General features: G+C 44.0%; 1 protein-coding gene across 1 annotated transcript; it reads left to right on the forward strand.

Annotated features, from left to right (window-relative positions):
* The first annotated feature begins 5,107 nt into the window (after window positions 1–5,107).
* LOC118561134 lies at window positions 5,108–10,130 on the forward strand. The gene is made up of 3 exons (XM_036133058.1): window positions 5,108–6,030; window positions 6,208–6,363; window positions 10,026–10,130. Exons 1-3 carry the CDS (start codon window positions 5,167–5,169, stop codon window positions 10,128–10,130), a joined length of 1,125 nt encoding a protein of 374 aa, XP_035988951.1. The 5' UTR covers window positions 5,108–5,166.
* Window positions 10,131–72,089: the final 61,959 nt, after the last annotated feature.

Here is a 72,089-nt window from a genome sequence, read left to right on the forward strand (position 1 = left end):
CATGTCGGCTGGCACGATTATTGTTCTGTGTGAATGACAAGAGACCACAACAAATGCGCCTGCTAATGAGCCAACAGCCGACAGAAGAAGGTCTGCATTAGAAGCAGTATGGAAATTGGCAGTGCTCTCAACTCTCACGCATTGACCGTGTGACACACGCATTTCACTGACTTCACCACGCTCCACGCACACATAACATTTCACACGCAAACATGGAATTTCTCACGCATAAAATCACAAAGGCCGTCTGGCTGCGGACGACACACAACTCCGCCTTCTGCTGAGCTGTTTCGGCTTCTTTCACAGCCGTGGCCATCAGTAATTCCTGCTGCAGTTCGTGTTAACAGAGCAGCAGGAAGAGAGATCAGAGTTATGAATAATTTTAGTCTTAACAGTGGTGAAAGTAAGCCGGTAAGGTCCTGTACCGCGTACACCGGAAGGGGAGGGGGGGCGGGGGGGGAGAGCAGCTGCCAGATGACCGGTTCCTTCAGAACCAGTTAACTGGTTCTGAATGAACCGGCGTGCAGCCATAATTATGGCTGCACGCTAACAGTGGTGAAAGATCCAGCGTGCAGCCATATTATACACTGAAAAAAGTGGCAAACACTGTGTCATTCCTTCAAAGTGCATTTTAAACTGGTTGAATGAAAAATCATGGTTTCCGTTTTGAATTAGATTTTTCCAGTTTGTTTCAAAGCAAACGACACTCCCCCTGGATAAAATTAAATAAAACAAACTCTAAATAAATTGTATTTTCACTTCCAATTTAAAGTTTCTTTGTCACGTGACAGCGTGACGTCACATCAAACCGCATTTTCCGACTTTGCAGTCAGCCATTACTGCTCCCTCGCAGGAAGACGTCGACCGGCTGTCGTCCGCGGAGAAACTCTTAAAACACGGTAAGAATTAAAAAACTTTTGCGGTAATGTAGGGTTGCTATGCATATTATTAGTTTCAGGAAGGACAACTAAAATTATTTTAAATGTTGTCTGTGTTTTCTGCACTAATGCTAACCTAGCTAAACCGAGCTAAAGCAGGATTGCACTTGTTAGCTTGCAGGGAGCGATGCTTTCTTTGCTTTTTTTTGACAAGTGCTAAGTTAATGTGGTTAATAACATTGATCAGTCATGCCAATACTAAGCGCTTGTCCTCATTATTTAGTGGTGGTAAGACCCATTTAATCGTATAGCTTTAATACAGGGAGCGGGATTTTTTTTTTTTTTTTTTTTTTTTTTTTTATAAAGCTTGAGGCTAGGCGTCCCTGCATGTTTCTTCTGCAGTAGAGGTAATGGGAGAGGAACTCCGCGGTAAGAGTCCTAACATTTAGGGTAAGACGGACTGTGAATATGTGGGATAATGTTAGGGAGCTTGTCGTGTTACTATTATGATGCTGAGTTTCAATGTTCACCGTTATTTGAGTATTGCCGCCGCATGCCGTTCAGTTTCGGCAAACGCAACATGGCGCTAATTGCTGCATGCAAACTACACAACTCTTAAACGATTGGCTGGTTTTTTCAGTAAGAGCGTTCAGGGTTTAGGCTGTTTAAAATAAACCAGGTAAGGAGCACATGTTAGATTGTTTGGCTAAATGAAATATGGACAATATTATTTAATTTAATTTGTGTACCACCAATAGAGAGGATCTATAGGGAAAAAAAAGATGCATTTGAATTTAATTCTCTTTCCTGTCAGTACAGAATGTCTTGGTATTGTTTGTGTTCACATTCTTTATTTCTGTTTTACAGGTTGTTCCTGAAAAGATAGATAGTGGTAAGTCCCAAAATGAACAACTGTGGACATTTTCATGTATATTTAAGTGACAATTTTATTTTTTTAGACTTTTTACTTTTTTTAACCTATTGCAAACAAAATGAACCTTAATTTTAACAGACAGTAGCAGTAAAAACGAGAAAAGGGGTTTTAAATACTGTTAATTTTTTATTTTAAATGTGTGATGACTGCAGTTATTGTGGCAAAAAAAATAATAAATCACAGAACATTATTTTATTTTTATTTATTTTTTTAAATGACCTTCAGCTTTCAAATTACTTAGGAGAATCTGCAGATTTAGTTAGAGAGTTTGATCAAATTTAAAAGACTTACGTTTCAGTACAGCTTTTAAAATCTCTGAATTAATAAGAAGTTAGCAGCTCTTATGTGTTGTGTGTTTCTGTTCAATAAGTACATTGATAACTGCTTCAGTAGATGCAAATATGCATTTACCATGGTGCATTTTGTGAAATGTATTAAGTGGCAAGGTAAGGTGGATATTCTTTTCCTTCCCCAGTCTTCCAATGAATGTGGAAATGCAAATACTGTGGTGGCCTCTGTGTCACGAAGATCTGAGCTTCTTAAACATTATAAGCTTGAACAACATACTTATGGACGCCCACCAATTCTTATCCATGCATCCATTTAGACTGTCCATGTACCCTGCAAAAACTTGGAAGGCACTTTTGACCCACTGTCAAGATCTCATCAGCAATCCTCCCACAGACTGAACTAACCACATTTAAATGTCTTTTATGCAACTGTAATAAACATTCAACTTTAACAAGAATATTTTCAACATATAGCTCAGCATCTGAAAAATAGTGAAAAACAGTTTGATTGCGTGTTTGAAGGGTGTTCGTAGCAGAACAAATATTTATGGTTCCTTTCGAACTCACAGAAGCAGAAATCATAAGAATTGCTCGGTAAATGACTTGAAGCTTGGAATAATACAGAAACAGGGGTCAATTTTAGGTGTTTCCGTTTGAAAGTGATTGTTCTGATAGCGTCGGTCTTGATTCCCTGATTTAAGTGCAGCTGACCTAGATGATTTGAGTTTGGATTTAAATGACTTGACACATAATGTTGAGCTCAAAGTTGCCTCTCTCTTATTGAAGTTAGAACATATTTATCTTGTTCCTAGTGTTTGCTGTTGATGAACTATTGCAAGAGTTCGACTATTTACTTGGCACTGGCCTCTGTCCCCTCTTATCCATCAAACCATATCTAACCACTTACAGAATGGCAACTGTCAAGTAGATGAAACTGTTTCTGCAAGACTTAGCATCTACTATTTGCAAGTCTAATCCAGTCACAGCAACATTTAGTGGTTGTGGCCCACTTTCCACTGCTTACAAGCGAAAGGTGTACTACAAAAAACATTTTAAAAAAGTAGAACCTACAGAATTTGTGCTTGACTCCCATAACAAAAAATCTTTTCAATACATCTCTATACTTAAATCGTTACAGGAGATTCTAAGTTGTCAAACTTTTCTAGATCTATCAATCAATTTGAAATCCCCCCATAAAATTCAATCAGATAGAATACAGTATAGATGCTTTTATGATGGTAGTAATTATAAAGAAAATTTGGAGTTGTCAAAAGAGTGTGCAATTTCACTTATTTTGTATGTAGATGATTTTGAAATCTGTAATCCTCTTGGTACCTCCAGAAAAAAAAACACAAAATATGTGGGGTATATTGGGCATTGGGAAACCTACCTGCTAGTTGTCACTCATCATTAGGTAATATATATTTAGCTGCACTTATTCGTAGTGAGGATGTCAAGTCTTATGGTTTTGACAGTGTACTGAAGCCCTTAGTAGATGATCTGATAACATTACAACAGGGACTGTTTATTTCTAAGTTGGGGGAAAACTGTGAAAGGCTTTGTTCATTGTGTTGTAGCAGACAATCTCGGGGCCCATAGTATTGCAGGTTTTGAAATTATCCCTGTTGAGATTGCTCTTTGTCTTGGTGTTCTCATTTCTAAGAAATATTTTACATTAGCCAATTTGAATGAAGCAATAGCAACATTTCCATTTAAGTGGACTGATAAGACAAACCGCCCCCCATCTTGTGCCCCTCACCTACACTACAAAAAGAACAATTGGAGGAAATGCACACGAGAATTGGAGCCTGCTGAGATTTCTTCCTCTCTGATTGGAGCTAGAGTTCCTTCAAGTGAACCAGCGGTGGCAGGTCCTGTGTGATTTAAAAGACATAGTAGAACTTGTTGTTGCGCCTCTTCACACTGAGGACTCTATTGCTTATCTAGACTTCAAGATATCAGAACACAGGGCAGTATTCCAAGAAGTTTTCCCTCATGAAAGGATTCGGCCCAAAAGATCACTACTTGGAGCATTATCCCCTGTTGATCCGCCAGTTTGGCCCCCTTGTTGCACTTTGGACTATGAGATTTGAATCTAAACATAGCTTCTTTAAAAGAGTAATCCGTCATACAAACTGTTACAAAAATATATTGTATTCATTAGCCCAGAGACACCAGTTTCAGACTGCGTATAATCTGCACATGTCTGGATTTCATAAGCCATCTTTGGAGGTTTCTGATCTTTCAACACTTCCTCTTGATGTTCTGAATGAGGATATTGTCCTGGCAGTCAAGAGAAAAAAACACATATAGACACTGTAAACCTTGCAAAACATGTATCCTACAATGGTTATAACTACAGGACTGGAATGGTGGTGGCCCATGGGTCGCTGGCTGGACTTCCAGAGTTTTGTGAAATTGTTCACATGATTGTGCTACAAGAGACACTATTTTTATTGTCAAAAAACTGGATGCCTGGTATCTGGAGCATTATCGAGCCTACGACTTGTCGTACCTGCTACAAAAGAGCTACAGCTTGTTGGGGTGCAAGAACTGACAGATCCCTACCCTCTGGCTTACTACATAGTTGGCGGACGGCGCATCATCTCTTTGAAGAGATACATACATCTATAGGTTTTATATGAATGGGTGTAGGTTTTCTCAATTATCAGATTTTTCTTTAGCTTCCTTTGTTTCTTTTCTCCATTTAATTTTCATTAAAATATTCACCCATTTTGCAAAGAATGTCCCCTTTTCTTCTAATTGCCATATCGTTTTGAAGGTAACATTAGGCCTTAACAGTTTGATTTTTCCCTCCCTCTTACTTGCTTTAGTGAACTGCCTTATATTTTCACCATAATTCTGTATGTTATGGACAATTTTGTACCACAACTAATACTGTGTATTAATTCTTGTCTTTTCTAGATCCCTTTGGATAAGCTGACATGGCAGAGAAAAGGCCAGCTAAGTTGCGAGTGATTTAAATCCTGATGACACCAGGAAGCTAATTCTGCCTGGTGGAATTCCAGAGACTGTGGAAGAGCTTTTAAACCAAGTGAGGAAGATGTGTGGAGTAAATGGCAAGTTTAGACTACAGTACCAAGATAGAGACTTTAGTGATGCACTAGTGAACTTGACATCTACTAGTGAACTTGAAAATGTGGCAACTATCAAGGTCATCCCAGTAACTGATGATAGCCAAGCCATCCCTGGATGTAATGATGTAGAGTCTACTCAGACAGATGACACAGAGCTCCTGTCCTCACCTTCCAGCTCTGTCTCTACAAGAACCCAGATGTGGCCAAGAGAGTTTCCAATGCCAACGTTCTCCTATGACACTGAACTGCAGTTAGAAAAGGCAAATGCAGTGTATCGGTCAAACAAGAGACCACTCACAGCAAGTCCTAAAACAATAACAGATATTCTAAAAAAGGTAGCTGAAGAGATTTACAAGTATAAACCCTACCCAACAGATGCTGACTTCAGTGCTGTAGCCGAAGCACTAATCAAGAAGCATCCATGCCTCTATGAACCTGGTTCGTACAATGGTTGCTATGGATGGAAATGTCGGCTGAAGACAAAGATGGGCAACTACCGAACTCAGCTAAAGGGCATTGGATGTGCTGAATTACTTGCAAATTCACTGAAGTACAAAGGTGCGGAGGATGCATTGCCAGCAAAAAACGTGAAGAGACCACGGAGAGGAGAAGCCAACCACATTCCTGACATTCCAACTGGAGAGACTCAAGATATTTTGGAAGCTGAGAGAGTGACACTTCTGAGCGAAGCAAAGAAGCGAAACAATCGTGCATTGATCAAGAATAAAATGGACAAGACTTTTTCTCTGCGAAGACAGGAAATTGTGACAAAGGAACTAGGAGTGGAACAGGTGAAAGAAAGATGGCCTGCATTGTTCTCAGTGGACGAGGTAAGTATTTTTTTTCCAGTAATGGCAATAGTTCAGGAGTGGCCTATAAATCATGTATCAACTGAGCCAAAGCAATTCAGAATGCATGTTTAGGTCTTGTCATAGAAAGATGAGACACACCACACAGTTTTGATGTGAAATATAATAACATTTGCTTGTGATATTGTTTTTATGCAGATCAATGCTGAATTTATGAGGATTACTACTGTTCCACTTCAACCACGATTCCTGGCCTCTTTGGACAAGCACCATGGTAAGCTGATGGAGATCATCAGGAACAAGGGAGGAGCTATCAGAGAGAAGACACGCGATGTATTGAAGGTTCTTGATCAGGTATGTATTTGCTTAGTGTTGCAAAACTAGCGTATCAGAAAAAATTGTAAATAAAAGCAATAATTTTCATGTGTCACTATCAGAACACTGGATTGTGAAATTAGATCGTTTTGGAAGAAGTAGAATGTTTCTCATCTGATTTTGACAGGCTATTCACCGGTTTGGCAGCAATTACTGCAGATCTAAGTTCTCATTTAGACATGTACATGTTTGCATCTTTAGTCAAGTTGTATGGTTTGTGTTTTGCACTCTCACCTAGAGCCTAGATGTGAGCCTAAAGAGAGAGTGTCTGCTGAAGTGCCTCATCTTGTACCTTGGGGAAGATGTACAAAAACTGATCAAGGAGTTTCTGGTACGATATTTTGCTGTTAATCACTTAAACTTCAGAAAAGTTCATTTACATGAGCTCAGTTCCCAATAAATTACTTAGGTTAATTTATGATAAATTCATATACAATTGCTGATCCCATTTAAAATGTCTGCAGGGTTTCCCACCAAAAACTGAGTAGTCCTGTGCAAATGTTGCTCTTTCAGGGTGCACATGCTACTGTTGAGCGGAAGGGGGTGAGCGTAGTCACTACAGCCGCAGCACAGATGTACTGTGCGGTGCGCTGCTAACAGCTTTTGTGAAGCCCCAGGCTTTGTAAATCACAGGTTACCTTTGCATACACATTTATCTGGCGCTTAACTTTCACTTGGTTTTGGTCCCCCGAGCGACCCAGTACTTTGCTCTGCTTAGTCGGGATTGTTGAGGGGGAGAGGCCATGGGCCAGAATCTGTATGGTGACTTTTCGTCTGAAATGTCAGACGGCAACTTTCTTCCACCGGGATAAGTTGCTACACATAGCAGTGATCTCAAAACACCAATGTTCCCACGTTTTCACTTGCACATTAATAAGTTATAGCCGATAAAAAAATCTAAACTGTGGCGCTCCGGTCAAAGAGGTCATGTGATTCGATTTTTGCTGCTCAGCCAATCAGATCGCTGTATTGTCAGCTGAGCGAGTTCAACAGTTCATCATGGCTACGCCTGTAAACGGTTGTAAACATTTGTTTCCAGACAAAGAAAGCCCAATAATAGCATTTTCACAGTAAATTGGGCAAAAGTCTGGGCTATTTCTGCCCTGCGATAGACTGGCAACCTGTCCAGGGTGTACCCCGCCTCTCGCCCATTGACAGCTGGAGATAGACACCAGCACCCCCCAAGATCCCAGCAGGGACAATCGTGTTAGAAAATGAATGATGGATGGACTGGGCTATTTCTTTCTTCTTGCCATAAAGATCTTTGTCAACTAGAGCCAGAAAATGCTATTATTGGGCTTTCTTCGTCTGGAAAAAAAACGCATACAACCCTTTACGGGCGCAGCCATGATGAAATGGTTGAACGCACTTAGCTGACAATACAGCGATCTGATTGGCTGAGCAGCAAAGATCGAATCACATGACCTCTTGGACCGGAGCGCAACAGTTTAGATTTATCAGCTTTAACTTATTAATGTGCAAGTGAAAACGTGGGAACATTGGTGTTTTGAGATCACTGCTATGTGTAGCAACTGATCCAAGTGCAAGAAAGTTGCCCCCTGACAGTTCATACGAAATGTCTTAAGGAGACGTCCTACAGATTCTGGCCCACGGACTAGGAGGGGTTGCGTGCAGAGAGAAAAACGTTGGTTACGTACCGTAACCCAAGATTCTATGAATATAGGCGTAGCCCTTTAAGGCCGTCGCTAGTGGGTTTATCCCTTCGCGCGCGCGCGAGCACTGAAAACTTTAGTCCACGCCCACCTGCTGTGTGGGCCCCACTCCGGTCAGTATAAATAACGGTCAGACCGGACAATCGGCTCCCAAATAGCTATTTTTCTTCAGCCATTCAGGAACCAGTGAGGCCCAGAACTTAAAGGGCTACGCCTATATTCATAGAATCTTGGGTTACGGTACGTAACCAACGTTCTATTTCATATAGGCTCCGCCCTTTAAGGCCGTCGCTAGTGGGTTTAAAGGCGAAGCAGGATGTGGTCCATGCCTCACTGGGTCCAACCGAACCACAAGCCTAAACCACATGTTCTCACAAGGAACTTCACCTCAGCCTCCAGTGTGCGTAATTACGCACTCAGAAGCGCAATGCGCAGCTGAACCACCGAGAGGAGGAACCTCTCTGTTCAGGACGGAGGCTGAATGACAGACCAGAGTCTGTGAACAGTGATAACGAAGGTTATGAACTGTAACATTAACGCTGCGTAGAACTAGCCAAAGGCTCGCAGAGATAACACTCTTCAGTCATTAAGATGTCATCCTCTCTGTAGTGGTGCACACCACAGCGCAGAGGTCTGGGCAGAGGTTGAAACCAAACCTGCTGCCAATGACGAAGAGGACAAGTTACAAACTGTAACCGTCTAACAATGAACGGAGCAGGCGAACAACCCCTGAGAGGGGCAGGAAACAATTAGCAGCTGAACCATAATGCTGCAACATAAACATGCCTGCTCGTTTTTGTCTTCATCATCTCTGGTAACAGAGAGAGAAGATCAACAGCAAACAGCAGAGGTCGCCAAATGGGACTGGAGAATAAACCTTTCCCACTGCAGGTGGGAGGAGGTTGTCCAGATGAGCGTAATGATCATTCTGTCAGAACTCTGAGAACAGAATGAGTCATGGAGAAAGCTGAGACATCGCGCAGGTAAAACCTGATAAATGAGCACGGAGATGACCAGGAAGCTGCCGTGCAGATGTCTTCCACTGTCATTCCTCCATGCAGTGCTGTGGAGGAGGAGATCCCTCTGGTGGAGTGAGCTCTGAGCTTCTCTGGAGGCTCCAACCCAGAGGAAACATAAGCCTGAGAAATAGCCTCACACAGCCAGTGTGAGAGGCGCTGCGCAGATAAAGGCTGTCCTGCAGAATTGTCTCTGTAATGCACAAACAGGCGCTCTGTGCGGCGCAGTGCAGCCGTGCGCGCCACGTAACACGAGAGCGCGCGCACGGGACAGAGGAGATGGCGCAGTGACTTCCTCCTCAGAGCTGTGAGGAGGAGGATAGAAGCCATTCAAAGTTATCACCCTCGATCTGAAAGAGCTTGTGATGCTCTTGGGTGTGAACGCAGGATTAGGACGCAGCACCGCTGAGCTGCCGTCCCCCTGTACGCTGAGACAGGAAGGAGCAACAGAGAGGGCGGACAGATCGCTCACTCTCTTTGCAGACGTCAGCGCTAACAGCAGAGCTGTTTTCAATGACAGCAGTTTCATTGGAGCCTGATCTAAAGGCTCAAAAGGTGCTTTAAACCAAAGCGCGAAAAACCAGCGCTAAATCCCACTGAGGAACCAGTGGACGTGACACGGGTCTGTGTCTGCGTACACCTCTCAGGAAGCGCTTAGTCAGAGGATGGTTAAAGACAGTTCTGTCACCAAAACCTTCATGACAAGAGGAAATAGCCGCAGTATAAGTCTTAATTGTGCTGAGTGCTAAATTCCTGTCCATGAGCAGCTGGAGAAACGTCAATATGCAGGCTAGAGGACATGAAATGGGATCCACGCCTTTCTCCGCACACCAGCGCTCAAAAGCTTTCCATTTTGACGCATATAGCGCTGTTGTAGAGGCGGCCCGTGCGCCCTGAATGGTGCGCACGACATCTTGTGGAAGACCGAGCCTCTCTAAGCGCTCCCGTTCAGCGGCCAGGCCCAGAGACGCTGGCCTATTTCCGGGTAGCTCCTGATCGCTCCTCCTGCCTGGAGGAGCGCATCCTCCCTCCACGGCAGCTGCCACGGGCGGCCTGACAGCAACTGCTGCAGGTTGGGGAACCACGGAGCTCCTGTGCGCTCGGGGGCTATGAGAATCACCCGATGCTGTTCGCCGCGAACCCGGTCCAGGAGCCGCGGTATCAGCGGAACCGGAGGGAAGGCGTAAAGGAGCGTCTGTGGCCACGGATGAGCGAAGGCGTCCACTCCTAGAGGAGGATCCTTCTTCGGGCTCAGGGAGAACCACACTGTGCGTTCTCTCGTGTGGAGAACAGGTCCACTGCTGGCCTGCCGAACCTGCTCCAGATCTGAGAGATCAGGTCGTGGTGGAGGGTCCAGTCTCCGTGACGAGGACCCCCTCTGGACATGATGTCCGCTCCTCTGTTCAGGACACCGGGGATGTAAACTGCTCTGATGGAGAGCAGGTTGGTGCGTGCCCAGCACAGCAGCCGTCTGGCCACGTTCAGCAGCTGAGCTGAGCGCACGCCGCCTTGCCGGTTTATGTACGCCGCTGCGACTCTGTTGTCGGTGTGGATCAGAACATGCTGATCCCGCAGCAGGGGAGCGAAATGCTGAGTCACCTTCAGCACCGTGAGGAGCTCCAGCACGTTTATGTGGAGAGACGTGTGGTCTGGCCACTTGTCTCCCACTACCTGGGACAGACACGTCCCTCCCCAGCCCGACAGCGACGCGTCTGTGAACACCGGGACGTGTGACGTAGGTCTGCTGAGGGGAACTCCCTCTGACAGAGTGGGTGGGTTTCCCCAGTGGGCCATGTCGGCTGCCACTGACGGAGGGACTGCAATCATCCGCCTCTTGTGGCGCACAGGGTCTATGCGCAGGCGCGTGAACCATCTCTGCAGGCGCCTCATGTGAAGCAGACCCAGCGGAACCACCACGTGGGCCGCTGACATCATCCCCAGCAGCCGCATGACGGTCAGAGCTGTCACTGTGCTGTGAGGTCTGACCCGGCGGAGCAGCGCGGACAGCGCGTCTGCTCTGGGCTGTGAGAGTCGGGCTCTCATGGTGGCCGAGTTTAGCTCCACGCCCAGATAAACTATCAGCTGGGACGGGAGAACAGAACTTTTCTCCCAGTTTAAGGAGAAGCCCAGTTCTGTCAGGTGTGTGGCCAGAGCTCTGGTCTGCACCGCCGCTTCCTCTCTGGATCGAGCCAGCAAGAGCAGATCGTCCAGATAAAAGAGGATTCTCATTCCTGCGGAGCGCAGCGGCTGCAGCGCCGTTTCCACGCATTTGGAGAACGTGCGTGGGGCCAGAGAGTAACCGAACGGCAGGCGGTTGTACTGATAGGGAATCCCCTGGAAGGAGAAGCGCAGATACTTCCTGTGTTTCGGGATGATGGGAACATGGAAGTATGCGTCCTTCAGATCTATGGAGGTGAACCAGTCGTTCTGGTGAACGTTCTCCAGCAGCTGTCTGATTGTCAGCATGTGGAACCGTCTCTCCACGATCGTCTTGTTGAACAGGGACAGATCTAGAATGGGTCTCATTCCTCCCGTTCTTTTTGGGACCAGGAAATAACGGGAGTAGAACCCCGTGTTTTCCTCCCCGTGGGGAACCCTGGAAATGACGTCTTTTTCCAGGAGTTCCCACAGTTCCGACAGGAGAGCAGCGCTCTGCTCTGGAGAGGCCAGAACCGTCTCCACGATGCCTGTGAACCGTGGAGGGTGAGACAGGAACTGCAGCGTGTAGCCTCTGCTGATCAGTCTGTCCATCCACCTGTCCAGGGAACATACGCGCCGCCACTCTGAGCAGCGCTCTGAGAGCGGACGCGCATTGATCTGCTGCGCCATGGCGCTCGTGGCTACGAGCCAGGCTAGGGCCCCTGCCGCCGTCCTCCTCGGAGATTCTCCGGGGGGAACCCATGGGGGGCCCGAGCAGAAATTGCTGTGGGTCAGCCCGAACCACGGCTTTAACCTGCAGACCCGCCTCAGGGTTCTGAGGGGCAGCAGGGCCGGGCTGTGAGGAAGTGTGGATAACACGTCGCTTCACAGCCGGCTGCTGTGATGACAGCGAGGTCTCTGCTCCGCTCCTACTGCGCGATGAGTGAGGAGGAGAGAAGGAGACATCAGCAGAGAACCCGGTGGGCTCTGGCTGAGCGCAGGGAGGTTTTCTGGGAACATGTTGCTCTAATAGAGCGGTTCCACCTGACGTTACACCACCAGAGACGTCAGCGTGGGTAAAACGTCGTTTACCAGCTGGCTGCCGCTGTGCTGATTTTCCTCCGCTCCCACGGTGTGAGGAGTGAGGAAGAGGAGCAGCAGCAGCGTCAGTGAGCCTAGGCTGACCGCAGAGAGTTTCTCTGGGCTCAGGCCGCTCAGGGATTGTCTCGGCTGGAGTGGGAGGGACACTCCGCTCAGGACTCGTGAGGTAACGGAGCGTCTGAAACGAAAGTTTAGAGGCTACCGGCTCACCGTGGGTGGAGAATGTGTGTGAAGCCGCTGTGGGATCGTCCGATCTCACTGCAAGGCTGGAATTTGCTGGGATTTTGCCTTCTGAGGAAGGTTTATGTTTTATTTTAAAACATTTCATAGATTCTAAATGACACACATTTCCTGCCTCCTGTCTCCTCTGTCCTCTCGGCTGATGACGGCCTCTCTGGGCCGCAGGCTGCCGCGCTGGGCAGGGCTGCTGGTGCCGGGAGGAGGCGGAGGCTGCTGGAGGAGCGGAGCGGGAGAGTCCGGGAGCCGTGGAGCGTCTGGACTCCTGCCGCTGGTTACGGCGGTCCCGCCAGCCATCAGAGGAGCGAGGGACGCGGGTGCCGGAGCGAGGCCGCACCAGGTCCCGAAGCGTATCCGACTCCTCGGCGGTTTTCTGGAGCTTTTCCAGCGCCGACTTAAAATGAGGCCCGAACAGGGCATCCTGGCTGATGGGGCTCCCCAGCATCTCCTTTTTCAGATCCTCCGGGATGGAGGAAAAAAGATGCAGCCAGATGTTCCGCTGGATCATCGTTTGCCAGGCAGCGATGCGGGCAGAGCAGACAGCTGAAGCCGCGCAGAGGCTCAGGATGGCGTCAGCGGAGCTGCAGAGCTGGTTCTTCGCCTCGGCCGGCAGATCCAGCTCCTCTGCCGTCTTCGAGAGATCGAAGGCCAGGAGAGCGATATTATTAGTGGCCGCAGCAAGCTGAACGGCACACTGATGAGATCTGTCGGAAAACCCCACGGTCAGCTGATCGTGTTTCTCGGGGGGAACAGGCCGCTGTCCAGCGAGGCTGTTGGTCTCAACCCCAAACACGGAGGCGAGGCTGGCCTCCAGAGGAGGGACGGGAGGAAAACACCGTTCGGTGAATCCTTCCACCCGTGTTAAAGGCGCGTATGTGGAGACCGGCGCCTTTAATTTGGCGGGCTCAGCTGCTGAATCAGACAGATATGCCGTGACAGCAGGATACTGAGGCCAGATCGGGTCCGGGCGGCGGACGTGAACCGAACCGAACCGTCCCGCTAGATCGTCTGATCGAGGCGGGGTTTGGGGTAACGGCACAGCCAGACCTTTACGGTGCGCTGCCCTCCGGATCATCGCTGGCAGCTCCAGGAGGAGCGCACCAACGGCCGGGAGCGGGGCGGTAGCTGATGGCGGGAGACGAGGAGCGGCTGAACGTCCGCCCAGCTGCTCCTCCTCCTCGGCCCAGCTCCGCGGCTGAGAAGCGGTAGCGGGGCCGCTGCTGCCATCGTTGTTGAGGCGGGAACCGTTAGATTCCTGCCCAGCGTTAAAGAACGCGTCCAGCGGGTAGCTGTCCATGGCGGGAAAAGCCTCCTCGGCGGCCGCCGTGAAGCTAGCTACCCTCCTCTGTTTGTCCTCCAGCGGGAGGAGCTCACAGAAGGGGCAGGAGGAACGGGGCGTGAGGGCTCGCCCTGCATGCCGCGGACCGAGGCAGCGCTCGCACACGGCATGGAGGTCGAACCCCATGATGTAGCTGTTCTGGCAGGAGAGGCACAGACGAATGCTGCTGCCTCTGCTGCTGGACATCTTGATCTTGATCAGTGCTCTTCAGTCGCTGAAGAAAAAATGGGAGCCGATTGTCCGGTCTGACCGTTATTTATACTGACCGGAGTGGGGCCCACACAGCAGGTGGGCGTGGACTAAAGTTTTCAGTGCTCGCGCGCGCGCGAAGGGATAAACCCACTAGCGACGGCCTTAAAGGGCTACGCCTATATGAAATAGAACTGTCGGACATGGGGTGGAGATGAGGAGTTTACAAACCTGTTGGTTTTATAACATAACTGCTGCTACTTCGATCAGGATTTTAATGAGATCTGACACAACACATTTTTAAAAGTGTAACATAAATTGTGCTTTTCTTGATTCATTTGACATTCAGGAGTACAATAAATGTCTTTTTTTGTCAGGTTGTTGAAAAGGATGACGCAGAAAGAGAGCTTCAGCAGTGCACAATGGCCGTGTTTGTCATCAGGGAGGAAGAGGATCCGTTAAAGCCACCATGTGACATAGGCATCATTATTGAAGGTGTGGAGGTGCTTAATGAGCTGCCATCAATCGCACATTGATGTGCTCTCTTATTTGGCCTCATCTATGCTATGAACTTAAGCTATCCAGGTGAGCTCAGACACACTTTCGATGCGCTGCAGAAAGTCTTCATGGAGATTGAACCAAAGAGAATGACACGCAGAGTGTGCAGTCTGAGTGTCAAGCTCTAAATATGGGGTTGGTCAAAGAAAGACGGTTGCATGTTTGGTTTTATTGCTTCTGTTCAAAGGCATTGCAGGTTAATCTAAGGGGTCATTGTTACATAAGGGAGACATTAGACTTAATTCAAAATACTATTTAATTTGTGATTTTTATTTTTTGTGTTGGATTTATTTCTGTTGTAGAAATATTGTGGCATGTATATAACCTTTGAAATGTGAATACTAAATTCAGTAAGTCACATCAGAGCACTAGCTGTGTTTTTTTCTGTTTTATTTTAACTGGGTTTGATATTTTAACCCACAGCACCTGTGTTTTTTTTTTCTTAATTTTTTGGGGTCTCCTACATTTGTAATGGTTAAAGTTCATTTTCATACTCTTAATGGGTATTTCAAATGTTAGCAATGACAGCAATGTTTATACTGTTTTACTACTGTCACTTTGGATCTCTGAAGTTTTAAAGAGGTGAAAAAAGTATTTTTACATGTTGAGATGTGTAAGTTGATGATTTTGCAGTTTCATTAGTTCTGAAAATGGGAAAAACCCACATTTAGTTTAATTTTACATGTCATTTCTTTTCCCTAATTTTTGTGTAAAATATGCACTGGCCTTTTTGAAAGTGATATTTTCAGACTCATCAAAAATAAATGGCCTTTAAAGAGAATTTTCTGCTTTTAATTTGTATCTGGAGTGAATCATTTCAGTGAATTTTAGTTTTATATTGTAGGGAAATTGGCTTGTAATGTGAAATTTTGAGTTATAAAAAGGCAAAAAAAATCTCATTGACTTAAATTGAGTAACACTTTAGCTTGGGACTAAATATAATGTTTTGAGTAAGGTACAAGAGAAACTTGACTTTGTGCTGATTAAAAAATTTAAGTTGAGAAAAATTAAAAAAATTTCATGTAACAAAATTACAGCATTTCAATTAGTTAATTCCAAAGTAAATCTATACTAATATGTAATGTAAAAAACTTGATTTTTCCAAATTGAAAAAATTAAGTTGTAACGAAGGATAAAACTTGTTTATGGTCTTTGTTCTAAATTACAGTTTTACTTGGTATGAATGCAGTTTCTTTCTTTGGCTTAAAGTAAAAAAATATATTTCTAGTAAATCAAATGTATAATTTCAACCACATCAGAAAGTTAATTTGAGACAAAGTAATAAATTTAGGTGTAACAAATTACAGTAATTTTTTTAAGTTGATCCAAAGTATCTTTTTTTTCAGTGTAGCTGCACGCTGGATCATAAAACAGTTCTGCTAACCAGATGCAGTTTAAAACGCCACTTGGTCTGTTTATAAGTTTCGTTTTTATTAATTCTGCATTTTTTAACTACATGCACCATATTTCTGTGCCTCAGCGCTTGCCCCCCCCCCCCCCCCCCTTCCCTCGGAGCAGGTGCTTTTATCACCGTTCACCATTCAAAACGTGAATCACTATGTTTATTCCCTCACATCGGTAGCAACGTGTGCCAGTTAAAGTCAATAGGAGAGCTGTAGCTGTGTTTCATGCTCTTTTGTTTTTAACAACATAGAATCAGTGGCGTTTCGGTGGGCTGCTGCCTCGCGCTTTAATTCAGGTGCGCACTTTTAAGGGTCATTTTAAAGAACTTGTAACATCAGGGGCTTCATCTCAGACCTGTCAGTACCCCTGTTCCCTTTATAGGAGCCCTTTACAGTATTTAGTTATGCATTTCCCCACTGTTTATCCGTCGCACGCAACGCAACAACGGGGGTAAAATCTGCCCACCTCACCGCCCAGAGCAGAGCGCACTGACGAGAGCAATAGAAATTTGTCTGGTCAGCGCGGCGACTGAGATGAGAAACCTGTCGCTGTGAAAGGTGATAATGGTTATAAACTGTAACAGTCTAGAAGTGCATGGAGCTGAAAAAAGGGAGACATCAGCAGCTGGATCGTGCGTAAAGACACAGCGCGAACCTGTGTGCTTCAGTGTTGCTGCTGAGGGGAGATTGTTGACCATAAAGGCTTGATGAAACTCAGCCTGAATCACCAATCAGGTTATAGATTTACAATGATAAACAACCCATAGATGAATGTGTAACAGTGTAATAATTCGGTCAATAACTTAAAACTACTTAATTTTATTCAGTATTATTTGAACAATTGTGTATTTTTTATGTTTTAATCCATTAACTGAACAATAAAGTATTAATACGTCTCTTTTTTTAACAAAAGTAATACATGTCTACTTCGTTGTCTGGTGGGATGAAAATGAGATGGAGTTGACTCCACCGGCTCTTCCAGGGTCCGGTTAGCCCTGCCCCCAAACAAGCCCCGCCCCCAAATTAGCATAATCTCACTCTTAACTTTTGATAAAAGTTGAGAGGTCTGAAAATTGGTGTTCTTAAAACATGAATAAATACTTCAATGTAGCATGAAAAAATGAAATATGTGAATAAAAAAGTTAAAGGCATGAGGTGAACTGTATTGATTTAAATTGAAATACAGTTGTTTAAAGCCAAAGGCAAATGAAATGTTGGGTAAAAATGTAATCATCTGAAATTGGCACAGCTTGGATTCGAACCTAAGATCTTCTGCTTGGCAGCCCGAGACCTAGCCCACTCGACCAAAACGCCAGTACCGTGCTCAGTCGTGCATTTTTGAGACGTCAACTGTGTTGAAGAAGTGGTTTTTGGTGAATTTTGTGGTTTTTGGTGAATTTTGTTCCAACTGTAAGCCGAAATGATGTCAAGTACAAAAATCCCTCATCGCGGCGTCGAGACGAACGTTTCGATATATAGTATTTGGGGGTAGACCCTACGGTTTGGGCTGTATTAACGGTGACGAAAGATAAATAAGGAATAAAGAAAACCTTATTAGGTGCATAGTATAAGGCCTCCGCCATGCATTTTCAATGCATAGGCGGGTGTCTAATAATAAAGAAACCCTTATTAGGTGCATAGTATAAGGCCTCCACCATGCAATCTATTCTTAGTAAGTGGATATGTACCATAGGCTTTTAAAGTAATTATATGAACTTATTAAACCTTTACTTAAGAAACCATTTCTTGATCAAGATGACTTATTAAATTACAGACCTATCTAATCTTCTTTTCTCATCAAAAATTCTTGTGAAAGTAGTTGCTAATTAACTATGTGAACATTTACAAAGTAATGACCTATTTGAAGAATTTCAGTCAGGCTTCAGAGCTCATCATAGCAGTGAAACAGCTCTGGTAAAGGTCACCAATGATATTTTCATGGCCTCAGATAATGAACTTGTGTCTGCACTTGTCCTGTTAGATATCAGTGCTGCATTCGATACAGTTGATCACAATATTCTCCTAGAAGGACTTGAACATACTGTAAAGATATATATATATATATATATATATATATATATATATATATATATATATATATATGTATGTATGTATGTATGTATGTATGTATGTATATTTGTGTGTGTATATGTGTATGTGTTATGAATATAAGGATCAGTTTGTTAAATCTAAACCGTGTCACATGTGAAACTTTAGGAACAGACTTTTTGGGGGAGTATTAAAGAGGTAAAATTACTAATATGAATAAAAAAAGACCTAGGACAATAAAATAAAAAAATAAAAAAAAAACATAAAAGTGGTAATGTTATGAGAAAAACATCATATTATGATAATTAAGAGGGAACATTTCCAGAATAGTCACAGTTTCAAGAATTATTTCACTCCTGGAGTAATAGGGCCAGGTTAGATTATTTTAATTATTTTTATTCTTTACGAGAATAAATTCAGGAGAATGAAGCTAAAGGGATACGAAAATAAACTTGTAATATTACAAAAATAAAAATATTACGAATACAAAGTATATTCTGAGATTAAAGTCCCTCTGATACTGTTTAAGTGACTGAGTAACTGCCACATTAAACATGGCGGATGCTCTGACACATCGCAGCATAGGCAGAACCCGACCAACGACGCGTCTACGTATATGATGTCTATATGAATCTGGAATGATGCGTTACCTCAGTAATGGGAATGTTGTTTACATGCACAGAAGGCAAACCATGTTTTCTAAAGCTCAATTAATGCTCAATGGACCTCCAGCTGCTGACACATACTGTGAAATTGTCAACTGGAGATATTTCAGATCAGTAGGAACACAGATAAAGTAATCTCAGTGTGAAAGCTTTTCTTAAAAGGATGCATGGTATTATCAGTGTGGTCAATAAGTGTTTTACCATAAAATGTTTTTCATTAGATCAGTGGAATAACACATATTTTACAAAAACTGTACTTGAACTGGAAAGCAGTTGCACTGTTTAACAATTTGTTAATTTCCTGTTTTACAAAAATATTTTGCATCCCATGTTTCGCCCGTTAATTGTTGGGAATATAAGATCATGCCAAGGAAACTAAAAAGTCTAAAAGTGCTGACATGATATTAGTCAGTTCATCCCTGATGAGTGACAACACAGCAGCTGTAATACTGAACTTCAGTAAAATAGCTCATTGTAAAACTGAAGGATCATGTCATCCACTGCAACAGTAGCTAATTTCCACAAATATTTATTTATTGTAAATATGTTTGAAGAAAAGAAGAACTCTGTGACAGATATATCAGCATGTGTCCACAGAACACCCCTGGGAAAGATAAAGGAACGGGTGCCTTTTCTGTTTAATGGCATGTCGTGCAATATAGAATATTACCCGCCGTGTGCCTTAATGAGAAGATCTGAGAGGGCTTAATTTGGGAACTCTTTTGGTATGTACAAATAAACATATTCCTTGGAGATGCATTCATTCGACCTATATGTTCTCAGAGACTCTCTGCCCTTTCCCTATCCACAGCTGTACTCCAAACCCAGCATATTGTGAGGTGTTGTCTTAACTTTTAAACTTGATATTGTTTGATGTGAATGCATTGTAATGAAACATACCAGGATGAATGAAAATAGTGAGTGGCCACAACTTTTTATTTGCTGATTGGATGATAATTGTAGTTTAAACCAGATATTTACACAAACTTTATAAAAAGACAACATTTCCCCTCACAGTCATGTTAATTCATCATGATACCATCATTTTTGTGCAGTGCACCAGTCTTTTCTGTAAAACATTATGATGCCACCCCTGTACTTCGCAGCTAGGATGTGTTCTCCGGCATGCAAGCTTCTCCATTCTCCTCCAAATATAACGGTGATGATCATCAAGAAATGTTATTGTCATTACGTGTTACCATAAATTACATTTTTGATGAGGCAGACACCGGTTCAGAATGCACTTAAACAAGACAATCTTTGCAAGCTTTTCAAAATAAAGAAAGTCAGTTGATTGCACTGGCCAACAATACTCCCTAGGAGCTAATGGACACATTTTCAAGTGAAAAAGTCAGATAGCAGACAGATTCATAAGACAGTCATGGACACAGGTGAAAGTTCAATAGATTTATTCAGGAAAGTGTGACAGGGGGTGATGGTCCAGGCAACTGGTCTGGCTTTCATTGTGAGGATCCAGTAATCCAAGAAGGAGGTAAGTGTGTCCCACTAGACAGAGCAGATTTGAGCAGAGAGAGACATGGAACAAAGGGTGAACATTGACGTGAGCGGGGAGTCTAAGCCAGACAGCGGAGGGACCAACAAGCGAGTCAATAACAAAAGGACCCAAAAATCTGGGGTACATTTTCTTTGTGGAACCCTTGGAAAAAAGCGAGCCCCTCCAGGCTAACGGCGTTGTCCGGTATCGTTGAGTTGAGCCATGTCTCCGTCAGGATGAGAGCGCAGCAGTTTCAAAACTCCCTCTTTGGAGAGTTCAAGTTGTAAATTATCTGTTTTGTTGTCCAGTGAATGGACGTTGGAAAGCAAGATGGATGGGTGCGGCGGTTTGTAGGGGTTAGCTTTTAGCCCACCTCGACAGTCGCACTTCCGTTGCCGGTCACACCGCCTACATTTGCTCCCCCTCCGTAATGTGCTGCTCAGCGAGTCCGCTGTATTCTGGGCCTCTGGGACTTGTGCCCGAAGCACTCGAAGCCACATAATCAATCTAGAGTAGTTGTAGTTAGGCATCCAAAAACACTTGATGACCGTAACTCCAGCAGGCGCTGGCGGTCATATACTAACCTACTGGATCAATGTATAGTTTGTAGCGTGCTAGGCATAGTTCATAGCGTGCTAAGCGGCATATTTTTGTACAAATACTCGCAGGTTGTTGGGAGATGTAGCAGCTGCAGCCGCTCAGGGCACCGCCACTGCTGTTTATGTTCCTCCCAGTGCTATTACTAAAGAGGCTATGAGTGATCTCTTCCCAGGTTTACTTAGCTAGCAAAATAAATAAATTGGGTAAAAGAAAATCTATCAAGAAATATGTTCAGATCACCCGCTATTATGATCTAATGTAGAACAGATTACTGGATCAATGTTTGCTTCTGTGCTTTTTTGTCTGCCTTGTTGTGTCTATGCTCTGTCTTCTGTAACCCCCAGTCGGTCGAGGCAGATGACCTTTCATACTGAGCCCTGTTCTGCTGGAGGTTTTTCCTTCCCGCTAATGGGTGTTTTTTCTTTCCACTGTCACTTCCTTTTTGCTCAGTATGAGGGATTGCTGCAAAGCCATGGACAATGCAGACAACTCTCCCTGTAGCCCTACATTTCTTCAGGAGTGAATGCTGCTTGTCGTGACTTTGAAGCAATCAACTGGTTCCCTTACATAGGACATTTTTGACCAATCTATATAATATGATTGATTTTGACTTTGTAAAGTGCCTCGAGATGACATGTTTCACGAATTGCCGCTATATAGATAAAATTGAATTGAATTGAATTAATGTCACTAACCTGTTTCAGGTTGTCTTTGGGTCCAACTCCTGTACATCACAGTACGTTCCAGGCAACATGGACCCTTCTTCTGACACTCAGTGACGAAAGGGAGTGGAGAAATCCATTTCTCAGTTAGAGGCCGGCGTCTCTGAGATTCTCAACCATCTCCGCGGCCAAGCTACTCCCCTTGTCCGCAGTTCTGCAATAGCCTCCATCTGCCTCTGCGTCACCTCGGGTGACGTTGTTTCAGCCCGAGCCACGACTTACCCCGCCTGGGCTTTTCAGCGGTGATCTCGAACATTGCCGAGCGTTTCTCACTCTGTGTGAGATTCACTTCATGCTGCAGCCCTCCTCTTTCCCCACCGACCGGTCTAAGGTTGCATATGTTATTTCATTATTGGCCGGAAAGGCTAGACTTTGGGGGGCTTCCGAGTGGCAAAACAACTCTCACATTTGCCACTCGTATGGTGATTTCTCCAGAGAGCTAACCATGGTGTTAAGCCCATTGCTGCTCTGCAAAGAATCCTCCAGGGGGCTCCTATCTCTGAGACAGGGGGAGAAATCTGTTTCAGAGTACATTATAGATTTCCATTTGTTAGCTGCAGAGAGCTTATTGAATGAGTATGCACTCATGAACATTTTTATTCATGATTTAAATAATCAAATTAAAGATGAGCTGGCCACTCGGGAGTACCCGGAATCCCTTAAGCAGCTAAAGGAGCTGGCTACCTGGGTTGATCTCCACCTTCTGGAGCGGCGGAGAGAGCGCCGCTTAGCCCCCCTCTCTCCGTCCTCGGCTCCCTGAGATTCCCTCTGCCGCACCCCCGTCCCCTCAGAGGTTACCGGACCCGGAGCCAATGCAGCTAGAAAAGGCTGGTTTGACTAAGAAGGAGCACCAGCGTAGGCAGCAGCAGGGTGTCTGCCTCTACTGTGGAGGAGCTGGTCATCGTGTCCGATCATGCCCAGTAAAAGACCAAGCTCAGTAGTAGAGGGGGAGGATCTCTACTGCGCTACACTAAACTTGCTGTCTCCCCAGACCGGTTACTTCCTGCCACCTTAACCATTTCTACCAAATCTCACAGACTCTCTGTGTTCATCGACTCTGGGGCTGACACTGATTTCATGGACAAAGGTCTAGCCAGGAAGTTAAACATCCGACTTCATCCAAGCTCATCCCCTGCAGTGTTCTCGCCTTGGATGGCCACAAACTCAATCACTCTCGCCTCGTCTCTGAGCCCGTGGAGCTCAGCCACTTCATTCTCCTGTGGGTAAGACTGAAGATCTCTACCCTGATTTGTCTAAGGTCCCTCCAGAGTATCACGACTTGAGGGAGGTTTTTAACAAGGCAAAGGCTATGGGCCTCCCCCCACACCAACCTTATGATTGTTCTATCGACCTGCTGCCTGGAACTACCCCTCCTAGAGGCCGGCTCTATTCCCTGTCCGACCCTGAGTCCGAAGCTATGCGCAGGTATATAGCTGAATCCCTAGGGGCAGGTGTTATCCGCCCCTCCTCCTCCCCCGCAGGGGCAGGCTTCTTTTTTGTGGGCAAGAAGGATGGGTCTCTCCGTCCGTGTATTGATTATCGAGGCCTTAACGACATTACTGTCAAGAATCGATATCCAATTCCCCTAATGAACTCTGCTTTTGATCAGGTCCAGGCTGCCAAGGTTTTTTCTAAGCTAGATCTACGCAATGCCTACCACTTGGTTCGCATTAAGGGGGGTGATGAGTGGAGGACCACCTTCAACACCCCAACAGGCCATTTTGAATATCTGGTTATGCCATTTGGTCTCACCAACACTCCAGCCATTTTTCAGAACCTACTAAATGAGGTTCTAGGAGATATGATTGGATGTTTTGTGATTGTTTATCTAGATGACATTCTCATCAACTCCGATAACCCCACCCTACACAAGCAATATGTCCGCTTGGTCCTTCTCTGCCTCCTGCAAAACCAACTCTACCTCAAAGCCGAGAAGTGTGAGTTCCACACCTCCTCCACCTCATTTCTCGGATTCATCCTATCCCCAGGTCGAATGGCAATGGACCCCGCCAAGGTCCGAGCTGTAAATGATTGGCCCACTCCGGTTGACAGGAAGCAGCTCCAAAGATTTCTGGGGTTTGCAATAGGGCTGGACGATATAGAAAAAAGTTTATTGATAAAATAAATGCATATTGATCGATAGCGATAATTATTGAAAATATTTAAAACCATATTTTATGTGCATCTCTGCCTGGACATTTTATGATATTGCTAAATGATTTTATTTTAATAAAGAACACAAACACAGAAATCTTTATTTAACCAACTTTTTTAACCATAACAGAATTTTTTAAAAGAAAAATAACTTAAGAGACCTGAGTTATGTTACTAAATACTGACAAAGAATAAACTAAAGTGACCAGTGACCAAAATAAATATACCAATACCATTTTATCACAAAGAAGGGAGCCCAGTTTAGCTGCTATACCCGGCTTTGTTTTGGAAGAACCTCCGTGCGAGGCTAAAAACGGCTCGCTCTGCTGCGGGTGTGGGCCGCTTACGTGATGAAACAAGTTGGTTACGTTACCAGACTTTGTTTTTACCGGTTCCTTGCAAGTTTTACAAATCACTGTGGTTTATTTCTGTCAGACTGGCGAACTAGTAAAACCCCGTTTTGGGACCGTTTCCTCCGCCGCTCCTTGCTGCGACATATTCAAGTGCTCTGTGTTGTGGTTTGAGAGGGCGGCGCTTTGTGAAGGTGTGCCTGGGTCCGCGACTACGATTGGTCGAGAGGAAGTAGTGACTGTAGCATCAACTAATATGATAGGCTGAAAGGAAGGAAAACTGTCTATCGAAGTTTTATCGACCCTGTTTTTTCCTATCGTGCCACACGTCTATCGATCGATATATATTGTTATTGAATTATCGTCCAGTCCTAGTTTGCAAATTTTTACAGGCGCTTCATCCGAAGTTACAGTCATGCTCCATGCTCCATGCTCTTACTTCAAGCAAGATGAGGTTCACATGGAGTGAACCAGCTGACAAGGTGTTCCGGCGACTTAAGGAGCTTTTCACTACAGTTCCAGTCCTAGTCTCACCCAACCCAGAAAAACAGTTCATCGTGGAGGTTGATGCCTACAGCTCTGGAGTCGGGGCGGTCCTCAGTCAGGAGTCTGAAGATGGCTGCATTCACCCATGAGCCTTCTTTTCCAGAAAGCTGTCTAGCGCCGGACGCAATTATGACGTGGGCAATCGGGAGCTCCTGGTGGTTAAGTTGTCAATTGAAGAATGGAGGCACTGGCTCGAGGGCTCCAAGCTCCCTTTTCTGGTTTGGACTGACCATTGGAATTTGGAGTACCTAAAAACTGCCAGGAGGCTCAATCCTCAACAGGCCAGGTGGGCTCTGTTTTTTAGTCGTTTTAACTTCACCCTGTCTTACAGGCCTGGCTCTAAGAATGTGAAGCCAGACGCCTTGTCCAGGATGTTTTATTTATTTATTTATTTATTTATTCGAACATGATACAAATATAAAAATAAAATAGTGCACAGTAACAAGAAGTGCATAAGAAAGAAGAGAAAATACAGATTTTTGTTTCAGTTAACATATCATGCTCAAAACGGGATAGGAAGAAGTGAGAACTTATAAACTCCTACCCCTAAACACTTGAGATTTTAGAGTCCTACTGTCATTAAAAAAAAAAAAAAATCAAAATCAAAGTGGCAGTTTGAAGTAACAGTTACTAATATTTACCTATACATTTTCCCATTTTATGCTGGTTTATCTTTCTAAACCCTTACACCAAGTTATTATCTTCAATACACACCTTATTGCTTTCTGTCCCCATGTGTATATCTATTGAAAATTACCTCTTTGTACCTTCTTTTGAATTGTGTTAAACTATTGCTTTGTTTTAAATCTTCATGTAACTTATTCCATAACTTTACACCTTTAATTGAAATACAGAAGCTTTTCCTTGTTGTTCTAAAATTGCGGATCTTGAAGATTGAGTGACCCCTTAAGTTATACCCCCCTTCTCTTTCAGAAAACGTGCTCTGTATGTGCTCAGGTAACAACTTCTTTGATACCTTGAACATAAATTGAGCCATTTTAAATTCTACAAGGTCGTCAAATTTGAGAATTCTGGATATTATGAAGAGCGGGTTTGTATGCTCATAATAACCGACATTATGGATGATTCTAATGGCTCGTTTCTGTAGGACGGTTACCGGATGTAAAGAGCTCTTGTAATTAACTCCCCACACTTCACAGCAATATGATAAATATGGTAAAATCAGAGAGTTATATAGAGTATGAAGTGATTTAGCATTCAATACATGTCTAGCTCTGGCCAATATGGATATACTTCTACTGAGTTTACTCTGTAAGTGTTGAATATGAGGTTTCCAACTGATTTTGTCATCTATTATTAAACCGAGGAACTTATTAGCAAAAACCCTTTCTAGAATTACGTCCTCTATTTGAACTTGAATTTCAATATTTTTATAACAGTTCCCAAAGACCATGAATTTCGTCTTGTCCAAATTTAGGGATAATTTGTTATGGTCAAACCATATCTTTAACTTACTAATCTCTGAAGTGACTGTTGAGAGAAGATGCTCTAAATTATCTCCTGAGGCTAGAATATTTGTGTCATCAGCGAATAAGATAAATTTTAATGCATTGGACACTTTACTGATATCATTTATATAAAGATTAAATAAAATTGGTCCCAATACTGATCCTTGTGGTACTCCACAGACAGTCTCCTGCCAATCAGATTCCACATCTCCCAATTTCACAAATTGTTTCCGGCTCTTTAAATAACTCCTCATCCAGTCAGAAACTACTCCCCTAATTCCATAGCGTTCTAATTTTTTAAGTAGGATTTCATGATTTATTGTATCAAAAGCTTTCTTTAAATCTATAAATATCCCTACTGCCAGTTTCTTACTATCTATTGCGTTGGTTATTTCTTCTATTAAGTCAGTTACGGCCAGCGATGTTGACCGGTTTGCTCTGAATCCATATTGACTGCTGATAAGTAGCGAATGTTTTTCTATGAATTGTTCCAGTCTTTTCTTAAAGAGTTTTTCCAGGATTTTAGAAAATTGTGGGAGAAGAGAAACAGGCCTGTAGTTAGTGAAGAGGTGTTTGTTGCCAGTTTTATACATTGGTTTGACCTTCGCTATTTTCATTTTGTTGGGAAATGATCCTGTTTGAAATGATAAATTGCAAATATAAGTTAGTGGTTTAGAGATTCCTTTAATTACTATTTTAATAGTTTTCATGTCCAGATCATCACAGTCAGTGGAAGTCTTATTTGTACAGTTATTCACAATGTTTATGATTTCTTCTTCTAGTACGGGGTTGAGATATAAGGAGCTGGGATTATTCTCAATTAGATATTGCTGAGTTGCAGTTTTTGTAGTCGGTATTTTTTCTGCTAATTGAGGTCCTATATTAACAAAAAATCTATTAAATTTATTGACGACACTTTTCAAATCAGTTATATTCTGTTCATTATCTATAAAATAGTCTGGATATTTGTTATTGTTAACTTTTCTAATGACTCTATTTAAAATATTCCATGTTTCCTTAATGTTGTTTTTATTCCTATCCAGTAATTTATAATAATAGTCCTTTTTACATGTTTTTATAATATTAGTTAACTTATTTTTATATTTCTTATATTTGTTTTCTGATTCAGACGTTCTATGTTTTAGAAATTCTCTATAAAGTTTGTTTTTCTTTTTACATGCCTTTTGTATTCCTTTTGTGATCCACTGTTCATTTTTTTGATTGCTTTTCCTGTTATATTGTTTGATTGGGCAGTGCTTGTTATATAATATTTTAAATATTTTTAAAAATTCATCATATGCTGAATTCACATCATTCATTTTATATATTAATCTCCAATCATAGGCCAACAACTCGGCTTCTAGAGCTCTTAGTGTCTCTTCAGACGTAACCCGTTTGTAATGCGTCTCTATTTTTTGATTGTCTGTTTTGCACTTACAGTCGTAGACTATGAACACTGGTAAGTGATCGGTTATGTCATTCATTAATATTCCACTAGTTAAATTATTTTCCAGCACATTTGTAAAAATATTATCAATTAAGGTAGCGCAGTGCGATGTAATGCGACTGGGCCTGGTGATTTTAGGATACAAGCTTAAACTGAACATGGTGTTAATAAATTCTTCAGTCATTCTATGTCTATTTGGATTGAGAAGGTCAATATTGAAATCCCCACAGAAAAATATTATTTTTTGATTAATTGTTATAAATTTTTCTTCTATCCAGTTGTTGAATACTTCAATGTTTGATCCAGGGGCTCTATAAATGCAACTCACTAAGACATTTTTCCTTTTTTCCATGAGTATTTCTATAGTCACACATTCAAACATGTTGTCCATCACAGTTGACATTGTTTCAATCAACTTATAATTAATCTTCTTATCAACATATAAAGCTACTCCTCCTCCATTTTTGTTTTCTCTGTTCTTACAAACCATTTCATAACCATTGATTTCAAAGTCTATGCCCTTATCACTATTGAGCCAAGTTTCTGATAAGGCAATAACATTGAATGTCTGTGAAAGTTGTTGGAGGTATTGTTTGATGCTGTCAAAATTTGCATAGAGGCTTCTGCTATTAAAGTGAATTATTGACAGCTTTTGTTCCATTTTAATGCTGTTATTGAACTGATCATCACTGTAATAGTGACAACTATCATTGCTGACATTATAGAAGTTGTTATCAGGATCAATGTCAATTTCAATATCTTGCTGATGATAGTTTCTGTGTTGGAATACGGGTAGCTCTATATCCTCATAGGCCGTGATATGTTGCATGTTTCTCATTCAGAAGTGAACGTCAGCTATGTCTGGCTGTCTGTCATACATTGTTGGATAATTTAGGGGTACTAGTACGTGGATGGGTGATCAACTTATCATAACGTAGGTAAGCAATGTCCCCTCTTTGACGTGCTGCTTTTAAGTCCGGCATTAGTTCCGCCCTCCTTTTCCTTACTGCATCCGTGAAGTCTTCGTTAATAAAAATCTTAGATCCCTTAAGTGCCTTGGTGCTCTGCAGAATAGTTGATCTGTCCTTGTATCGTAAAAATTTGACAACAATGGGCCTGGGTCTGTCTCCTCTATGTTTACCGGTGCGGTGAGCTCTCTCAATGTCAACCTTATGTTGAAAGTTTAGCTTTTCATTTAAAATAGTTTTCACTTTCTCCTCAGTCTCAGCCCAAGTCTCATTTGGTGATTCAGGAATTCCATCAAAAACCAAATTATTTCTCCTTGATTGCCCCTCAAGGTACTCCATTTTATCCGTGATAGTCATCATACCCTCACATACTTTAAATATGTCTGACTGCACCGTGTCATTTCGGTCCTTGTGCTTAGCACTTTCTACTTTAATGTCGTCAATGTCTTTCTGTGTAAATTGCAGACTGGTTTTAATGTCCTGTAGTTCTCGTGTCATTGCGTCCATTCTGGTGTTAGTAGTGTCCACAATGATTTTAACAAAACCCTTAAAATTGTCCTGTTGTTGTTGGAGTAACTCCATATACATTTGCTTTTGCTGGCTCAGCAACTCTTTGACTTGCGTGAGTGATACATAGTCCTCATCTTGTCTCCCGTCGGTCTTGGATCCTTTTGGAGGCATTATTTTGCTTCTTTTTGCCTGCCGCTTCCTTAAGGCTCCTGCTCAGCAGTTGGAGGCCACTGCGCTGTCTCTCTGTGAACACAGACACCCTGGGCCAGACGCGTTGTTCAAGCACAGCCGATCTCTCGCTGTTCAGCTAACTGTGGTGAGTAGCGGTACTTACGGACAAGGCAGAGTTTTACCTCTGCCTGTTGTCAATCCAACGCGTCGTTTTCCACTGGTTGTTTTCTCTGTTAGGTCGGTTAGCTGCCGGACGTTAGCCTCGTCCCGGTTAGCAGCCGTGATGTTAGTAAGCTAGCCGCAGCAAGCTAGCCGCACTGTCGCTCCCTCTGGTGTCGCCGCTCTTGGCTCACCGGTAACGTTGATTCACAAACTCCAGCTCTCGTGAAGCGAGACACGTAAGCGGGAAAAGAACCGCGATGAAAACTCACCTAATTAGTATTATACATGGAGCGTAAAAGTAAGATAAAACAGTGCTAAAACTGCGGAAGTAGCGGAGGTCAACCAAGGCTGCCAGCGCATGCGCATTCCAACGGAACATTGGATTCTTGAGGTGTTTGAGGTGGAGGAGCAGGACCAAGGCCAAGGATTCATTCTGCCTGATTCGGGGAGGTGTGCGCTCACCTGCCTCGACTTCGGGAACGGAGGTCCGACAATCCCTGGAAGGAGCTCTGGTCTCCGAAGCCTGTCCCAAGGACCGACTCTTCGTCCCGGGAACCCCTAAGGAGGAGGGTCCTGGATTTCTGTCACAGTTCACACCTTTTTTGCAATCCCGGAAAAACCAAGTCCCTTCACGTGGTCCGCTCGCAGTTCTGGTGGCCCACCTTGGTCAAGGATGTCAGAGAATTTCTTTCTGCCTGCCCCCTCTGTAACCAGGCCAAGGTCTCCCGGAGGCCACCGTCCAGTCTGCTCCGGCCACTGCCGGTTCCCTCTCGGCCTTGGTCCAGCCTGTCTATGGACTTCATAACCAGGCTGCCGGTTTCTGATTGACACTCAGTTATCTTGACCATAGTGGACGGGTTCTCCAAGATGGTTTACATGGTTCCTCTACCCAAGATTCCTTCAGCCAAGGAGATGGGTGCAATCTTGACCAGAGAGGTTTTTCGTTTACACGGTCTACCGACTGATATTGTTTCAGACCGGGGGCCGCAGTTCGTGGCTCGATACTGGCGTGAGTTCTGCGCCATGTTGGGTATCTCGGTCAGCCTGTCTTCGGGCTTCCATCCCCTGACCGATGGCCAGACAGATAGGCTCAACAAGGAGGTCGAGACCAAACTTCGCCTCCTCTGCCAGTCTGACCCCACTAAGTGGGCCCAGAACCTTCCCTGGGTTGAATGTGCAATAATTTCCTCTCCTTTCTGTTCCACCGGCCTCTCTCCTTTTTACATCGTTTACGGATTTCAACCATCAGTGTTCTGCATCGAGGATAGGTAATACAGGGTTCCGTCTGCCCGCCTCTCTGCCTTGAGGTGCCAGCGAGCATGGAGAAGTGCTAGAAGAGCCATTCTCTGTTTTTCCCAAGCTCTGGCTCATGCTGCCAACCGCCGGCAGGTACCGTCTCCGCAGTACCAGCCGGGAGACAGGGTTTGGCTCTCTACCAAGGACCTATGCCTCAAGGTTGAGAGCAAGAAGTTGACACCTCGATTCATCTGGCCCTTCCCCATTTCGAAGGTGGTGAACCCGGTGGCAGTACGTCTGCGCCTGCCTCCATCGCTGAAGGTCCACCCCACGTTTCAAGTTTCCCGGATTAAGCCAATCAAGACCTCAAGTCTTGTTCCCTCCTTTAGACCCCCACCTCCCACCCGGTTGGTTGACGGCTCCCCTGCATACACGGTGAGACGCATCCTCGGGTCGAGAAGATGGGGCAGGGGCACCCGGTACCTTATTGATTGGGAGGGCTGTGGTCCAGAGGAACGTCAGTGGGTTGCCTCCCGACTCATTCTAGACAAGTCCCTCATCAGGGATTTCCACAAGACTCACCCTGACCAACCCAGGGCACTGGCGCGTTGGAGGGTTTGCCTCCAAACCCTGGGGCATGAACGAAGATGTGACCTGACTGAGACAATGATGGAATCTGGGAAAGTGGAAGAAAATAACATTTAACTTTGTTGTTAGCCGAGGAAGGATTCAAAAGGAGAAAGTCCAGAGGCTGCAGAAATGTGGGAACTGTAGGCATACTCCACCCAAGGTAAATGAGTATGTGGGGTTATCAGCGCACACATGTCGTAGAATGTCCTCCAGTTCTTGGTCCATGTGTTGGCACTGACCATTAGTCTGTGGATGAAACCCAGAAGATAATTGTGATTTAGCCCCCAAACATAGGCAAAAGCCTTTCCATACTTGGGAAATCAATTGTAAACAACTTCCGTAGGAATCCTATGGAGACGAAAAACATGTTGGAACAACAGTTTGGCCGTTTGAGCTGCCGTGGGAAGTTTGAACAGGGCTATTAAGTGACAGGCTTTAAAGAATCTGTCTACAATAGTGAGGATAACAGTCTTCCCTTTAGATACCGGGAGACTGGTGACAAAATCTAGGGCTATGTGGGACCATGGCCTATTCAGGATGGACAGAGGCTCTTAAAGCCCAGCCGGGACGCAATGGTAGTTTTTACCCTGGGCACAATTAACACATGCAGAGACAAACTCCAGTACATCTTTATTTAAAGACATAACGTCTGAGGAAACCTATGGTCCAACTGACACCATGATGACATGAGAATTGAGATGAATGTGCCTACTGGATGGTTGAAGACTGGACAGCAGTGGGGACATAATGTCGGTTGGGAGACAGACACTCCTTTTCTACTGCGGAGTACCTCGTTTCACGATCCAACAGCCTCTGACTGAGGAAAACAACTGGTCTCCTTTACCCCTCTTTCTCCTGGATCAGGACTGCTCTGAGCCCCACTGCAGAGGAGTCTGTTTGAAAGATGAAAGGCTGACTGAAGAGTGGGCTGTGAAGAGTGGGCTCTTTACATATGGCCTCCTTCAAGTCCTTGAACGCCCTCTCGCACTCCTCTGTCCAGCACACTTTGTTGGAGGCTGCATTCTTAGTGAGGCTTGTGAGGCTTGTAAGGACAGCAGATGGTCAGAAAACCAAGGCACAAATGTTCTGTACCACCCCATCAGGCCCAAGAAACTTCTCACCTTCATTTTTGTAGTGGGGATTGGGAAGGCTCAAATAGCATGCATCTTATGAACTTATCACCATCGGTCATGCCATGACCGATGATGAAACCCAGGTATTGCACACCTGATGGGCCACAGCACATTAGCCGGGGCGGAAGGTCAGCCCAGCAGCCTTGATTCTTTGCAGCATGTCCTCAAGATGGTGTAGATGCTCTTCCCACAAGCGGCTGTAAACAACTACATCAGACAGGTAGGCGGGTAAGTATGCTCATCTCCATGTATGCAAATGAGTGGTGTTTTCTCCCTACACCACTTTTCTTCAGGGACCAAACTAGACAGGACTACAGACTTGAAGCAACCTGAGTCACAAAGTGCTTCTGTTCTTTGGTACGCCCTCTCCTGTCTTTTGTCAGTACTGCAGCTGGCCTTGGTACCGAACACAGTAAGGACGGTTTAGATTTAAGTGCTGGACAAGACGGCTGATTGGCCTAAGTTGTTACATTTAAAGTGCCTAACATCCTGCATCTGTGCCCTGTTTTAGTGTATTTTAGCTGGTTGTGTTTTGTATGAAGATAGCCTACTATTACCTGCCGGAACAGGACCACAACCTTGATCACCCCCACAGGACGTCTTTAGCTGCATGTTGTAGCGGGACTCCCGGCAGAAGTGAGCAGTTCTGGTTCCCTTTTGTGCAGAAACAAACATTCTACTCCCGAATCCAGACTTCCTGGTTGACCATGCGAAGGAACTGCTCTAGGATAATTTTTTCACAGATCTGCTTTTTTGAAATTTCTCAATCATAGTTGTCTAAATAACGAATGTCCATTAAGACAAAAGTGCTGTGTGCTTTGCCGGTCAGGAGGGGAACCAACCGGACTGCCCGCTCTTCCTCTAGCCACTGACAAACTTGGGCTATGTGCTCAAAAGTGGTGAGGAAATGCTCAATATCCTCCTCTGGTGAGAGGGGGTGAAGCTTGGGCTCCATCTGCAGTTTGTAGCCTATACTGTAGGCTCTGCTTGGCCCTTCAAGTCTCTGTTATCACCACAGTCATTTTCACCGTCTGCCTCACCGTCATTTTCACTTGAGGGCAGAACTCTTCTTTGCCTGGGCTCTTATAGCTTGTCAGGCCTAGACTGAATCAATTTTACCTGCTGCTGGATGTCTTTAAACTGATGCTGAATCATTTTCCATCTCTGCTCTTAAATTTACCTGTCGTTTTCCATCTTCTTATTGTGGGCTTCCTGTGCACTCAGCATTGACTTTACAAGCTACTCCATTTTGTCTTTGGGGGCGCTGGTTGACGCTGCCCCCTGGTATTAAGCTGAAACCATTGTTCCTTCATCTGGCTCATCTTATTTCTTCTCTTCTTTTTTCTTTGAGGGTACTCACTGTGGCAGGACAGCACTCCTGACATGAAATGTGGACAGGTATGCAATGAGCGGTAGGAATAATAGTGGTGTACTGAAGAAAATGATGGAAACCAGGCAATTTTGAGGTCTTCTATCTCCTTTTTCTTTTCTTTTCTCCAAAAATAATTCAATATGCAAGTGCAAAAAATTAAATCTGAAAAACTCACACAGAAAGAAAAGGCAATTAGAAGAATTTTATTGATACAATATTTTAAGAGTTTGGCGCTCAGACCTCGGCAGGAAAAAATCACGCTGAATTATACTTGAATATGCATTAGCAGGCGTATGAGAATAGGGATATTTCCCCCCGGGTCTGAAACTGGTGGTGGGGTGGAGATAAGCAAAGTTTGTTCAGTCCATATGATGATCTGTTTGAGCTTGATGTCCAACTTGATAAACACAGGTTGCCTGAACTGTCCATGATGAGCAAGCATGAAGCAACTGTGGAGAGAAAAAAAAAACTCCCCCTTGGGAAGAAACCTCTGGCAGAAGCAGGCTCAGCATGGCGGTCTTCTGCCGGACTGTTTTAAGGAGTGACAGGGAATTCCATGAGAGTCCAGGAGGAATTACACTCTGATAGGGACGAGGTTGAAGGAGGACCGAAGGAAAGCCAGGCGAAGCTTGGTACGATGGTGGAGAAGGGGATGGAGGTGGGTTGAAACCGGTCGACAGAGTCCAAACCAGACACGCCCAGCCACTGCTTGCTCGCTGAGGAGAAGGCCGAGATGAGGATGTGGAGTTCTTTTTAAGATGAACCCAGGATGCTGATTGGCTTTGAGGAGGAGCAGTTCAAAGCTGATTGGCTTGCGTCGGAGGCGGATGAGTCCCTGATTGATGGAGGTAGGCAATAGAGTTTCTTCAGTCTGAATTTTCGCTTAAGCTGCATATTAAGTACATCGAGGCATAATGGCAACAGTTTCCTAGCAGCAGCAGAACATCTTGATAAAGTAACTGGACTCCTTTTAAATGGCTCAAACCTAACTCGGTAAAACCATTAAAACCACTAGGGATGTATAATGACATTAGCTCTATTAAAACCAATGTAAAACTCTTCAATTAAAACTCACCAATAAACAATGTAAAATAACCCACCAATTAAATAGAAAAATTCTAGAGGCAAACACCATTACTATAAATAATTCCCTAAACAATCTAAAACCATAAACTACTCTCTCCACCCCTTCTTCACTCTTGGTGCAGCCTGGAAGTTTTAAATGGGTGTTTGATCCCCCAGGGAATAATTTTGGCCAGACACATGGACACAAGAAGAAGGTAAGAAAAAAAAACAACACATCACACCATGCTAAAACCTTTTAAAACATAACACACACATAACTACACACTAACACTTAAAAAATACTACTAAAATCACATATTGCACAAATTATTGCACATTTATAATTCTTGTTTCTGCTCTGGGGATGTGGCGCTACCGGACCTGCATGGGAAACCCAAACTATTCAATAAACATATTTTAAAACATCCATCAATCCATCCATTTTCCAACACGCTTATCCCTATTGGGGTCGTGAGGGCTGCTGGCGCCTATCTCCAGCTGTCAATGAGCGAGAGGCAGGGTACACCCTGGACATGTCGCTAATCCAACGCAGGGCAACACAGAGACAAACAGGACAAACAACCATTCATTCACACACTCACACCTAAGGAGAATTTAGAGAGGCCAGTTAACCTAACAGTGATGTTTTTGGACTGTGAGAGGAAGCTGGAGTACCCAGGCAGAATCCATGCATGCACAGGGAGAACATGCAAACTCAATGCAAAAAAGACCCAGGGCAAGGGTAGGACTTGAACCCTGTTGCTGCAAGGCAACAGTGCTACCCAATGATCCACTGTGCAGCCCTCCTTTAAAACAGTTGTGTGCAATTAGCCAGTGCAGCATAGCTAGTGCAGTGTGCTATAAAAAAGTGCCTTGTGCATGTTCCAAGTGCTTAAGGTAAGGTGCATGATAGGGTTATTAAAGATAACCCCTTTTATCCTAGAATGAAAACCACACAACACAAGTTTTAGACATTTCTATAGAAAAGGACAGAAGATACCCAAACGGAGAACTGCACTGTCTGAAAAGTTTAGGATCTTCTGCGCCGGGTCATCTCTGTCCTTCTGTCTTTATTATCACACATCAAAGAGGGGGTCAGGAGGATTGGGTCAGGAGGTTTCAGGAATTTACAGCATGGGGGTTGTAAGGGTCAGGAGGTTAAAAGCAAAGAAGGAAACAATTGGAATTGCAGAAGTTGATTTCTCACCAGCTTCATGCACAGCTGGATAAGGGAGACATTCCTTATCTGAGAGAACCATTTGTTATTCCTGCTTAAGGGTAAATACAACAAAACCTTCCTGAAAGCAAACTCTTAAAACAAACCAAATACCTGTAACTTGATAGAAATAAAATTATTACATTCATATTTTTCCAACAGTGCATGCATGTACTTGTCCAGTAAAGCACCAGGCCTCCGTTACAGTACTCCATGTGTGAAGACATTGCCTTAGAAATTATATGAAGTTTGGAAGCCTTTTTTTTTTTTACATTTGACCAACCATCCACACAGGTGCTTAAGTGAGTCTTTGTGTAACGTTCCTGGCACTGGAGCTGATACACAATTCAGCACACCTGCTCCACTCCTCGTTTCTGCAATTAGTCCTCACTGGTTCCACCTGTCTCACCTCCATATATACCCAGTCCAGATCAGCCTCCAGTGCCAGATTGTCTCAAGCCAACCTTTGTTACTTTCCAGCGTTTCTGAAACCTGCCAGATTTACCGTTTTCCGACCTGATTCCGTCACCGTTTACCGAGCCTGCCAGACCCCTGAATTGTTCCTGTTCGCCCGCCTGTGTGCCCGACCTGATCAGCCTTCTGACCACCGATTCTGTCTCTGCCCTGGATAGCCTCTTTGTGTACCGGACCCCCGCTCTGTTCAAGTCTTCGAATCTGCCTGACCCCTTTGCATCTCTGCCCATCAGTTAACAGACCTTGGAACGGACCTGGATTTCCCTGCTGGATTGCCCCTGTTTGCCTGCCGCTCAACGGCCTCACATTACTGTCCGCCGTCGGACCTCCGCCCCGGACCTGAACCGGACCCGAGCTCTGAAACTCCCTACCAGGTTAGTGATCTTCCTTCTCCCTCCTTGCCAGTTTTTTCCCTTTTTTCCCGATCACTAACCTGTAGTGTCTGCCACAGGGGGTTTCCAGTTGGAGAGCTGCCTGCTGTGCGCTCCCCGTGCCGCGCTGCCTGCGCGTTTTCCCCGACACGCTCAGAGCTCGAGAAAATAAAGCACTTAAAGGCTCATACCTGTTTGTGTGCATATTGGGTCCTTATTCCTGTACGTTACACTTTGTTCTGTTTATACAAACTTTGGCTGACTGATTTATGACTAGTTTTCTTTTGTACTGATGTGAGATCATTATTTTTATTTGTTTGACAGTAAACGGGTGTATTGTTTAGTGTGGGTAAAAATATATTTTTTTCTTCATTTCATATATATTAAAAATGGAAAATAGTGCACATTAAAATTCTGATATCGCTGATGTTACAACAGTAAGTAGAGAGAGAACAAAAGAGAAAAAAAGTAGCCTTAAACGCCATGATTTATTTCACCTTTGTTCTAGAATGACGATAGAGGGGAAAAGGAACATCCAGAAACACTCAGCAGTGTTGCTACGTCTGCCTGTTATTAGCGACTTTGGGCTAGTTCATTTATACTGTTTACAAGCTAGAGGTAATAGAGCTGTTTGCTCGTTTCTCCCACAATAACTGGCAACACTGTAGTGGCTTCCAGACTCACACGCAACCTTTTTTCTAAATGCTGTGGTCTAGTCCGAGAGGGATAGTATTCTTCTCATGAGCTTCTACTGTAATGTGACCAGATTTCTAAAATCAAATCTGGGGACATTTCTTGCTCGTGGATAAAAATCAAGACATCTAATCAAGATAAAATTAGGAAACGGGGACAATAATGGTTTTGTTTATTTTTACATGTTTATTAATATTTAAACAATAAAAATAAAGTGTAAAAGACAGGAATGTGCCTCTCCAGACCTTTAGTGCATCCTAAGATTAATAAAATCAATAAATAGTGTTCTTAATAGAAACTAGAACTGTGTCTCTGGGTTGGGGCAAAGTGGTGGGAGTGGGAGTGGAGGGGTCCAGAGTGGTTAGCAAGGTTTTCCAATTTTGTGGGGCTCAAAGAGCTCTGCCGCCTCCTAAGGGGAAAGTGACATGAGGAAAAGAAAAATCAGTAAATACAAACATTTAGTCGGTGGCTGTCTGTGGAGACAGAGTCCCCCAAATTTCAAAAAACTGCAACAAATACTTTTGTTGTTCACATCTACATACCTATGAGAAATTGTTTTTTTGCGTTAACATCAAAAAGTAGTAGTCAAGCCCGCTGGTAAAGGATGATATATGTTTCTTACTGTCAACTGACCACATAAGGGTTCTGTGCATCACAAAGCAGATTAATTTCTCCCACTAATGGGCTATAAGCCCATAGAGCACATAGTGCATAGAGCCTGTTTGGGACAAGACATTGTCCAATGGATTGTGGTGATGTGAGGTGAAACAAGGGCACAGACTTGGAAAACCCCTTGACATAAATGCAAGTGATTGTGTGTAGTGCAGCATGAGCATGTATAAACTTAAATAAAGTGTGTATAACTACATTATGTGTATGTGTATGGTAGTAGCTGATGTGTGAGTATATTGTTTGATCCTTTAAGGTGAGTTAACTCCGGTCAGGGAGTCAGCTAACATGAGATCATCTCTGGTTTCTTCAAGGCGTTCTGTGTCTGAAGAGCCATCAGCCACGGTATCCAGAGGTCTGGATAAAATAAGAGGAGAAGAGGATATATTATGCGCAGAACTGAAATGTTTAAAACACAAGAAAAAAACAACAACTAAACTGCCTCTTTATTGTGCCACAGCTAGGGAAGTGCAGTGAAACTCATGTTCAGTGCAGAGACTCAGAAAGAGGTTATATCCTCAGACAATTGGGCTTCTCAGCTCAAACCTGAGTATATCATGTCAGTGCTTTATCACTTGAACTTTATTAATATTCTAAGTAAATATTTCTCCCTTCTCGTCAATCATTCTTTACATCAATATTCCTATTTTCCTCCACTCTCATTTAATCTCCTGTCTGTCTTCCTATCCTCTTCCTCTCTCCTCTTGTATCAATCTTACATTATTCTAAAACAGAGACATTATATAATTAAAATCACTTCCAAAAACATTAGAATGTACAACATGAAAACTTCCAATTATTATTTTTATTATTGTTTCCTCTGATTAAATACAAAAAATGCTAATTACCACAATACTAGGAGCTACAAGCAAAAACAACACAATAAATGACCTTTAAACAGGTGGTTATCTCTTACTCCATCATTCTCAGATCATGCAGATCTTCATTCAGTTCTCCTGTTACTGACTCCTATTTTTTCATGAGGAACTTTCATATATCCAAACTCAGCAGTAGAAAAGCTAAACCTAAGCCTGGAAGTCTATGCTCATAAATCACAACCATAAATCAGAAAAACAACTTGTAATAGCTCTACTTATAACTATCTGAAATATAAACTAAAGGTCACCAATCAGTTCTAAAACATCTTTAGAAGAACCCTTGTTGATCCCTGGAGAACCGGCAAACCAAATTAGCGCCTTACAAAGAGTTTTCAATCATTCTGTTACATTTTATCTGAGTGTCTTTTACTCATGTGAGCAGCAACTCGTGGTCTTTGTCTTACTTTTTATTGATTATTTTTTAACCTGGAAAAAAAAAAAACATTTCTCACAGGATCAGCTTGATCCAAATAAAATGAATCGATTAACACACTTACCATAACACAGCAGCTCCCCATCAGTTGCCACCAGTTGACAACGACTTTCCACTTCTTCTTCTTCTGTTTTAGAAGTGTTGCGCTTGTCTTCTTCTTCTTCCTCTTCGTGTTTTAATGGCATCTGACATCCAAAAGGATCATTACCGCCATCTAGTGGTGCGCTCTGTTCCTCGTCTTTATATTATCAGCAGCGCAACCAGCTACCGCAACACATTTCCCCCCTCGGTAAAATCGGGGACATTTCCGGGGACAGCTTTAGCCGGGGACAGGTGGTCCAAAACGGGGACAGTCCCCGGAAAACGGGGACGTCTGGTCACCCTATTCTACTGCTGCGTAAAAGTTAAAGTTTTAAAGTAATTTATCCTAAATTAAAATAGCTATCACCTCAAATATGCAAACTGTGCACATTAGTCATGTGGCATGTTGTCTCTGTGTGTGTGCAGCAATGTTTCTCTGAGAGCCATTTGGTAAAGTTAGTGGCTAGCATTAGCTTCCTCAAATTTCCTTATTTGCAGTTTATTGGCTGTGAAGCTAATATTTTCATGTGTGGGATAAGAGTTTGTGGAACTAATGTTTTGGTTAGTTGTGCCCACCTCTGTATGAAGGTAATTACAATGTCAGCCTTCTATCACCCCAAGAACATTTCCAGGATTAAGGGCTAACATCTCAGCAGGATCTCAACACTAATCTATGCATTTATCTTTACTTGAATTTTCTTTACAGGTCTGCCTAAAAAGTAGATCAGACAGCTGCAGTTGATCCAAAATGTTGCTCCCTGTGTCCTCACTAAAACTAAGAAAACTTAGCTTTTTCTCTCTATTCAGCCTTATAAGCAGAAAGCTGTTTACTTACAACTCTTGAGAGTGAAGAAGACTCTTGGAGAAGAGACTAAACTTTTCAATAGGAAGTGTGTATGTGTTTGAATTTGTTACATTCATCAGGAAGTTTTCTGTAATATTTTAAATAAGAATATTGAATTACAGCACGAAAGAAAAATCACCTTATTCCTTTTCCCACATGGAGCAATGATAACAATATGTAAATATTTCAATTCTTTTAGGCAAACGAAAGGATTCTATACTTCTGTGTTGTGATGAATCCTCTCACTAAAATAATTCATCACAGTGTGTGATGTATCGAAGTTCTGGAACATTTGTATTCTTTCTTGGCCTTTTTGCCCCCTCTTAGGATACGTTCACACTCCAGGTCTTAATGCTCAATTCCGATTTTCTTGTGAAATCGGATTTTTTTGCGTAGTCGTTGACATTTGTAAATACATGCGACTTGTATGTGATCTCCTGTGTGAACTGAATGCGTTCAACCGAAGTGTCCCGCATGCGCACTCGAGGACGCAATGCCGTCACACGTAGCAAGCGTCCTCAGTGTTTGCGTAAGTAAACAAGGATTATAATGCTAGCGTCCATTTTGCGGTCATTAATTGATTTTCTAACCAAAATTTTCCGTCCATTGACTACTCTTCTCATTGTAGTCCGCTATGGGTGTCGTTTTTCTTCCCGCTTCTGCATAGCAGGACGCAGAATAGTGATGTTTGTCGAGTATCGTGACATACAGGTCGGATAAATGCGACCCGGCCATACAGATACGTATCGGATTCAGGACCACATATCCAAGTGGCCTGGGTCGCATCTGAAAAAATCCGATCTGTGTTGTTCAGACTGTCATAAAAAGATCAGATACAGGTCGCATATGGGCAAAAAAATCGGAATTGGGTCACTTCAGGCTGCAGTGTGAACGTAGCCTTAGTTACCCAACTGTCACCAGAAATAGAATTTTCCTGCTCATATTCCTGCCTGCCTGCAACTGCCATCAAACAAGCTCCATCCCCTGCAGACTATCCCTTTAAAATAATACTTATGAGACCCATCTTTGGTCACATTCATAGATTGATCTTAAGATCCTCTTTGAGTTGACTTATTTGAAAAGAAGCAATGGAGATATCGCTGACCTTCTAATTCCACTGGAATGTCATCTCATGTTGTCATGAGTTGTTAATTCTGACACAATATTTTTTTTAACCAGGAAAGTCACATTGAGATTACTAATCTCCTTTCAAGGGAGTCCTGACTAAGACAGCGACACAGATCAAAACAATTCAATACATTACAGACAATTTCATAGGACTATTTAAAAGCATTTACAACCAATGGATTTTATTTTCAAACATTTGAGAAAGAGTTTAAACTGGCCTATTGGGAGCAGTTCTTTTAATTTCCCATGATTTTGTAAATTGTTCCATGTTTTGGGGACAAAATACTTAAATGCCACCTTAGCAGCTTCTGTGCTGACACTTGGTACAGACAGTAGCAGTGAGTCTTGTGAGCGCAAAGAATACAGTCCAGCCACTTTTGGTTGAATCTATTTACACAGATATGGGGGGAGCAGACGTAGATTACAAATAGAGCTTAAGCATTCACATGTAAATCTAAGTCAAAGACCTTAAACAATTTTAACCAGGTTGTCACTATCACATCTGCATCATGCTGTGTGGCTTTCTGTGTCAGACCAGTCAGTGGCAGAGGCTATACCTTTCACTCCAGAGTCATTATGTGGTCACAGTATGACTCTGGTCTGACTTGACCATTTCCAGTGTCAGAAAAACAAGGATTTGATTGCAATGCTGACAGAAAGCCTGTAATTATGAGGACTAAATCTAGTAGGTTGGACAAGGTTGGTCACTGTATCAGTTGTATGGAAGATTACAGGGCAGATGACAACCACCACATAATTTAAAGGCTCCAGTTGAAGCGTTTCATATTGATGAGGCTGAAAATAGACAATTTGACAACTCCACATTTGGCTGTGTATTATTTCCAATTTGGTATTCAGATTTAATTGTATTAGCATAAGTGGCATGAAGCCAGAGAACAGCTTGTATTTGTATTCACAGCACAGTGGCCAAAATGCAAAACACAGGCTGTCAGGGTGAGCATGACAACCAGGCTGAACTTTCAAAAATATTTCCTGAAAATGTGACAGAAGAATTCAGCAGAGTTCAGGACAAAAGCATGGTAATACAATAAATTATAGATTACTCAAAGCTGACTCTTAAACTGGGCTAAACATCTAAAGAATTCAAAGCAGGCACAATGCTGATGGGATTGCATTATTCATGCACACCCCCCCCCCCTCTCTCTCTCTCTCTCTCTCTCTCTCTCTCTCTCTAGCTCAAACACAAACACACACACATTTACACAACTCTCTGAAGCATTAGCGGCATAGTTGATTCAGATGGTTGTAAACTTTTAGTATTTTTTATTACTAAAGACCAGGTGATACATTTAAAGTATTATTCACTGGAGCAAGAGTCAGTCGTAGCAACATCACCTCCATGTCAACTGCATTTTAACAGGGCTGTCTCAAGATACTGGCAGCAAGAAATTAGTTTTTGTTTATCATGGTTTTGGCATTATGGCGTTAACAATGTTCTAGGAGGAAAAGCCATCTTTAGTGAAACAGTTAAATTATACACATAATTAAAGTAATTGGCCCTTATTAATATTTTATATTACCAGCACAGCAATTGCAATAAAATAATCATCTTGTCATGGTAAGTTTAGTTGAAATTCAAAATAAAAGTTTGGGGTTTGATTAATAAAAACAATTGAATTTATGTAATCTCCAGTTAAACTTGTTTTAAACATTATTACACATTTCTCTATTGCCGTAAATATGTGTTAATGGTGTTTCGTCTTTCTCCCTATAAAAATGCAAAGGGAGACAATAATCCAACATACAGCACATGAGAGCATTTTGATTATGTCATGGTTTAGGTTTTTGTCTGCCTTTAGTGTGCAATTCACTCAGCCCTCCCTCGCTCTGCTCCAGACACTAATTAGCCTTAACTCCCCGTCACCTGTCAGGCAGCAATTAACCTGATCTGCCATCACCTGTTTCCACCGCTTTATAAGACTCACCTCTTTCTGTTCCCGTCGCCGGTCCATAGCGTTCACTCCCGCTCAGTCTCTGCCAGTATTCTTGTCTGCTCCGTTTTGTTACCGTCAGCCTGAAGACTCCTGTCAACCTGGTTTTTGTTACAGTCAGCCATAGACTTTCCGTCAGTTTGTTTTCTTCAGAACACGGCGCAGACGTTCAGCTCTCCGGTGCACGGCTCAGCGTTCAGCTCTCCGGTGCTCGGCTTAGACGTTCTGCTCTCCAGTGCACGGCTCTGATGTTCAGCTTTCCACTGCACGGCTCAGACGTTCTGCTCTCCAGTACACGGCTCTGATGTTCAGCTCTCCACTGCTCGGCTCAGACGTTCTGCTCTCCAGTGCACGGTTCAGACGTTCTGCTCTCCACTGCACGGTTCAGACGTTCTGCTCTCCACTGCACGGCTCTGATGTTCAGCTCTCCACTGCACGGTTCAGACGTTCTGCTCTCCAGTGCTCGGCTCGGATGCTCTGCTCTCTAGTGTTCGCCTCAGAGGTTCTGCTCTCAAGTCCACGGCTCCAGAGTTCCTCCCGGTCAGTCTCTCCACACGCCTCCTGCCGGCCAGCTTCTACACCCTACACCTCCGTCTGTTGAAAGACTCTGGTCTCATCATCCAACTTCCACACCATTCAATAAAACTCACTCATAAGAACTGACTCTGTGTGTGCGTGCTGTGTCCGGGTTCATTCCAGAAAAATATCGTAACATTATGGACCGGCCAAGGGATGAACCCGAGCACACACTGTTGTAGTAGATTGAACTTCCAACTAAAAATGACGAGGCGAGACGGTTATTTCCATTTTGCTGAACTTTAGTGAATGACGGTGAAAAATAAAAAGGGAAAAACATACAGCATGAACCAGTTGGCTCGATTCATCCGCGCGCGAAACCACAGCACGTAAAGTTACTTTGTTCTTTTGTTTACTTCCTGCTCCCAGAGCATCATGGGTAATGAAGTCTACATCAATGCAACTCCAAATCAAATAAATGCAGTCTTAAATTCAACCACATTTAACACATGAACTGTGTTATCAATCTTAACGTTAACTTATAATTTTAACTCATTAATTCACCGTTCATTTGTTATGAAATAAGTTCTCAACAAATAAATTCACAACATCCTCCCCCCCGATAAACTACAGTTTATCTAAATTTCCAAAGGATATAACAGCTGAATCGGTCTCCGCAGAAGGGTGCCTGAGCTGGTTCGAACAGCACAGGACCTGACGAGGCCGTCACGCCCTGGAAAGAGTTCTTGAACTCGTCCCATTCTCCAGTTCTGTCTTGGTATGTTGTCCTCTCCGATGAGCACTACGTCTCCCACCTTCAACAGAGAAGGCCGCGGGAAATGACAGCGATGGGCCGACTTCAAGTCCAGTAAATATTCTCTCCTCCATCTGTTCCAGAAGTTGGTCATAAGCCTCTGCCGGTAACGCCACCTCCGTGTCATCTCCTCCTTGTTTGCAGTTGGCTGGATCGTCTCAGCTGGAAATGGCTTAGGGGGCAAACAAGTCAGCCTCTGACCCACCAAGAAATGCGCAGGTGTCAGCGGCTGTGGTTCATCCACATCATTGTGCACATAAGTGAGCGGCCTCGAGTTTATTATGGCTTCAGCTTCAGTTAAAATGGTGCACATCTCTTCAAAGTTGAGTCTAGCTCAGCCAAGCACCTTTCTGAGAACTGTTTTGACTGACCTTACAAGCCTTTCCCAGAATCCCCCCCACCAGGCTGCTCTTTCAGCGATGAACCGCCAGGTGATGCCCTTCTCGGTGAAGAACTCTTGTAGCTGTGAATCTTTGATGCCTTTCCAGAGCTCCTTCAAATCCTGATCAGCTCTCTTGAATGTCTTGGCGTTATCTGAATAGATCACCTTGCACAATCCTCTTCTTGAGACAAATCTTTTCAGTGCTAGCAGAAAGTTCTCTGTTGATAGATCTGAGACCAGTTCTAAGTGCACAGCTCTGGTTACAGCGCAAGTAAACAGCGCTATATACGCCTTCGTCATGGAGCCTTGTGCCTTCACATAGAGTGGCCCTGCAAAGTCCACACCTGTGACCTCAAACGGTGGTGACTCCGTTATTCTGTCCTTGGGCAGCGGTGCTGTTATTTGTTGCCCAGCCCTTACTTTGAACCTTCTACAAAGTAAACATCTTGATACCACCTTCTTGACTACTTGTCGTGCTCTCAAAATCCAATATTGTTCTCTCGTCTGCACTAAAGTGTCTCGTACCCCTGCATGCATTATCCTTTCATGTTGAAAATGCACCAACAGTTCTGTATATCGGTGATCGCTGGGGAGGATCCATGGGTGCTTTTCTCTGTAAGAGAAGTCAGAATGCTGGAGCCTTCCTCCTATACTGAGCAGCTCATCTTGATCCAGAAAGGGTTTTAACTGTCGGATTCTGGAATCAGCACTTGTGCACTCTCCTGTTCTGAGCAGTTGAATTTCTGAGCTGAAGCTGTGGTTCTGAATAACCTTAATCCAATATTTTCCTGCTTCATCCAGTTCTTCTGTTGTCAGTTCACCACTCCGTTTTGTGCTTGAGCGTGCGTTGTTGATGAACCTTTTCATCCAAGCCGTCACTCGGAGCACGGTTTTTAGTTTGCTGTACTTCTCCAGACACAAAACAGGTTTTAAGAAGTTTGTGTCCTGATTAACAACCTGTACAACAATCTGATACTTGGACCTGAGCTCAGACTTTACCTCATCTTCTTGATCCTCCTCCTGAATGCTCTCTGACTGATCAGGTGATATCAAACCACAAGGTCCATTCCACCATAGTGTGCTCTGCTCTAAATCCTGTACTGTTAAACCTCTGGTGGGAAGGTCAGCTGGATTAATTTTTCCTTTACAGTGAGACCATGACTGTGGATCAGTTAGAGTCTGAATTTCTGTCACTCGATTTGCTACAAACTGTTTCCACTTGTGAGCAGAACTACGAATCCAGTGTAGCACTATCATTGAGTCTGTCCAAAATCTGATCTGTGCCTTGTCCAGCTGCAGTGTTTTCTTAAGGACGCTCCCCAGTCTGGCTGCTATTACAGCTCCCATCAGCTCCAGGCGTGGCAGTGTCATTCTTTTAAGTGGAGCTACCCTGGACTTGGACGCAACAAGGCTTGCAGTCACCTTTCCGTCTCTTGTTTCTCCCTGAAGGTAAGCAACTGCGCTGTAAGCCCTTTCACTTGAGTCACAAAACACATGTAGCTTTAGATCTTGACCATTCGGCTGTTGTATGTGTGTTTTGTACCAACGTGGGATGGACAGCTGGTGTAGTTGGGGGAGCTCTGAGCACCATTGTTGCCACTTCTTCGCCAAATCGGGCGGCAGTTCCTCATCCCATCTGAGCCCCCTCTCCCACATCTCTTGGAACAAACATTTTATCCTAATTGTGAAAGGGGTCAAGAATCCAAGAGGGTCAAAAATGCGAGCGGCAGACTGCAAAACACTTCGTTTAGTGTTTTCTCTCACCTTCAGAATGTCGAGCAGCCTTCTGAGGTCGAACACGAAATCATCGGTGACAGGTCTCCACACCAAGCCCAGAACCTTCAGCACCAACCCATGTGTTTCTGGCTGTGTAATGCAATTCAGCGATGTCTCCTGCCATTTCTCCTTGAGCTCAGGGGAGTTTGTCATCCATTTACATAGCTCCATGCCAGCAGCAGACATAATATTTTTGACTGTTGTTGTCACTGCATGTGCTTCTTTCACCTCCCGCGCACTTGAAATAAAGTCATCCACATAAAGTGAGGAACGGACAATGTTTATCACTTTTGGGTGTTCGCGCTCATATTGTCTCAAATGCTTCCTAATGGTGGCGGCGAGCAAAAATGGGCTTGATGAAGCTCCAAACACCACTCTGGTCATCCTAAGGACGCGCAGATTATCCTCCGTCGGTGGGCCTGTGAACCACAGAAATCTTACAGAGTCCCGGTCAACTTCTGAGAGTGAGATCTGTAAAAATGCCTTTTTAATGTCTGCCATGTATGCAATTTCGTGCAGTCTAAACTTTATCAAAACACTCATCAGATCTGGATTCAAATTGGGACCTGTTAAAAGACAGTCATTTAGTGAGGGACTTCCATCTTCGTGGGACGAAGCATCAAAGACAACCCGCAATTTTGTGGTCACCTTATCCTCTCTCAGTACAGCATGATGTGGCAAGTAGTAAATCTGACTGCTTGGTGAAGGCGTATACTCCTTAGGAACATCCTCCGCCATTCCTTGCTTTAAGTAGTCCTCCACCACATCATTGTATCTGCTGTAGAGCGTAACATCCCTTTGTAGTTTCCTTTTCAAACTCTCAAGTCTCCTTTTAGCAATGCGGTAATTGTCTTGCAGTGGAGGATGAGTTTGTCGCCATGGCAACTGCACTTGATAACGCCCATCCTTGAAGATGGAGGTTTCTTCAAACCGCTGCAACGCTTCCACATCATCTGGGTTCTCCGACTTCTCGCTTGTGATGCCCAAGGACTCAAGCTCCCAAAAGGCATGCAGCTGTTTGTCCATCTGTGCATCCATGCTGAGCTGAGTGTGCATGCATGTCGTCTCTGTTATGCTGGACATGGCTACTGGGCCCTGTACTGCCCATCCAAAGGTGCTCTCCAGTGCCACCAGGCTCTCTGTCAGTCTTTCTACTCGGCCTGATACAATCTGCCAGTAGTAATCTGAGCCAATTAGCACAGAAAGTTCAGTTTCATCATTTCCAGCGAAGTATGCGAGTTGGAGACCTCTCTCTTTCATCTCCTTCTGAATAGGTTCACCAGGAACTTTCATCAATGCTGTACAGACATTGGGGGTCACAACTGCCTCTATTTCAGTTCTCTGTGTTTTGTCCCAAACATTTTCCAAGCTGAGCTTGACTATGTTGCGCTTCACCGTTGTGGGAGCAGAGGAGCCAAATGTGTGAAGGGTAAGTGTCCCTTGTCTGGTAACAGGTAGCTGCAGAGCCTTCACCACATTCTCATGCACAAAACTCCCCTGGCTGCCTCCATCTAGCAAGCAGCGGACCATCTTCCTGCTTGTGGGCCCTACCACCCATACCTTGGCTGTTTGTAGCAGCACAGTGTTCTCCATTTCAGGTTTGCCCTTTTCAGCTTGGGGAATTACAGATGAAATGACAGTGTCCATGTTGGCAGAATCAGCAGTTGGGGATGCATCATTTTTCTCACAAATGGCCACATGATGTCTGCCTCCACATGTGGCACATGACATGCCCTTTGACCTGCAGAACCTCGCAATGTGTTTGGGTCCCAAACAAATGAAACACCTGCCAAGCTTCTTCAGTTTCTCCTTACGTGCTGCCACCTGGTGGTCTGGGCAGCTTTCAGATTTGTGTTCAGCACGCTCACAGAACAGGCAGTTTTGTGTCTTCTGGTTGGCAGTGTGTAATGTAGCTGCAGATGTCATGCTTGGTTTCTTTAGTTTCACATCACAGCTTGAATATGATTTGCCGCATGTTTTGGGCGCAGACTGATTCTCTCTCTGGTTGTATGATCTCGTCATTTGCAAAGCTCTTTCTCGGCTCTGAACCTCTCTCTGCAGAAACTTGAGCACGTCTGGCACCTTCCACTCATCCTGTTCTCCTCTCTGTTGACTGTATTCAAGAGCCATATCCTCTGGCAACATCTGGAGCAGTATTGGGCATAACATGCCTCCATAGGTGTCTGATACTACTCCAAGTGACTCTAAACTTCTGATTTGAATTTCACAGTCATCATATAACTGCCTCAACTCACTGACATCGGATGATTTCTTTACAGGAGTAAGATTCAAAAGTTTTGACATGTGAGCATTTACAATGAGATCCTTCCGTCCAAATCTGCTTCGGAGTATATCAACTGCAGCATCATAGTTACTGTCTGTCAAGGTGAGCCCTGCTACAGCCTTTGCAGCCGTTCCAGTGAGGTAAGTTTTCAGGTAGGTAAACTTCTCTTTACTGCAGAGGGTATCATTGTTATGAATAGCAGTCTCATACTGACTCCAAAATTCCTGCCATAAACTTACATCTCCACTGAATTTTTCGATCATTAGCTTTGGCAGTCTCACTGTCGGGTTGCTGCGCTGAGAGCCAGCGGTGCTTGCGCTAACATCACTTAGTCGAGCCGGTCGGGGATCGTATTTACTCACAGTCTCATGTGCACAGATCACTTGGTGAGCTCGCGCTTTCATCTGGATGATACGGTCTCTGTATTCCTCCGCGAGTTCGATCTCCGCGTCCATGGCATCCAGTGGTGTGTATTCCTCCGCGGTGCGGTCCAGTTCGCGCAAACTGTCCTCTTTAGCTGATAACACGGCCAGCATTTCTCGCACACGGCTGATGTCCGGGTCTTCCTTTGCTACCTCATCGTCAATCTGGTTCAGCACTTTCGTCGTGGAGCTCCGTATTGTCCGACGCTTCCGTTTAGATCTTTCAAAAAGTAGTTCCACAGCGTTCGGTTGCTCCTCGGTGTTTCTAGCTTCGTCAGCCATTATCTCCTGAATTCCCGGGTTTCGGCACCAAAATGATGTAGTAGATTGAACTTCCAACTAAAAATGACGAGGCGAGACGGTTATTTCCATTTTGCTGAACTTTAGTGAATGACGGTGAAAAATAAAAAGGGAAAAACATACAGCGTGAACCAGGTGGCTCGATTCATCCGCGCGCGAAACCACAGCACGTAAAGTTACGTTGTTCTTTTGTTTACTTCCTGCTCCCAGAGCATCATGGATAATGAAGTCTACATCAATGCAACTCCAAATCAAATAAATGCAGTCTTAAATTCAACCACATTTAACACATGAACTGTGTTATCAATCTTAACGTTAACTTATAATTTTAACTCATTAATTCACCATTCATTTGTTATGAAATAAGTTCTCAACAAATAAATTCACAACACACACAGAGCCTGGTGTAGAAGCTGCTAGGATCTGCCTCGCCTCCGGTTCATCTCGCCGGGGTCGCCGTGTGGCGACACCCCGCCTCCGGTTCATCTTGCCTGGGTCGCCGTGCGGCGACGCCTTGCCTCTGTTTTTGTCTCGCCATGGTCGCTGGATTGCGACATCACGCTTCCGGTTTGTCTGCCGGGGTCGCATCCGCGACGCCCTGCTTCTGACTCTGTTTCCTGGTTCGCCTTTCGCAAGTTCCGCCTCCTGCGCTGCGCAGCCGTTAAAGACGGCGCTCCTCGTCGTCGCTGCCCAGCGTTGACTTTGCTGCTGCCCAGCATACAGAGACTTTGCTGTCCAGCACGTCCTGGTTTCTGTTTTGTTTTAAGTTATTTTTGGGTCCTGGTTTTTGAGTTTTTTTTAATTACTTAACGTTCCTTAGATTTCTTAAAGTTATTCAGGTTTGGTTTTGTTGTGTTCTAGTTCTGCCTTAGTTTCTAGTCTTTTCGTATATTTTTTATTGTTTTAGAAGAATTATTTCCGCCTTCTGTTCTTTTGTTTTGGCTCAACCTTAGTTTTTTGGTTTACTTAGGATTTTTTGGGATTTATGTTGCTTTGAGTATTGTGTTTATTTTGTTGTTTTTGTCCGGGTTTTTGTGTCCCAGGTTATTCTAGTCAATCGGGTTTTTCTTTAGCATTCTAGTTTTTTTTTTTTTTTTGTCAGCTAGTTCGGGTTTTTGTTCTCCGTCTTCTTGTTTTAGCCATAGCCCTGATTTAGTGTTCTAGGTTCGCCTTTAGTCTTCTGAGTTTTGTTTTTTAGTTCCAGTTTTTTTTTACCTTAGACTCCCTGTTCTGTTCCGTTTCATAGTTTTGCTTTAGCGTTTGGATCCTTTCCTAGTTGTCAGTCTTGTTTTGATTTGTTTGTAGATCCGGTTTTAGCCCTGTAGCTTCGTCAGCCCTGTAGTCCCTGTCTAGCCCCGTATTCCAGTCTAGCCCCTGTAGTTTCTGTCCTAGCCCTGTAGTTTTAGTCTTGTTCTGTATTTGTTTTTTCTTTATTAAGTTTTGTTTGTCTTTATTTTTTCCCCCCTTAGTATTTAGGTGTCTGGGTTCCTGCGCCATCTGGGTTCCTGCGCTGTATGGGTTCCTGCGTTGGATGGAGTCCAGCGCTCTTAAAGGTCCCTGCGCTCTCTAAGGTCCCTGCGCTTTCTAGGTCCCTACACCCTTCTCCTGTTTTCTTTGTATGTTTTTGCCCTGTTTAGGTTGGTTTAGTTCCCTTCCGTAGTTGTTTTGTTCTGTCTTGCCCTAGTGTCTCTGTTTTGTTCCCCTAGCTCTCTAGTTCATGTTGTTCCCCTGTTTGGGCGCATGCAGTTCGCCACCAGAGCCCTCCGGCGCTCCCATGTCGTCGGTTAAGCCCTCTGGGGCGCCTGACTGTCGCTACCCTGCGCATGCAGGTCGCCGCCAGAGCCCTCCGGCGCTCCTATGTCGCCGGCTGAGCCCTCTGGTGCGCCAACCTGTCGCTACCCAGTGCACGCAGGTCGCCGGCAGAGCCCTCCGGTGCTTAAGTCGCTGTCTGTGCCCTCTGGCGCACCTGGCCTGTCGCTGCCTAGCTCACCCTTTGTTCTCGGTTCCCCGGCGTATTAGGACGCCTTCTGTTCTTGGTTCCCTGCCGTGTTAGAACACCCTCTAGTTCCTGGCGTTTAGACTTCTTGGTCCTCTGGCGTGTTAGGACGCCCTCTGATTCTCGGTTCCCCCGGCGTGTTAGGACGCCCTCTGATTCTCGGTTCCCCGGCGTGTTAGGACGCCCTCTGATTCTCGGTTCCCCGGCGTGTTAGGACGCCCTCTGATTCGTGGTTCCCCGGCGTGTTAGTACGCCCTCCGTTCTTGTTCCCTGGTGTTTTAGATATTCCTGTTTCCCTTGTGCCCCGGCGTTCCCTTTGCGCCCCGGCAATCTTCTTCCTTGTGCCCTGGCGTTCCCTTTGCGCCCCGGCAATCTCCTTCCTTGCGCCCCGGCGTTTTTCCTCGCGTCCCGGTGTTCTCTTTCCTCGCGCCTCGGTGTTCTCCCCACGCCCCGGCGTTCTTTTCCCCAAGTCCCGGTGTTTCCCTCACGCCTCGGCGGGTGTCCCTCTGGTGTTGTCGTACGCCTGTTCTTCCCTCTGGCCTTGTCGTACGCCTGTTCTTCCCTTTGGCGTTGTCGTACGCCTGTTCTTCCCTTTGGCGTTAAGTACGCCCGTTCCTTCCCTTTGGCGTTTCCATACGCCCGTTCCTTCCCCTTGGCGTTTCCATACGCCCGTTCCTTGGCGTTTCCATACGCCCGTTCCTTGGCGTTTCCATACGCCCGTCCCTTGGCGTTTCCATACGCCCGATCCTTGGCGTTTTCATACGCCCGATCCTTCCCTTTGGCGTTAAGTACGCCCGATCCTTCCCTTTTGGCGTTTCCATACGCCCGATCCTTCCCTTTTGGCGTTTCCATATGCCCAATCCTTCCCTTTTGGCGTTTCGTACGCCCGTTCTTTCCCTTTGGCGCTGTGTTGCGCCCGTTCCTTCCCTTTGGCGCTGTGTTGCGCCCGTTCCTTCCCTTTGGCGCTGTGTTGCGCCCGTCCCTTCCCTTTGGCGCTGTGTTGCGCTCGCTCTTTCCCCCGGCGCTGTCAAGCGCTCGCTCTTTCCCCCGGCGCAGTCAAGCGTTCGTGCCTTTTCCCTGGTGTGCCGCGCCTTGGTTGTGCTTTGGCACATCAGTGTTCTCTAGCTCCTTGGTTCCCCCCTGTTCTTTAGCTCCTTGGTTCCCTGTGGTCTCTAGCCTTAGTACTCCCTGTGTTTCTCCTAGGCTTTTTTTTTCCTTGTGTTCTGAGGTTGTTCGACTCTTGCCCGCCATCCTAGAACCCCCTCCACCCACCCTGGGTGGGAGGTTCTGGGCCGTCCGGTGTCCGGCCTTGAGGGGGGGGGGGGGTACTGTCATGGTTTAGGTTTTTGTCTGCCTTTAGTGTGCAATTCACTCAGCCCTCCCTCGCTCTGCTCCAGACACTAATTAGCCTTAACTCCCCGTCACCTGTCAGGCAACAATTAACCTGATCTGCCATCACCTGTTTCCACCGCTTTATAAGACTCACCTCTTTCTGTTCCCGTCGCCGGTCCATAGCGTTCACTCCCGCTCAGTCTCTGCCAGTATTCTTGTCTGCTCCGTTTTGTTACCGTCAGCCTGAAGACTCCTGTCAACCTGGTTTTTGTTACAGTCAGCCATAGACTTTCCGTCAGTTTGTTTTCTTCAGAACACGGCGCAGACGTTCAGCTCTCCGGTGCACGGCTCAGCGTTCAGCTCTCCGGTGCTCGGCTTAGACGTTCTGCTCTCCAGTGCACGGCTCTGATGTTCAGCTTTCCACTGCACGGCTCAGACGTTCTGCTCTCCAGTACACGGCTCTGATGTTCAGCTCTCCACTGCACGGCTCAGACGTTCTGCTCTCCAGTGCACGGCTCTGATGTTCAGCTCTCCAGTGCACGGTTCAGATGTTCTGCTCTCCACTGCACGGTTCAGACGTTCTGCTCTCCACTGCACGGCTCTGATGTTCAGCTCTCCACTGCACGGTACAGACGTTCTGCTCTCCAGTGCTCGGCTCGGATGCTCTGCTCTCCAGTGTTCGGCTCAGAGGTTCTGCTCTCAAGTCCACGGCTCCAGAGTTCCTCCCGGTCAGTCTCTCCACACGCCTTCTGCCGGCCAGCTTCTACACCCTACACCTCCGTCTGTTGAAAGACTCTGGTCTCATCATCCATCTTCCACACCATTCAATAAAACTCACTCATAAGAACTGACTCTGTGTGTGCGTGCTGTGTCCGGGTTCATTCCAGAAAAATATTGTAACAGATTAATTAACAATTGTATAAATAATGGGAAAAAAACCTTAACACAGGTTGTGACAAAGTGGGTGAGAACACCATTTGTCTGTTTATATATATTTTGGTAACATGCTGGTTTGTTTGATTTAGCCATATTGTATTTAGTCTTTAGTTTGCTATACTATCCCGGGTTTGTTTATGTTTTGCATTTCTACTGATTATTTACTATAACATCTTGGTTTAAATCATTCAGTTTGTTTGTAATTGTTTTTCATTTAACTTGTGTATTTTATTTTGGTGATCTTACCTGATGTGTTGCAGGACGAAGTGTTACCTCACTTCCTGGAGTTAGGCCTTCCTTTCGGAGGAATGGCACAGGAAGGTACCAACTGAAGAGGGGGAAGCGATAGCTACTTCAGTCTTTTTGTCATTGAGTTTTGGCTTTGTGTAGTTTAATTCTGTGTATATTTAATTTTGCATTGTTTTCATATTTAGAGATATTTATTGACTTAAACGGTGAAAGGGAAAAGTATCAACTGTTTGGGGATGTCGGTTTGGAAGAGTCCATTCAAGGCCATTTGGTCTACCTTGGGGAAAGGGCATAAAAGATAAGCAGTTGAGAGGTTCTAGAGGAGAGGTGGAGAACCAGGTCAGTGTAGCTGTGTGCATGTGACATTCATTTTGGTTGCTTTTTGTTCACTTTTGACCTGTTGAGCCATGTTAAACCTTTTAGTTCTTTTTTTTAGATTTTTTGTAAATATTTTTTTCAACACTTTTTTGTGAATAAACCACCTGCTGCACTGGACATCTTTTGCCTGACTGCCTTCTTTAGCCACTTTGGCCAGGCTGTCTCACACAGGTATTAAGGATATAAATCATTGATAGAGGAAAGCTCAATTTCTGGAACAGTTGGCCTTGTTAAGTACCAAAATTATACTTAGATATGAGAATATATCCTGTCAGGCACAGAACAGAAGGACCAGTACACACTGATAGGATATACCTTCTGTCAAATCCTAATTAATTGAGTTGATGGATTATTTGATGCCCCCCCCCCCCCCCATTTCTGGCCCCATTCCCCACTTCCGGAATTCACACCCATCTCCCACTTTTGGAATTCACACCCAAACCCACCCATTTCCGGCCAATCCCCTACTTCCGGAATTCACACCACTCCCCCACCTCCGGACCCATCCCCCACTCCTGGAGTTCACACCCTCCCCCCACGAGTCTTTGTTTTGTTAGGTAAGTGTTAGGTAAGTGCTGTCTGGTGTTGGTTGTTTTGGCAACTCCATTTTAGATGATCCTGTTTATTATTTTAGTTTGTTATTTTTGGGCTGAACACTGGGCTAAGGGCACCGCTGTGGTATGCTGCCTGAGAGGTTTTTGACCTGGAAGGATTTGCTGCCAGCAGTACCTTGGTGCTTCAAGTGCCTTGGCTCTTGGAGGGAGGCCTGAAGACTAGGCTAAGGTTAGGCAGGGTTCTGGTTACTCAGTTAGCTGCAGGAAAATGGAGATTTGCCATTTGTTTGTACCAGTCATGCAATTCCTGACAGTGTTTGGTTACAGTGTTTGGTATTGTCTGACTAGTATCCATTTTTGAATTATTTTATTCAAAAATGGATACTGTGGGTTCTTTTTTTGTCTTCCCCAACAGTAGAGCTACTGGGAAAAACTAACAAAGGAGCAGATCCGTATAGTAGCTGAACACTTTAAAACTGATTTTGAAGCTGCGAGACATATTGTGATAAACCTGTTTTCCGAGATGTCTGTCTTAAAAGTGTCTGTCTTGTATTTGTATTGTGACCGTTGGTGTTGTGGAGATGTTAGCCTACTTGTGGTGGGATCACATCTTGTGTTGCTGGCTTTCTGATGCAGTAACTTTTGAGTGTGGCGGTGGACCATGCTGATGGTGATCCTTTTTGTTGCCGTGGCTCTCCACATTTTGTTGGTCACTTGTGTGTTTAGGTGACTTGTTGACGTGGTAACTTGTTGTTGTATTAAACCACTTGATGTGTGACCATTTGTGTTGTGGTGTAAACAGTTCATAGTTGGTTTGGATTACTAGTTGCCACTTGTGGTATTGTGTGGTAACTTTGTGTAATAATCCATTTGACTGTTGTGCTCCCTTTTTGGGTCACATGTTGCCGTCATCTAAGTCATTTGTGTTTTGTCTTAATGGGTGTTTGTTTTTGTTTTGTTTTTACATCAGGTTATTTGTTTTTTCAACAACTTGCATTTAGTTTTGCTTCAATAGTTCAGCTCCTTCTAGTGACTCCTTTTGCTGCTCCTTCTTCGATTTCAGATAGTGATAGACCGAACATAAGGAAAATGGTTACAGAGGTCCTAGGTAGGATCCTCTGTTTTAAGGGGGGAGGTGTTACGGCTGCAGTCAGTCCTGGTCTTATTTTCCTTGTAGGGTTCGAGAGACAGGCCTTCTGCAGGTGGTATGCATTTCCCTTATTGGTGCTCTGCTGCTTTAAAGCTGCTATGCTTGCAGCAGAGGGGAGGCTCTCTTCCTGCTCTCCCTCCTCAGAACCCCATTTGGTTTGGTTTGTAGTTTAGCTTATGGTTGGGTTATGTTAGGGTGTATTTTTGCATTTGCTTATTTCTGGTTAGTTGTGGGTTTGGCATTAATTTATTTTTGGTCTCCTATTTCAGGTGTTATGTCTTTAGTATAATTTAATAAATAAAATTTTAATTTAACCAGAAAATTCTTGTGTGGTCTGCCTTTTAATGTTATACCACCAAACGAGCCTGGTAAACGTAACAGTAAGCAGTGCTCCTACTCCACCGCTGTCTCCTTCAAACGCTTCAACCGATTCAACCCCTTCAGTATCACCGCAGCATGCCTCCCCAGACAGCGACAAATCCTTCCCGGGGCTGTACCACCCACCTTCACCTGCATCCTTGCCAACCCCTATCGTTTTCTTCTCCCCAAAGCGACAGCAAGAGTCTCCTCACATCGCTGCAGAGGCATACCGTCGACTGGTCCAGGCCCCCCAGAGGTGTGAACCTACACCGAGAGATCTTTGTTTTATGGGATAAGAATTCCAGGCTTCCTGCCATGCCGTCTCTGTCAGAGACCCAGGAGGAAGCTTCAGGACTTGCAACTTCCTTCCGGCCAAGGAGATCCAGCCTCCCCGGGGGTATCCCAGGACTCAGAACTTCCCTCCGGCCAAGGAGATCCAGCCTCCCCTGACCCTTCTCAGCCTGACTTACAGTTTACGATGAGCCAAGTAGAGGCTGACACCGGGGTGGATGAAAACGATGGGTGGATCCACTTTGGCTTCATCAGAGGAGTGAAAACTGTGGTGTATCATCTTTTGTACCACGCCATCAACAAGTACATGCATGATAAGTGGAACAGATGTAGCATGGACCGTCCTAGTTTGAGAGACCCTGAACGTTGGGAGCATCTTGAGGATGGGTTCTTTGAAAGCAATTACTATTATGTAATGCAAGTACTTTATAATGCACGTTTCATCGATGCCATTCAACAGTTTTTAGCCGCTCGCAACATCCATCAAGACAGCGGTACAGTCAGCGCGGTAGCACAAGCTTACTTGTACGAACTGACGCTGGTCAAGCGGGTGCATGACCCTATCAATCAGGTGCATGAACAGGTGATTCAAGAAAGCCCTGAATTCAGTGATCAGCTTCTAGCCGCCTCACAGTACTGGCGGGGTTGTTGAAACCAAAGCATGCATGTTTTCTCTTGTCATTTAAAAAAAAAAGTAAAAAACAAAGCAACTGGACTCGTTTTCCGTAGTTGTCCAGTTGCTTTGTTTTTTTACTTAGGTAGGGTCAGAAGCATCTGACTTCTGCATAGAGACAGCATAGCCTTGCAAGGGGTCTGCTGAGCTTGCCAAACACCGTCCTGATAGTTGTAGATTGTCACGGGTGTGTTGGAAATGATAGATTCAAGCTTGATTGTTTCAGACGCCATGTTGAAAAGGATTCAATCACTATCGAGTCTTGAGAAAAGGGCCTTATATTATGAGAGCGGCGACTGGGGGCTGGGTGAAGTGGGGGAGGGTGTGAACTCCAGGAGTGGGGGATGGGTCCGGAGGTGGGGGAGGGGTGTGAATTCCGGAAGTAGGGGATGGGCCGGAAATGGGTGGGGGATGGGGTTGAATTCCAGAAAAGGGGGATGGGGCCGGAAATGGGTGGGGGATGGGGTTGGGGGGCCGGAAATGGGGGGAGCAATAAATAATCCATCAACTCGATTAATTAAAATTTGACAGAAGGTATATCCTATCAGTGTGTCCCATTATTCAAGACCAACAAACAGTTTAAGAATAGGAGCGGAGCGGGCGGCGTCTGTGTTTTCAGCTGGAACCTCTGCGGGTGGAGACAACAGGTTAGTGACCTCGTCTGTCAGGATGTAATTAGACACAATTGTGCGGGTCACTAACCTGGTCTTAAATGTCCGGTGCTGGTCCAGTGACGGGAGGAGATTCCAGCTGGCGGGCTGCCAACGACACGCGGCAGGTAGAGGAGCTCCGACAGTCCGAGATGCGGATGAATCGATGGTCAGTGGACAGGCAGAAGGTCAGAACCGTGTAGACAAAACAGAAGGCAGGAAAATCCAGTGGGTTAAGCAAAAGCCGAAGTCATGAAACGTAGTCAGGGGTCGGAACCAGGAGGTCATAGAGCCGGTGAAGTGACAAGGGATAATCCAGATCGTAGTCTGGTCAAAGTTCAGGGTTCAGTACATGGTCAGACAGAGATCAGGCAGGAAATCAGGTCGGGCGGGTGTCTAAAAACAGGTCAGGCATACGATCAGGTAGGAACAGGCAAACTCGGAGGTTGAAGAGCAGAACAGGTCAGGAACAGGTAGTCGGAGTAAACAATGCTGGTATAGATCAATCACAAGGACGAAATACACTGGCACTGCTGTCTGGTCTAAAACCTGGTTTTATACTAGTGGGAGCAGGTGGAACAGATCTGTGGTAATGAGGAATAGGCGGAGCTAAGCATGTGTGTGATAAGAGAAATGGCATACCGCGCACGTGACGTCACCGACTCAAGAGCAACGCCCCTTTTGCCGCTTAGGTAGGGCAAACAGGTAGAGAACGCCCGTAGCAACCAGCTATTACACACGCAACAGAACCAGCGATATGACCAACTTTACAGCCGTTAAACTTTCCCAAGACGATGTCCCAGGCACACGGATTACTGGTCGAACTGTCGAAGAACACACCAACCTTCAGCTCAAACGATGGCTTGAGTGTCGAGGGTTTAAAAAGACTGGAAAACGGGCCTAGTTGATCGAACGGTAAGCTTTGTTTTTTTTTTTCCTGCGCGGCGGTCATGGCGTCATCGGCCGTTTTTTTGTTTGTAATCACCGTCCAGGGATCGGAATATGTTTAATGTTTGTCTTATTTGAAATGTTTTTGAGTAAGCTATCCTGGTAGCAGGGTATCATGTTAGCGCCTGCTACCATGATAGCCTATATGCTATCATGGTAGCAGGCGCTTCATTATTAACATGTCGGCCACCAAAATACTCTTACCTGTTCACTACTTGATGTCGCTGGAATTGGGTCAGGATGTTCTTCGGTTGGGCCCTTTCCTCCAACAAAATGCTTGCTACATATGTAGGCCGACCGCACCGGTGTGCCCAGCACACACATTTCTCCTTGGCAGTCTTGAAGAAAACATCATTCATATGCGGCCGATCAGCGTACCTCGAGTCGCTGTTGCCCGTTCCATAGCAACAATGTTTAAAAACCATGGTTTTAGATTTGGAAAAAGCAGTCGTTTACCGAGTAAAACCAAGGGTAACGCACGTCTCTTTTACAGCGAAACAGCGGCGGACTATGCAAGCTTGTCCTACTGCGTACCACGTGATGTGACGTCATCGTGACGTTACGTTTCTAAAAATAGCTCGCTCGCGGTGCGCCATTAGTCCAGACAACAGTGCCAAAATCATGACATATAAAGGGTATTTCTGTCACATTCTGGAGGTTTGGGTCATCAATTTACTGAAATTGTGTTTGTATGGGTTTATCTTGTGTTTGATTTTCTCCTCACTTTGTGTTAGCTAGTATCATCAACTTAGACTTGTGTTCTGGGTAGGCAGATTTTGCACTTATGGTGAAATAGGATGGCTTCTGAAAAGGCAAAGCTGACATCACAAAATCATTGTTTTAGTTGGTCAAGTACATTTCAATATTTGTAAGGTACAGCTTAAAACAGGATGAATGTTGTGAGCATGCTTTCATAATTTAGGGTTTTGTATGTTTATTTTAGACTTTTCTGGACTTGAATCTGTCACCATCCCATCAGCCTATCACTTCTCAGCCACCAGCCACTATCCAATCAGCTCAGTTACCAGTATATTAGAAAAATTCAAATGTGTCTGTATATTTCAACCAGCCAAACAATAAGAAAGGATAAAATAAAAAATGTGCTAGAAAAATGTTACTGTTAAGATCTTTTACACTTTGTAATCATAAAGCATTAAAGTTTATTAATCTGTGTGTTATCTGAATTTAGTACGTGCAGCTGTTAAGCTCACAGGACATTATTACCTTCGAGGCAAATAGAGGCGCTGATTCTCTGCAACTGTTAACTCATGAGAAGCAAGGAGGAGAATACACTTTTGAACATAGACTCTGGAACAATTTTTTTTTTTATTTTATTTCTTTCTTTTATATAGCGCCAAATCATGAAACATGTCATCAAGGCACTTTACAAAGTCAAGTTCAATCATATTATACAGATTGGGTCAGATTATACAGATTGGTCAAAAATGTCCTATATAAGGAAACCAGTTGATTGCATCAAAGTCCCGACAAGCAGCATTCACTCCTGGGGAAGCGTAGAGCCACAGGAAGAGTCATCTGCATTGTACATGGCTTTGCTGCAATCCCTCATACTGAGCAAGCATGAAGCGACAGTGGGAAGAAAAACCACTCATTAACGGGAAGGAAAAACCTCCGGCAGAACCGGGCTCAGTATGAACAGTCATCTGCCTCGACCGACTGGGGTTACAGAAGACAGAACAGAGACACAACAAGAGAAACAAAAAAGCACAGAAGCACACATTGATCCAGTAATCTGTTCTACATTAGATGGTAGTAGCGCGTGAGCCGTCTTCTCTGGATGATGTCACAGTTAACAGAACGCCAGACCAGGTGTACCTACTATGAAGAGAAAAGAGAGAGAACAGAAAGTTAAAGCAGAAATGACAACACATAATGCATAATTGAAGAACAGTAGAACTCAATAGAGTGAGAAAATTAGATCCTGATATACTCCAGTAGCCTAAGCCTATAGCAGTAAAACTATAAAGGTAGCTGAGAGTAACATGAGCCACTAGTTATAATTTGTCAAAAAGAAAAGTTTTAAGCCTAGTCTTAAAAGTAGACAGGGTGTCTGCCTCACGGACCAAAACATTTTGGGCGTAATGTGGATTATAAATAGTGATAGTATCAGGATCCAGGGTTGTGTTTTTTTTTTTTGTTCTACCAGGTGGCCACCAGAGGGCGACGTGGAGCAGCTGTTGGGTGATGGTTTCCACATGCACCTGTTCATCATTATTATAAGCTGCACTATTTAAGGAGCAAACCCACTCACAGAGACCAGTACTTGCACTTTGACTCCCATCACCCACTGGAGCACCAGCTAGGAGTCACCAGGACTCTATCATAGAGCAGAGAAACATCCAGGCAAACTCAAGAGCCCTACAAACAAAAAGGAATAGTGTAGTCAGTGTTGTCAAATTAGGCAGGTTTCCACCCAATTAGGCTTTTGAACACTCTGAGCTGGAACAAAAATGGGCTATGGGCAGGTTGTAAAAATTTGGGAAGCTTTTCACAACATTTGCTGGGCTTTTAGAAAGATTTATAAAAAAATCTAAATAGTTGTCAATGTCTGGCAAAAAACTAAAACTATTTTAATAAAATACCATCTCCTCGAACTCATTTTACTGGTCAATTTATTTTTGAAATTAGTTGAATCTGTCGAATCTGACACCAATGAATAATAGTTATAATGAATAATATTAATAGTTATAATAAAATAAGAAAAGAATAATGGTTAATCAAGTGTCACTATGAAATTGTATTGGTCAATGTTAACGCCCCAAGAGGTGTTGAGTTCTACTGATCAACTTAAAAGTATTTCATGGTTGTGTGTAAGAGAAATTTTAGATTGAGCTATACTCTGTAAGATAAATTACATTTTTATGAAGGTAGATTTATTACTCATGTTTGGAAGCTATTGATAAAAGTTTTTTTCTGGTTGATATATGATTATTATCATGATTATTAAAGTGATCTTGTGTGTTATTTGGTTGTCTGATTGTACATTTTGTACGGAGCCTGTATACTCAGATTTTTTTTCCCGCAGTTGTACGCTAATGGCATGTTCTTGTGTGTTTAATAGTTCTTATGTGTTTCATAGTTCTATACTTTTAACATGAGAGAGTTTGACATTTCGGCTTGTTTTTAAGTTGGGCAGGTTTTATGCTGGAAAGTAGCAGTGGGATGGGGCAACCTGTAGAGCTGTGTTTTGACTCAAAAGTCAAGCATCAGCTACATGCTGATAAACAGTGTCAGGCTGAACACTGTAAAGTAGAAATTCATACTAGCAAAGGTTCTGTAATTACAGCACCTAGAAAGCACAAGGATCAGAACAAAGCAGAGTTCCCTTTTGCCTGCTAGTAACCCAAGTTTTCTTTGGGAGTTTTCCTGCTTGGTTCTGCTCCTAAATGTCGTAGCTAACCCTCCTAGCGTCAATGTTTACTCCAGTGTTGATTTCAATGCCGACGTTCCAAACAGAAACTAATGGCGCTGCTTCCACCTCGCTCTCCTTTGCTTGGTTGTTACTTCTTGTACTTGTTTGGTAATAAGACTGAATATCCATCCTGCACCAACCACACCGACGGTGACCACAGCTGAGCCGCGGTTTCTCTGAAGGCTATGAACGTCTGACCCAGAGACCCGCCCCTCTCACGCTGTGATTAGCTAGCATGTTGCCTTCAGTCATTGATTTGATTGGTTAAATTGTATGACTGACACATCAAAGACAGTACTAATAGAATGATGGCCACTCCGAGGTTAAAAATAAATAATAGACAGCTTCCAGTCCAGGGGGGGCACTGCGTGCTCAGCGGGGGGGCACGGCCCCCCAATGCCCAGGTCTGCCTCTAACAATGCTGTTATTGCAAGCATTACCCACCCACCCGGGAACACTAAGCAGCCATCAGAGCACTAAGGTTCAGTTGGTAGGCTGAGGGTCCTGTATTACATATGAACAACCAGTTTTGATTGTCACACTTAAAGTTGATGTTACACCTTGCAAAGGGATGCTTATAGGCTGAATTTACCTGAAACTCCCCAGACTGAAAAAGTTTCTTGGAGAACAGATGAAACATTTCAACAAAGAAGAACCCATCCAGAGGGCCTACCCATTTCTTTTTTTTTCTTTTTATATTTTTCAACATGGAATATTGAGATGCATCAGGACATTCCAAAGTAATACGCAATAAAAAACAAAGACTTGTGCTTATGTGCTTTCTTATTTGAGAGGATCAGTGGCCCTCTCATGTGTGCCAGATAAACAGCTTGTTAGCTTAGCCCAAAGGTAACAGGGGAAATGGCTTGCCGGTGCAAAAAGAAGCCCGTCCGCCCACCGGCTCTCTGAAGCTTATTAATCACCACACTGCTTTGCTTCCATCTAGCCTCACAACCAAAGAGCAGATAAACAACAGCTTACTAGTTGATAGAGGTTATGTAGCCAAAGATTTCTTAGTGAGGGCTAGTTGCTAAGCAACAGGCTTCAGACAGACACAGTGCCACCCTTACAATTCAAAGTTTAGCTTTAATCAATGGCTGGGTATTCTTTACCATTCATAAAGTTTTGAGTCACAGCACATAGACCTGAACACCCACTGCCCAGTCACCCTGAAGCATATCACTGGTGCATTTTCAGTCTGATGGTTCCTACCAAAATAGACTGAACAGGTAACTGGAAAAACTTCCTGCAGCCAATTTATTCTTCCAGACATCTGCTCACTGGAGCAGCAATGCCAGCTTCTTCCAAGACATTTTGCTGATGAGCAGAGCAGCTTGGACTGAACCTGCCATTACTGACATATGTAGATCAGAATAGACATGGAAAGTAGAGTGGTGCTTAGGAAATGGTATTGATAAGACATGTGAAATTAACCCTCTTGATGCTCCTCCTATGAAAAAAAATTATAACAGCCTCATGGCAGCTTTAACAGTAAGAAGAAAAACTAAGGGTTACAGTGTTTTGTTTTCCTATTATTTTTAATAATCAATAAACACATTCTGTATCAAAAATAATGAGCAAATAGAAAACTCACCATGATGATTTTATTTATTAAGAGAAAACTCTATCCTAAGCAACCTGGCATTATGTGAAAAAAATATTGAAGCCTAATCCTAATAACTGGTTGGTGAAGACTCTCAGTCATCTAGGACTTGTTAAAAAACAAAAAAGGCTAATAAATAAATAAAAACAACTGGACATCAGGTCCATGATTGAAGACACTGGCGCAACACAGAAGAGCTAGCTCCTCTGGACAAGCTCAGCGGTGCAACTACATCTGAAGAAGAGACACTGTTTTGAGGACCAAAATATCCATATTTTGTACAAAGAAGACCACCCTTTTATAAGGGGGGGGGGGGGGGGGGGCAATCCATTTACATCGAGAAAACGAGAAACACCTTCTCTAAGCAGAGGAGGGTCCTCAGATTTCAGCTTTCAAAATATACAACTCTTCTTTAAGATTGATACCCACACAGTTCAATATAATTCACACATTCATGCAAGACATCTCTTGATGAACCAGGGCCCTAACGAGTCCCAACGATCCCCATTGTTAAGGGAGCCTAATCTACAATGGGAATTTAGATTGCATATCAGCATACTCATCCAGCTATAAAGCCTTGAACTTTTGCTTTGAACTGAAAAAGCCCTAGGTTTTATCTTTTAACACTTTTTAGGATCTAATAATTGGTTTATCCACTCTTGTTGGCTTCAACTGTCATTAAGAACTTGAGATAACTGGCAATGAGTCTTTTATGTCGGTGAAAACATTTTTGACAACTTTTTTTGTTGCTTAAATTGTTTTATATCAGCGACATTGGAGGATTTGTGAGCATTAGTTTGTTTGAGGCCATACCACACAGCATTTCAAATGGATTTAAGTCCAGATTTTGACTAAGCCATTTCAGAACCCTCAGTTTGATTTTTTTATTTCTCTTTTTTGAGTGACATGTAAAACTGTTCCATGTTTTACATGCTGCTATATCCATAACATCTGTTTTAATAGACTAACAATCGCATGGACTTTTATGCAGATTTATACTCATGTCCGGGATTCACCCCAGATCTCAACAGAACAAAAAGAGGACCCTACACCTCCATCCCAGACACCGGTCCACCTCCCGTTTTTCTCCACCAACCCCAGATACCCTTTCTGGATTTCACCTACAGCCGGGAACAGGTTTTTAAAATTGGCCCACATTGGACATCCTCTCCGCACAGCCATTCTGATAACCCTAGCTCTGTGACTGAATCGACAGCTTCCAAAGGCCACTTCTATGTATCAAAGAAAATGCCTGTGCTAAGGACCTTCAGATGACTTCTCTGTGATACACACCAGGCCTTAGCTGCAACCGTATCAGATGTGACAGTTTCTAGCACCAGCTTGGGCCTTTAGCCTGAAATAGCTATGATATATCTGTAAATAAGAAATAAGAAAGCTATAAGGATAACAAAGAGGAATGAACAATCATACTTAAAAGTCATAAGTTGTCAGGTGCAACCTGCGACAGAGCGAATATTAACCACTAAACCATACAAACTGACTTTATTAAACATTAGATCTCTGTCAGGAAAATCACTTTTAATCAATGATTAAAACCCCTAACCCATTACTCACAAAAATCTTGATGTTTTTAACAGAAACATGGTTACATGAACTTAATGAGGGACCTATTCACAATTTTCTTTCTCAGAGCAGACAGCAAAGGAAAGATGGAGTACTGGCAACATTGTGTAGTCATTCACTAAAGAGTAAAAATGTGTTTCTGGGAAAATTCTACTCTTGAATATTACATCTCCAGGAAAAGAGCCCAGTACGAACTATGTTTTTGAATGTTTACAGGCCTCCTAAGTCCAAATCAAACTTTTTTAATGATCTTAACCCCAACTGTAAAAAAAGAAGCTTTAAAGTTTCTAAAACAAGTCACCATGTTTAGGCCCGAGCAGCGAAGCGCTGCGAAGGCCTATTGTATCTGTAGTGTTAATTATTATTAGGCCCGAGCAGCGAAGCGCTGCGAAGGCCTATTGTATCTGTAGTGTTAATTATTAGGCCCGAGCAGCAAAGCGCTGCGAAGGCCTATTGTATCTGTAGTGTTAATTATTATTATTAGGCCCGAGCAGCGAAGCGCTGCGAAGGCCTATTGTATCTGTAGTGTTAATTATTATTAGGCCCGAGCAGCAAAGCGCTGCGAAGGCCTATTGTATCTGTAGTGTTAATTATTCGGCCCGAGCAGCTAAGCGCTGCGAAGGCCTATTGTAACTGCAGATTTTATTATTATTATTTATTAGGCCCGAGCAGCTAAGCGCTGCGAAGGCCTATTGTAACTGCAGATTTTATTATTATTATTATTATTATTATTATTATTATTATTATTATTAGTATTATTATTATTATTATTATTATTATTATTAGTATTATTATTATTATTAGGCCCGAGCAGCTAAGCGCTGCGAAGGCCTATTGTAACTGCAGATTTTATTATTAGGCCCGAGCAGCTAAGCGCTGCGAAGGCCTATTGTAACTGCAGATTTTATTATTATTATTATTATTATTATAAGGCCCGAGCAGCTAAGCGCTGCGAAGACCTATTGTAACTGCAGATTTTATTATTAGGCCCGAGCAGCTAAGTGCTGCGAAGGCCTATTGTAACTGCAGATTTTATTATTAGGCCGGAGCAGCTAAGCGCTGCGAAGGCCTATTGTAACTGCAGATTTTATTATTATTAGGCCCGAGCAGCTAAGCGCTGCGAAGGCCTATTGTAACTGCAGATTTTATTATTATTATTAGGCAAGAGCAGCTAAGCGCTGCGAAGGCCTATTGTAACTGCAGATTTTATTATTATTATTAGGCCCGAGCAGCTAAGCGCTGCGAAGGCCTATTGTAACTGCAGATTTTATTATTATTATTATTAGGCCCGAGCAGCTAAGCGCTGCGAAGGCCTATTGTAACTGCAGATTTTATTTATATTATTATTATTAGGCCCGAGCAGCTAAGCGCTGCGAAGGCCTATTGTAACTGCAGATTTTATTATTAGGCCCGAGCAGCTAAGCGCTGCGAAGGCCTATTGTAACTGCAGATTTTATTATTATTATTATTATTAGGCCCGAGCAGCTAAGCGCTGCGAAGGCCTATTGTAACTGCAGATTTTATTATTAGGCCCGAGCAGCTAAGCGCTGCGAAGGCCTATTGTAACTGCAGATTTTATTATTATTATTATTATTAGGCCCGAGCAGCTAAGCGCTGCGAAGGCCTATTGTAACTGCAGATTTTATTATTAGGCCCGAGCAGCTAAGCGCTGCGAAGGCCTATTGTAACTGCAGATTTTATTATTATTAGGCCCGAGCAGCTAAGCGCTGCGAAGGCCTATTGTAACTGCAGATTTTATTATTATTATTAGGCCCGAGCAGCTAAGCGCTGCGAAGGCCTATTGTAACTGCAGATTTTATTATTATTATTAGGCCCGAGCAGCTAAGCGCTGCGAAGGCCTATTGTAACTGCAGATTTTATTATTATTATTAGGCCCGAGCAGCTAAGCGCTGCGAAGGCCTATTGTAACTGCAGATTTTATTATTATTATTATTATTATTAGGCCCGAGCAGCGAAGCGCTGCGAAGGCCTATTGTATCTGTGTTGTTTAATTATTATTATTATTATTAATCTGCCACCCCAAAGAGGGGCCTTTTTGGGGGCTTTATCATACTCAAAAACTCACCAAACTTGGCGGATGCAAGAAGACTGTTTAAAAATTTTGTATTTTAAGGTCGTCACAAAAATCAAAACAAAAATGCCTCAACGGCGCCACCTAGCAATTTTCAAAAGACCCTTTGCTATTCACTTACTTCATCGTAGAGACATGAAATTTGGTACAGTGGTAGAGCTCACCAAGACGCTCAGAATTTACAATTAATGTCATAGTGAAAATATCACAGGAAGTCGGCCATTTTAGATTGAAGGTCTGATTTTGACCTCAATTTTGATGTTTACAGCATTGGTACTTGATCGAACTCCTCCTAGGGATTTCGAGCGAGCGGCTTGAAACTCGGTCAGTCTGATCATAAGGCATGGCCAATTAAAAGTTATCAAAACGGTGAGTTTTTGAGCATGTTGAAGGGTAGTTAGCAGGGGTCAAAGTTCACCTACTCGCCACAAAACATAAAACTGTTATATCTCCTACACAGAAACACACAGAGGCACCAAACTTTCTGTGATTGATCATCATCGGGTCTTCTACAATATCCAATGGTCAAATGATGACATTGCTTAGGCCACGCCCTCTTACAACAGGAAGTGTTATGTTTTGTTGTAAGCGGTCGCTATGTTACCCCTTTAAGCTAATCAACATGAAACTGTGTCCACAGACAGAACACATGTTGATGTGTTGTGGATTTCAGGCCCAACTGGATTCGATGGAGCAGGGGGGCGTGGCGGCGTGGCATATTCACCTCAAACGCTGCTGTCATACATTTGGCTCTGAATTCCACAGTTTTGGGCCAAGCTGCTTAAAACTCATTTGGATGCATCCTTATCCACCCCCCAACAGGAATCCATAACAAACTTTAGTGAGCAGGACTTAGTTTCTCCATAGCGCCACCAAGCAATTTTCAAAGGACCCTTTGCTATTCACTTAGTTCATCGTAGAGTAATGAAATTTTGTACAGTTGTAGATCTTTGCAAGACGCTCAGAATTTACAATTAATGTCATAGTGCAAGTATCACAGGAAGTAAGCCATTTTAGATTGAAATCTGAATTTTGACACCATGTTGACATGGTATCAAATACCATCATCATCAAGTTTGATCATATTTGATCAAACTTGTCCAGCAGGGGGCAGCAAGAGACCACAAATAAACCCCAAAGGAATTTTTCTTGGTAAGTAACTGATCTTAACTCTTTGGTTTCCTTATATATTTAAGTTGAACAGATATACAAATCCTGCTTGAAAACTGACAAACTTACTCTTGTTCAATACATTTCAGTTTTTATTTATATAGCGCCAAATCATGAAACATGTCATCAGGGGTGTACTGGGACAAAAAAATCGGCCCTGGCATTTTGGATTAGACTGGCCCACCACATTTTGTTGTGTACTGAATGTGTATACCAACTGTACAATACCTTGAGGTCAGGTTAATGGAAATTAGTGAGAGTGGACACTTAAAATACTTCTAAAATCTTAATTTATTAACACGGTAAAATGTAAACTCCATCACAGCACAGCAACTATTCTTAGATCAGAGAGAGAGAGAGAGAAAGAGAGGTGTCAGGGTCAATCACACATATTATCACGTTACATCATTATAAGAAGTTATTGTAAGTTGCTCATCAGATCTATTTAGTCTTCCAGATACTGTAGGGTAACATTGGACTAATGTGCACTCACTGTGTAAAAAAGGATGCCAATGACAAAATGAACCAGAGAAAGGCCTCACTTATCATGGAAAGAAAGAAAATATATAATAACATAATATAAATTTTGATTTACTCAGTCATTTGTAATAAGTATTTTATTTATCTAATTTCCTAATTTTTGATCATATTTTCTTTAAAATCGCAGACTTTTTGCTATTTTTCATGTAAATCCTTGGTGGCGCTTCATAGCGAAGCCGGTGAGGCCGCAGCAAGCTTGGCCTCCCCTGGGATTGTGCAATCCCATGTTAACTGCGCTGACTTCCATTCTGTGAATGCATCTTCCTGTCTCTAGATCATAAATTCAATTGTTCAAACAGTTATGAACAGATTTTCCACAATTTAATATATGTGGATTACGAATTGTGTTTTGGTCATCAAACTGTGTGCAGATAACATGTTTTCGTGGTGCTGGCTGATCATAAACAGCAAAGAACTGGTTGTAGGTGAGGTCGGCAGTTCCTTGGCCGCTAGGCAGGGGGCGCTCAAGGTGCACCGCTCGTGATCCCCAAATAGTAGAGTCAAAACAAGTTATGGATGTATTATTAGCGAGTTTTGCTAAACAAGTAAAGCACTAAAAAGACTCTAAACATAGAGCTGGAACAGGACTGATAAGGGAAGGCTTTCCTCCCTGGCAGTGAGCTCCACTGAGACTGAGAGACTTTTAAAACTGAAGAAGATAAAGAGAACTTTTACCGGAAAATGATGATATTTTTGTTCAGAAAGAGCGCCGCAGGGACTTAAATTATAAGTAGAGGTAAGACAGCGATACTTATTCATGTTTTGTTTTTGTGATAAAATGTGCGTAATGTGGGTTATAGTTTTAGAATGTGTTACAAATGCAGAAATCCATCATAACTCATAAACTGTTACAGTCAAATGACAAATAATTTATTTTTATTTTTTCATCAAATAATCAATATTTTTCCATGTCTCTTGGTGAATTAATTTGGCTCAATCAGTCTCCTTCAGCACTTTGCAACGAGTCTACTCTGTAGAGTGTATATATTTGTAAATCTGACTCTGATGACGTCAGTACCTCACCAGCTATGAACCCTACCACACGTCACTGATTACAACCACCACCACCACCACCACCATAATCTGCCTTGACCGACTGGGGGTTACAAAAGGGAGAGAAGAGACACAACAAGACAGACAAAAAAGCACAGAAGCACACATTGATCCAGTAATCTGTTTTACATTAGATGGTAATAACAGGTGATCTGTCTTCCCTGAATGATGTCACAGCTAACAGAACGCCAGACCAGGTGTACCTACTATGAAGAAAAAATAGAAAAAAACAAAAAGTTAAAAGTTGAAATCACAACAGTCATGCAAAATTGAAGAACAATAGACCCTGATGTCCTCCAGCAGCCTAAGCCTATAGCAGCATAACTATAGAGGTAGCTCAAGGTAACATGAACCACTCTAACTATAAGCTTTGTCAAAAAGGGAAAGTCCCAAGAGCCAGCTTCTAGTGGAGGAGTTCAAGTATCTTGGGGTCTTGTTCACGAATGAGGGGAAGATGGAGGCGGGAGATCGACAGGCGGATTGGTGCGACGTCTGCTGTGAAGCGGGCACTGTACCGATCCGTTGTGGTGAAGAGAGAGCTGAGCCAAAAGGCCAAGCTCTCGATTTACCAGTCGATCTATGTTCGTACCCTCATCGATGGTCACGAGCTTTGGGTCGTGACCGAAAGAACGAGATCCCGGATACAAGCGGCCAAAATGAGTTTTCTCCATAGTGTGTCTGGGCTCTCCCTTAGACATAGGGTGAGGAGCTCAGTCATCCGGGGAGGACTCAGAGTAGAAACCGCTGCTCCTCCACGTCGAGAGGAGCCAGTTGAGGTGGCTCGGGCATCTGGTTAGGATGCCTCCTGGACGCATCCCTGGTGAGGTGTTCTGGGCACGTCCCACCGGGAGGAGGCCCAGGGGAAGACCCAGGACACGCTGGAGAGACTCTGCTGGCCTGGGAACGCTTTGGGATTCCCCCGGAGGAGGTGGCCCAAGTGGCTGGGGAGAGGAAGGTCTGGGCCTCCCTCTTGAAGCTGCTACACCCCGCGACCCGACCCCGGATAAGCGGAAGACGATGGATGGATGGAAAAAGGAAAGTTTTAGGATTAGTCTTAAAAGTAGACAGGGTGTCTGCGTGA

The sequence above is a fragment of the Fundulus heteroclitus genome, unplaced genomic scaffold (assembly GCF_011125445.2).
Source record: "Fundulus heteroclitus isolate FHET01 unplaced genomic scaffold, MU-UCD_Fhet_4.1 scaffold_566, whole genome shotgun sequence".
Classification (NCBI taxonomy): Eukaryota; Metazoa; Chordata; class Actinopteri; order Cyprinodontiformes; family Fundulidae; genus Fundulus; species Fundulus heteroclitus.

Coding starts and splice junctions, on each gene's coding strand:
- LOC118561134 (XM_036133058.1), top strand. CDS start 5,167: ATGTGTGGAGTAAATGGCAAGTTTAGACTACAGTACCAAGATAGAGAC. Junction 6,031..6,207: donor CATTGTTCTCAGTGGACGAG/GTAAGTATTTTT, acceptor GTTTTTATGCAG/ATCAATGCTGAATTTATGAG. Junction 6,364..10,025: donor TATTGAAGGTTCTTGATCAG/GTATGTATTTGC, acceptor GCTCCCGTTCAG/CGGCCAGGCCCAGAGACGCT.